General features: G+C 31.0%; 1 protein-coding gene across 1 annotated transcript; it reads left to right on the plus strand.

The window, feature by feature from the left end:
• The first annotated feature begins 16,018 nt into the window (after window positions 1-16,018).
• Gsc (goosecoid homeobox) lies at window positions 16,019-47,734 on the plus strand. The gene is made up of 3 exons (XM_075295107.1): window positions 16,019-17,028; window positions 21,969-22,327; window positions 47,397-47,734. Exons 1-3 carry the CDS (start codon window positions 16,218-16,220, stop codon window positions 47,622-47,624), a joined length of 1,398 nt encoding a protein of 465 aa, XP_075151222.1. The 5' UTR covers window positions 16,019-16,217; the 3' UTR covers window positions 47,625-47,734.
• Window positions 47,735-72,089: the final 24,355 nt, after the last annotated feature.

Genomic DNA, 72,089 nt, shown 5'->3' on the forward strand with positions numbered 1-72,089 from the left:
TGACCAAAAACAACAACGTGTTGATGATTCTGAGCGGTGTTTGCAGCTGTTAACTCGTAATACACCCGAGTTTTTCCGTCGATATGTGACAATGGATGAACCATGGCTCCATCACTACACTCCTGAGTCCAATCGACAGTCGGCTGAGTTGACAGCGACCGGTGAACCGTCTCCGAAGCATGGAAAGACTAAAAAGTCCGCTGGCAAAGTAATGACCTCTGTTTTTTGGGATGCGCATGGAATAATTTTTATCGATTATCTTGAGAAGGGAAAACCCATCAACAGTGACTATTATATGGCGTTATTGGAGCGTTTGAAGGTCGAAATCGCGGCAAAACGGCCCCATGTGAAGAAGAAAAGAGTGTTGTTCCACCAAGACAACGCACCGTGCCACAAGTCATTGAGAACGATGGCAAAAATTCATGAATTGCGCTTCGAATTGCTTCCCCATCCACCATATTCTCCAGATCTGGCCCCCAGCGACTTTTTCTTGTTCTCAGACCTCAAATGGATGCTCGCAAGGAAAAAATTTGGCTGCAATGAAGAGGTGATCGCCGAAACTGAGGCCTATTTTGAGGCAAAACCGAAGGAGTACTATCAAAATGGTATCAAAAAATTGGAAGGTCGTTATAATCGTTGTATCGCTCTTGATGGGAACTATGTTGAATAATAAAAACGAACTTTGAGGAAAAAAAATGTGTTTTTCTTTGTTAGACCGGGGACTTATCAGCGAACCTGTTATAGTAATAAAATTTTGATAAAATTTTTTGTAGAAATAAAATTTTGACAAGATTTTCTATAGAAATAAAATTTTGACAAAATTTTCTATAGAAATAAAATATTTACAAATTTTTCTATAGAAATAAAATTTTGACAAATTTTTCTGTAAAAATAAAATTTAGAAATTTTCTATAGAAATAAAATATTGACAAAATTGTCTATAGAAATAATTTTTTGAAGAAAATTTATGCCAATGTTCGACATATGTATATGGTCTTAAAATTAAAAAAAAAATCGATTGTTCGAAATATTTCAAACAAATTGATGTGGTTGTAGGCATTAAAATGGATCGATTCAGCCCATCTGCTAGTCTAACATTCTAGGAAACATAAAATGATCTCCATAATTGGAAGTTGAGTTTCATTTACAGTCGTACCGAACATTGATCGAATGAATAATACAAGGGAAACTAATTTGAGTAAAAACTTTTTTAGTTACAAAATTGTGAACTGTTTTAAAAAATTTAGTTTAGCCGGAGTCGGAGTCGAGCAAAATTTTTACGTCACCGACTCCAGCAAAATCTTCAGACTCCGACTCCTCAGCCCTGGTTACAATAATACTTACGTTTATGAGGAAAAAATATTTCCATTTTGCTAATTTTAAATTTTTTTTAAGAAATTTGCCCCCAGCGTAATGAAGTTTTCTTTATATCTCAAAAATTTTATTAACTAAACATAGAGATTTTATTAACTAAACATAGAGGTTTTATTCCTTTAGACTTTAACTGTATGTTAACAGAAACACCCAGAAAAAAGTGACCCCTTCTTTAAGTTAAAATGAACTCATTGTGAAGAAAGTTGAACTTCGTATAGCGCCAAAGACATTTTTATTTGTTTGAACGATGTGATTTTCGTAGAAATTAGGAATAATGCATTCCATATATTAGTTAACATTTTCCTATATTTATATACCACTATACTACAGAATGAAAAAATTTAACTAATTTGAATTCATATATGGAATGATTTTATTGAAATTTTTTCATTCATTTCGACAAATCTTACACATTTGTGGTAAAACTTTTACTTCATAATTAGAACTGCTTACCTTCGTTTTTAAATACAATTTTATTTATTTCTATAAGCAATTTTATCTTCAATAAAAGACATGTTTTATTAATATATTGAATATATTTATTAAGAATCAACAGCATCGAATCTCTTTGAAATATTAGTTTATTATTCCACTATTTACAATTTCCGTGTGATATTATCAACTGTAAAACGCACTTTTTCTTCTTCCTGTACTTTTCACTTTTAATAAGTTGCTGCCTAACGATTTTGTCCTCCTTTTACAATTTCAATACCTACAAATATAAAAAATCATAAAACATTTTTGTTGCAAAAGGTTAGCGTCACTGAATATTACCTGATAATTGAAGATTCCAAAATGAAGACAAATGAAAGGGTTGTTATTCTGCTGGTGTTTTCTTTCTTTATACACTATCACGAACATTGATAGATTTATTTAAAAAAAAAAACGAAAACTTTTCTCACTAATTTAAAATAACAAATATTTTATATATTTTATTTGTTATTTATTATATTATTTTACCATATTATTTTTTAACAATCTCTCCGAAACAACGCGATTCCAACTAAAAAAACAACCGACGCGCAAATATATCGATTACACCCACGCGCAAACACATCGATTACGATGACAGGTATCGATTCCAGGTAGACAATAGAAATTTAGGAAAATTTCCTATATTCTAACAAGTGTGTTTCCTTAAGTTTTCAAAGGATTGCATACTTCTTAGTACGAATGAACTAAAATATTTTTCTATGCCAAGTGTTGTTCGTATGTATGAAAAACTTTCTATTATAAAGGAAGTCGCAATTATCATTTTATAAGAAATTTTACTAATTTTGAGGAAACTTGGTTTTAGTTCGGTTTTTGTTTATTTTTACGAATGCTTTGTTATCGGCGAATAAAATTTTCTTTTTCAGTAGTAAATTCTTATACCCAGCGAAGAAAATAGTATGAGTAAAATTCCATGCCTTATTCTAGTTAATGAACTATTCCTAACTGCTTACAGTTTAGGATTTATTTACTGAAACGAGTAAATTTTATTATTTTTCACAAAAATTTACCTTAATGGAAATAAAATGGATAAACTATATTGATGAAAATTTTTTCCTTTAGTTTCGAAGGCACTTTTTTCTGGGTGAAGTAAATTGCTAATATCTTCTCTCCGTGAACTGAAAATTTTTCAGAAGTTAATTATCATCACTCTTGTCTACAATGACATCTCTATTAATGGCTTTACTCGTGCTTGTAATGAGTGTGATATTATAAAGGCAGAGCAGAAAATCCTTTGCAAATTATGAAATTTCATATTTCCAGAGTAAATACAGAATACAAGGAAATCAGAGAGCATAAGGTTAATGGATAGAATAGAAGAACAGAAGGACAGACATACACGTACAACGTTATCCACATCAGATGAAGGTAAATAATATGGGCATCATAGGCGTGGATATATCTTCATGTTATAAATAATGGTGTGTTGGTTGGTTGAGTTGGTTAGCCTATGGATGGGTCGATGGGCAAATGGTTGGATGGAGGATGGCTAGATGGATTTGATTTGTAATGTGATTGTGTATTTGCTGTTTACTTAAACTCAAACAAATCAAAATTTCATGGTAAATAAATAAATCAAACAAGGTTTAATTTGGTGGAAAGTATATTTGTACATTTGTGTCCGTCTCTGCAGATAATAATGATAATGATGACGACTGATGATGTTTCCATTAAATAAATAGGCTTTTGAGGCAAATTGGTATGCCACATTTCCAACAAAGTGCTTGTAGACGACTATAACCCCATTGTGTTGTGCAGATGTCAATGTGATGATGATGAGAGAGATTTTAATTGACATTTCAATTTAATTCCATACAAATTAAACTGATTCAGTTATAATGAATCACTATAAATACTATAAATATATTCAATATAACAGAAGTATTTTAGTAATCGAATACCATGACAATATAGGAATATTTTTATTATTTTTTTTTTTTCATTTCAATGAAAGACTTGCTCTACTTTTTTCAGAAATCTGAATTCAAATGTAATTGTTATTGAAGTGTTATTTTGGCAATTCCAAGGTAGCTCATGAGTTCAATTCCAAGGTAGCTCATGAGTTCTCCTATTTTAATCAATCGACAAATATCAACTAACTTTAAAAAATTAATTGTCAAAGAATATGATAAAACAAATCATACATTAAAAAAAGTTTACTAATGCCCAAAGACTTTTACCTTCCCTAAATGATTTTGGTATTGCTTTCGAGCCAAAGATGAGGTTTTTTTAATAAAGTAATATTTTTGGGATACAGATCTCTCTTTGCAATATATTAATAAAGCTACTCACATACAAACAATTGTCAGTTAAATAAAAAAAAAGAAATACATTTAATAAATAAAATTAAAACGAATACATCCAAGCTCAAAATGTTTTCTTAATTTATGATTTTTTTTGTGAACATTAAATGTAATTTAATTTTTGTATTTTATGATACACTGATAAAAATATTTACGTGATATTAAAGATTATACAACTTCAATTTTTAGGATGCGCAATTTACACATTATTAAGAACAAATTTCTTTAAAATAATGAAATTTTAATTAAAATAAAGTTTATAATCTTTGGTTCAAACATTTTTTTTCATTAAATTTAGGACACACATTTTGAAAACTTTAAGTTACATGTCTTTAAACTAAGGCACATTTTCCTTATAGTAAAGAAACACATTTTTTATGTAAAGAAATCGTCCTTAAATTAACTGAAATATTGAAACTTTAGATTTAATTAACTGAAGTATTGAATCTTAAGATTTAAGATCAAAATGCTTCAAATATAGGCTAAGACTTATTTTGAGAATTTAGCATCTTTGGTTTAAAGTTTTTTTCTTTTTTTTTAATAAAGAAAATATTTTATACTTCGAAGTATCCGTTATAATTTGGATTTTTAAACAGGCATTTGTTAGCTGATGGCCTCTGTAGCCAATGCTACTATTGTAATATTATTCTTATATTATACTATAAGTCTAATTTTGTAAATAAAATAAAATAAAATAAAATAAAAAAACAAGCATTTGTTTGTACGTGAATAGCTTTATTAATATACCTGAAAAATAGAATGAAAATTTTATAGATCCTAGATTTAAAGCCAGATAGGTCGCAAAAAAGTTTCCTTATTTGAAAGAACCCGCAGCTTTGGCTCGGAATCAATACCAAAATCCTTAAAGGAAGGTCAAAATCTTTGGATCCAAGTAAACTTTTTTTGAGTGTAGATACAATATCCCTGGAGATGGTTTGTGACACTAACCAAAATATTGGAAATAAATTTAAAACAAATCGATTGTTTCTATGACCTCAAGCTGAACCAAATTAATAATTCCCAAAAAATAAAGATACAAAATCCTCAAAATGAGTCTTGGCTTAACTTTGAAAATTTTATCTTATATCTAAAGAATCAATCAATCAGCTAATTTAAAGATGATTTCTTTAAATTAAAAATGTTTGTCTTTACATCAAGGAAAATTGCTTTCTTCAAGGATCTACACCTTTTTCCAAGAAACGCACATTTCTAAAATTGTTGTCCTATATTTAATGAAAAAAAATTTCGAAGCAAAGATTAATTAAAATTAATTTTAATTAAAATTAATTTAAATTACGTGTCCTAAAATGTATGTTGCATATTCTTCCATATTAGGCCATAATTTTTTTAAGACATAGATGTAAATATTTATTTCGTTTCAAACTCATAAGTATTTTATTACAAAATTTGTGCTGATAATATTTCTGGACTTGACGGCCGTAAGTTCGGCCAGGCCGAAGCTTATGTACCCTCCACCATGAATTGCGTAGAAACTTCTACTGAAGACTGTCATCCACAATCGAATTACTTGGGTTGCGGTAACTTTTGCCGATGACAAGGTATCTTAAAACTTCCTAATACCGTAATATATACCACGTAGTCCATACGTATATATTAAACTTAAAATGGCCCATTAAATACGTATATAATTAAGTTTGAATTTTCTATAGCAATAAAATTTTGACAACATTTTCTATAGAAGTAAAATTTGGACAAAATTTTCTATAGAAATATGATTTTAACAAAATTTTCTATAGAAATAATATTTTGACAAAATTTTCTATAGAAATAAAATTTTTACAAAATTTTCAAAAGATTTAAAATTTTGACAACATTCTCTATAGAATTAAAATTTTGACAACATTTTCTATAGAAATAAAATGTTGCCAAAATTTTCTATAGAAATAAAATTTGACAAATTTTTCTATAGGAATAAAATTTCAACAAAATTTTCTATAGAAATAAAATTTTGACAAAATTTTCTATAGAAATAAAATTTTGCTAGATTATTTTTGCTCGAGTGGCAAGCATGATTATTAACCGATATGTACCAATTTTTGTGTGATTGGGGATCGGCTATATATAACTATAGACCGATATGGACCATTAGCGGCCATATATTAACACCACGTTGCAAATTTCAACCGGATCGGATGAATTTTGCTCGTCCAAGTGGCTCCGGAGTTCAAATCTGGGCATCGGTTTATATAGGGGCTATATATAATAATGGATTGAATGGTTCTTAGAGACTATATACTAATACCATGTACCAAATTTCAGACGGATCGGATGAAATTTGTTTCTCTTAGAGGATCCGCAAACCAAATCTGGGAATCGGTTTACATGGGTGCTATATATAATTATGGACCGATATGGACCAATTTTTGCATGGTTGTTAGAGACCGTATACTAACACCACGTACCAAATTTCAACCGGATCGGATGAATTTTGCTCCTCTAAGAGGCTCCGGAGTTCAAATCTGGAGATCGGTTTTAATGGGGGCTATATATAATTATGGACCGATATGGACCAATTTTTGCATGGTTGGTAGAGACCATATACTAACACCATGTGCCAAATTTCAGCTGGATCGGATGAAATTTGCTTCTGTTAGAGCAATCGCAACCCAAATTTGGGGGTCCGTTTATATGGGGGCTATACGTAAAAGTGGACCGATATGGACCAATTTTTGCATGATTGTTAGAGACTATATACTGACACCATGTACCAAATTTCAGCCGGATCCGATGAAATTTGCTTCTCTTAGAGCAATCGCAAGCCAAATTGGGGGGTCCGTTTATATGGGGGCGATACGTAAAAGTGGACCGATATGGCCCATTTGCAATACCATCCGACCTACATTAATAACAACTACTTGTGCCAAGTTTCAAGTCGATAGCTTGTTTCGTTCGGAAGTGATTTCAAAAGACGGACGGACGGACATGCTCAGATCGACTCAGAATTTCACCACGACCCAGAATATATATACTTTATGGGGTCTTAGAGCAATATTTCGATGTGTTACAAACGCAAGGACAAAGTTAATATACCCCCATCCTATGGTGGAGGGTATAAAAAGCTAGAACATTCATATGAATTGTCATAAAGTGTAAAGCAAATCAGTTCATATTTGAGTTTAATAAAAAATATTTTAAAAATAGTATATTTGAACCGAACTTAGCATAATAAATAGCCACCATATTTAGCCACCATAAAGGCATGAGAAAGTGATTTTGCAGGTTCACGATTTCATGAACGGCTTTCGTTTTTCTTTGGCCATGGCAGGCAATCCAGGTTCGAGTCACAGTAGCGGATTTTTAATTTTTTATTTATTTATTTTTTTTTTTAATAAATTCTTACCCTCTACGTTTTTAGATCATGAAAGCTGTGGCTCAATTCCAAAATCCTTGAGCGAGGGCCAAAATCTTTGGATACAAGTAAACATTTTTTGAGTGTACATATCAAATTGACCTGAATTATATCCCGGAGAACTACCGCCGGTCAAAGCTGGGATTGACGAAAATCCGACACCATAGGTTAGGTTAGGTGGCAGCCCGATGTATCAGGCTCACTTAGACTATTCAGTCCATTGTGATACCACAGTGGTGAACTTCTCTCTTATCACTGAGTGCTGCCCGATTTCATGTTAAGCTCAATGACAAGGGACCTCCTTTTTATAGCCGAGTCCGAACGGCGTTCCACATTCCAGTGAAACCACTTAGAAAAGCTTTGAAACCCTCAGAAATGTCACCAGCATTACTGAGGTGGGATAATCCACCGCTGAAAAACTTTTTGGTGTTCGGTCGTAGCAGGAATCGAACCCACGACCTTATGTATGCAAGGCGGGCATGCTAACCATTGCACCACGGTGGCTCCCGTGGTCTGAGACCATGAATTTGTTATGTTTACCGGAAACTGATTTACTACAGTTCTGTTTAGGTAAAGAGTAACCGGTGCTTTACATAGGTTAGGTTAGGTTATGTGGCAGCCCGATGTATCAGGCTCACTTAGACTATTCAGTCCATTGTGATACCACAGTGGTGAACTTCTCTCTTATCACTGAGTGCTGCCCGATTTCATGTTAAGCTCAATGACAAGGGACCTCCTTTTTATAGCCGAGTCCGAACAGCGTTCCACATTCCAGTGAAACCACTTAGAAAAGCTTTGAACCCCTCAGAAATGTCACCAGCATTACTGAGGTGGGATAATCCACCGCTGAAAAACGTTTTGGTGTTCGGTCGTAGCAGGAATCGAACCCACGACCTTATGTATGCAAGGTGGGCATGCTAACCATTGCACCACGGTGGCTTGACATAGGTACACTTCCAGCCTAACATCGCTGCGCAAGTACAGTCTCTCTGACTACGTGGCAGGATAAAATTCAGTCCATTATGATGTCACAGATGATAAACATCTCTCTCTGTGTGAAACCACTTACAGAAATTTTTGAACAGATAAACAAACCGCTGATTTGTTTTTTTCTAGCCGTAACTGCGTTTAAGTCCATGACCCGAAATTGCGGATATTACCAACAACTTCTAACGCTTTAAGGCCCTGGACCCCGACAATGGGAATCTCAATGCCGATGATTAAGTAGCAGAGCATAACGAGATATGAGTATCTGACCAGATTCCAAATTTTTCTTAGGAATCCCTGTGTATCTTCTCAGTATCTCTTCTCTGTGTATAAATCTTCAGTAGATGCAAGTTCAATATAATGGCCGTCGGTGTTTCCTACATGTGTTTCGATATAAATGTATGCGCTAACATACATATGGTCGATATCCAGAAATTTATAATTATTTTTATTATAACCATTATGGTTTACATTCCATTTAATTAGCTTATTACTTTGTTTAAGTAAGTCACAGGATTTATTGTGTTATAATAAGAAAAATTTTCTAATATGAATGACCACAGACATAACAAAACCAACAACAACAACTCCAAACGGCATACTATAACGAATAAGCTTTAAATATACAAATATAGAGATAACTATACACCACCCACTCTTCCATAGAATTCTATATCCCTCTCATAATGGTAATAATGTTAATGTACCACAAAAGTACTCTCCCATGGTAGATATATATTAAGCTCACCACAATGTGTTTGTGCGTGTAGTGTATACCAGGGATGGAAAATACAATTTTTAAGAAAGTACAAAAAAGGTATTTTTTGAACGGAAAGATACTTTTTACTAAATTTCAACAAAAATTTCACTGGAAGACTATTGTCAAGAGACTGAATTTTAAATAAAATAAAATTTTGACAAAATTTTCTATATAAATAAAATTTTGCAAACATTTTCTATAGAAATAAAATTTTGCAAAAAAAATCTACAGAAAAAAAAATTTGCAAAATTTTTTCTATAGAAATAAAATTTTGCAAAAATTTCCTATAGAAATAAAATTTTTACAAAATTTTCAATTGAAATAAAATTTTGACAAAATTTTCTATAAAAATAAAATTTTGGAAAAATTCTATATAGAAATAAAATTTTGACAACATTTTCTACCGAAATAAAAAATCGATAATATAGAATCGCATTCTTTTTTCGACTAAAACATTCTTGAAGTTCAATAAAATCCTCTTTTTGACTATGTCTTTTACAAAATCGAGATTTTCTTCCCACATGAACATGTCTGTTTTGCCATATTTGTAAAAGACTATTAGCAAATAAGGTTGATAAAGACTTTCTCAAAATATTAAAATATTTTGTCAAAGCTATTGTACCATAAATCTGATATCGACTCAAAAATGTCTACACAAAAGGTACTAAATCCTTCGCGGGGGTACTACGGTACTGACCGGGGTGAAAAAGTGTTGAAAAAAGTACTATAGTACTGCATTTTCCATCCCTGGTGTATACAAGCAGAATGCATAGTAATGACAGTAATAATATATCCTACTTTTTTCAAATCTTGGAAAGTTTTTTTTTTTTTGTTGGTGTGGTGTAAAGATTATAGAGAACGGTGGGGAATTACAAGATATTAACGTTGGCAGAAGTTGTATTCTGCAGACGTCTGGGTAAGATATAAAAGCATTAATTTAGTCATTATCTACTTATATGAGAAACGTTTAACAAAATGAATACATAGATATATACATACATACATACATACATACAGATACATGTACATTTACATTGATCCATGTGCCTTTGGTTTTAAGCCATTTTATGTGCCTTGGTTGCCGTTAATGAAATTGAGTTCAGTTGAATTTTTTTCTTTTCTCCATTACTCTCAACTGTGAATTATAGGCATATGTATGAAGCTGCGACGAAGTCTGAAAGAGATACAAAATGATAATGTTGACTTTGTCTACATAAGATAACACTATGCAACAATGTTACCAATGTAATGTAATATAATGTATTTTTCAAAATTTATTAGATGGTTTTATTTAATACTTTTCATCATAAATTTCATTTCTTCAAAATTTTACAAAAATCAGACTTATTGCTAACAATTGTAACAAGTTTCAAAAATATTTATTATTTTGTGTACGGGTAATGCAATATTTGCGAAAGAGAATCTTATGGAGGCTATATCTCAATTGAAAGTGGTATGACTTATGGGGGGTTTTTATTTTTTTAATTTATATAATCGGCTAATAAAACTGGATAATATTTATATGAGATCTATGCTTATTTTTGGAATCCTCATGTACATTTTATGGGGTAGATGCACTCAAAACAAATTGCTTGAATCCAAAGATTTTGACCTCCCCTTAAGGATTTTGGTATTGATTTCGTGCCAATGATGCGGCTTCTTTAAAATAAGGAAGTTTTTTTTTAGAGACTTTTGTAGTTTTAAATCTAGGATCTTTAAATTACAATTAGGATACAGATCTCTTTTATGAAATTTTCATTCCCTATTTACGATATATTAATAAAGCAATTCACATAGAAACAAATGGAAGTTTAAATCCAAATTATAACAGATACTTCCAATTAAAATATATTTTCTTAATTCCAAAATAACTTTAAAACAAAGATACAAAATACTCAAAATAAGTCTTAGCCTATATATGAAGCGTTTTCATCTTAAATCTAATGATTCAATATTTTAGTTACAATTTGAGGACTATTTCTTTAACTCAAAAATGTTTTTCTTTACTTTGAAGCAAATGTGCCTTAGTTCAAAGATATACGATTTTAACGGATAGACGCAAATTTCCAAAATTTGTGACCTAAATGTAATACAAAAATTTTTGAAGCAAAGATTATAAACTTTCTTTCAGTTAAAATTGCATTATAACAGGTTGGCTGATAAGTCCCCGGTCTAACAAAGAAAACACACATTTTTTTGTCAAAATTCGTTTTTATTATTCAACATAGTTCCCTTCAAGAGCGATACAACGATTATAACGACCTTCCAATTTTTTGATACCATTTTGGTAGTACTCCTTCGGTATTGCCTCAAAATAGGCCTCAGTTTCGGCGATCACCTCTTCATTGCAGCCAAATTTTTTCCCTGCGAGCATCCTTTTGAGGTCTGAGAACAAGAAAAAGTCACTGGGGCCAGATCTGGAGAATACGGTGCGTGGGGAAGCAATTCGAAGCCCAATCCATGAATTTTTGCCATCGTTCTCAATGACTTGTGGCACGTTGGGTTGTCTTGGTGGAACAACACTTTTTTCTTCTTCATATGGGGCCGTTTTGCCGCGATTTCGACCTTCAAACGCTCCAATAACGGCATATAATAGTCACTGTTGATGGGTTTTCCCTTCTCAAGATAATCGATAAAAATTATTCCATGCGCATCCCAAAAAACAGAGGTCATTACTTTGCCAGCGGACTTTTGAGTCTTTCCACGCTTCGGAGACGGTTCACCGGTCGCTGTCCACTCAGCCGACTGTCGATTGGACTCAGGAGTGTAGTGATGGAGCCAGCAAAAAAAAATTGGAAGTTGTTCCACAAACATTTCTTTTAAAGCCCATCCCAGAATTCCACATCGATTTTATTCAACTTCCGATGCAGTCCTTTTGGGAAAGTCCACAAACATTTCTTCTAAAGCGCATCGTGGGATCCCCCAATGATTTTTTTCCACTCCCGATGCAGTCTTTTTGAACAAGTCCACAATTATTTCTTCTAAAGCGCATCTTGGGATCCCCCAATGATTTTTTTCTACTTCCTATGCAGTCCTTGTGGACAAGTATTAGAAAGTACGCAATCAGGCTATTTTAAGTGCAAATTTTGGACAATTAAATTTCACAAAAAAAATTGAAAATTAACAAAAGAAATAGAAAATTAGTAAAAAAACAATATAAAAAAAATAAATTGCATCCCCGCTGGGATTTGAACCTGTGCCGTTTGACTTTTTCGCTTCCATGGAAGTTCTTTTGAGAAGGGTTTGCAAATTGCAAGGATTTTTAATTTTTTTGTTGATTTTTAATAGAAAAAATATATTTATACGAAAATATATGCCGAAAATGAAAAATAAATACGATGCAAAACATAACAAAAAATATTTTTATTTTTTAATTATTTGATAAAAAAAATTGCCTCTGGTGAGATTTGAACCTGCGTTTCTTATTTTTTCGTTCATCGTATTACGATCATATCACAAACATTTGAATTGACCTTTCGACGCTTTATGTTCAAAGACGTTTGTGGCTGAGTGTGCTAAGGCGTTCTGTTATGGTGCCATCAATCTCAGGTTCAACTCCTGGTCGGAGCGAAAAAGTTTTTCAAATTGTAAAAAATTAGATAATAGGATCACAGATTGGGGATCCAAACTATTTTTTGGAAGCTCTTTTTTTACTGGGATAAGAAGCACATTTTCACGATTCGTGTCCTAAATTTTATATAAAAAAAAAATTGGAGGAAACATTAAAAACTTTATTTTAATTAAAATTATATTCTGTTAAAGAAATTTGTCCTCAATTTTGTGAAAATTGCGTGTCATAAATTTTATGTTGCATAAAGAAATTTGTCCTCAATTTTGTGAAAATTGCGTGTCATAAATTTTATGTTGCATAATCTTTCATAGTAGATCAACATTCTTTCAGCGTAGCAAGCAGTATGCATACAATTAATAATTTCTTCCCAAGTTTAAATTTAAATTTTTTGCAAATATTATAAATTGTTATATAACAGGTTGGCTGATAAGTCCCCGGTCTGACACATAGATGGCGTCGCTAGTATTAAATGCATATATTTTTATATAGTACCAACCTTCAAATGATTCGTGTCAAAATTTGACGTCTGTAAGTCAATTAGTTTGTGAGATAGAGCGTCTTTTGTGAAGCAACTTTTGTTATTGTGAAAAAAATTAAAAAAAAGGAATTTCGTGTTTTGATAAAATACTGTTTTCTGAAGGGAAAAATACGGTGGAAGCAAAATCTTGGCTTGATAATGAGTTTACGGACTCTGCCCCAGGGAAATCAACAATAATTGATTGGTATGCAAAATTCAAGCGTGGTGAAATGAGCACGGAGGACGGTGAACGCAGTGGACGCCCGAAAGAGGTGGTTACCGACGAAAACATCAAAAAAATCCACAAAATGATTTTGAATGACCGTAAACTAAAGTTGATCGAGATAGCAGAGGACTTAAAGATATCAAAGGAACGTGTTGGTCATATCATGCATGAATATTTGGATATGTGGAAGCTCTGTGCAAAATAGGTGCCGCAACAACAACGTGTTGATGATTCTGAGCGGTGTTTGCAGCTGTTAACTCGTAATACACCCGAGTTTTCGGTCGATATGTGAAAATGGATGAAACATGGCTCCATCACAACACTTTTGAGTCCAATCAACAGTCGTCTGAGTGGACAGCGACCGGAGACCCGTCTCCGAAGCGTGGAAAGTCTCAAAAGTCCGCTGGCAAAGTTATGGCCTCTGTTTTTTTGGGATGCGCATGGAATAATTTCTATCGATTATCTTGAGAAGGGAAAAACCATCAACAGTGACTATTATATGCCGTTATTGGAGCGTTTGAAGGTCAAAATCGCGGAAAGACGGCCCCATATGAAGAAGAAAAAAGTGTTGTTCCACCAAGACAACGCACCGTGCCACAAGTCAATGAGAACGATGGCAAAAATTCTTGAATTGGGCTTCGAATTGCTTCTCCACATCTGGCCCCCATCGACTTTTTCTTGTTCTCAGACCTCAAATGAAGAGGTGATCGCCGAAACTGAGACCTATTTTGAGGCAAAACGGAAGGAGTACTACCAAAATGGTATCAAAAAATTGGAAGGTCGTTATAATCGTTGTATCGCTCTTGAAAGGAACTATGTTGAATAATAAAAACGAATTTTGACAAAAAAAATGTGTTTTTCTTTATTAGACCGGGAACTTATCAGCCAACCTGTTATATTGCCACTTAATTATATAAATAATAAATTATAAACACCTTGTTTGCATAAGATTTCCTGTTTCATAGTATTATGACATCCTCGACTTTGCTTCATATCGAACACAAAATGTATATAAAGTATAACAGTATTGGTATATTATGGCTGACTACCATGATCTCTATTTTAGCGAAAGGTATTTTAGAAGCAGCATAGGCTAACTTCCACCTCCATTAGCATGTCACCCTCTCGTATTGGCGGTCAATAAAATACTCAAGGCTAAAACAACAAAAATGTGTAAAATCATCGAGTAGTGATGGGTGGGAAGAGATAGATATCATTAAGTCAAAACTATTAAAATATAACGCCTACTGAAAATACAAACGCAATGAAAATCCTTACACATAACCAAAGCAGACGGACTGACAAAGAGCAGCAAAAGTAGTATCGTAGCATTAAAGATAGAGAGCGCGCGGGGAAGTCGATACAAAGATATTATGGCGATTATAACGGTCACACAATCAAGCAAACAGGAAGATGAGATGCGCATCATCACACAAACACCCACCCACATACATTTGTAAATTCCTTAATGAGCCCATCAAACCATCTAGAAAAATAAGTTGTGACATTTTTAGCCACCCACCCAACATCTGCTAGCACACGCACACACTATACTTATCAATGAATTGTGCCAAGCATTAACACTATATAGGGGATATGAAAGGCGGGCATCAACCAATAGCAAGCACCCTTGCTTAAACAATGTAACAGGCAATCGCTCGCTCTCGCTATATATGCACTCTCCATTGTATGGAGAATTCACCATTAATGGTGAATTAACATCACCATAAGGGGAATAGAGACAAAATATGTTTGGTATTACTGGGGGAGTGCTAGAAGGAGAGAGCGAGCACTACTAAGGAGAGAGTTTATATTGTATGTTTGTATGCATGTCGATTATAAACACATGAAGGAATTTCAATATGGAAGCAAGGCACCATCCATCTACCACGCAACAACAATACAAAACAAAATGAAGGCGTGGTCTCTATGCAAGCAGCTCACACACAGAGGGAGATTAATGTGAGAGGTCGTTTTGGGTAAAACAGAAAATCGGGTTTTGCAAGTTGTTAAGTTGTTTGTTAGAGTGTCAACTGTCAGCACATCCATATCATTTTCGGATTTCTAACAAGCAGCAGCAGTATACGGTCGAATTAAAAGAGATTTTTATCTTGACGTGTAATGAAAAATCTATTAATGAGAGTAAATGTTTAATCGGTAAAAAATAAGTGAAAAAAAACTAAAAGAAGATTACAAAGTAAATAAACAAGCAAAGAAATTAAGAAAAAAAAAAAACAAACGCAAGTGATTAAAAAACCCTTTATCTGAAGAATTTTAAGAAAAATAAAAATAACAAAACATAATTCCAAATAAGTTTTCTATTTAAATCTTCACGTGTGCGTGTGTGTAAATCCATTTAAAGCAAATTTAATAAAATTTCTTGGATTTTATTTCATAAAAAAATATCAAAATTCTGTCCTCACTGTGGCCCGCTCCAGACCAACTTGTTGGTAAATTGGAGCCTAAACTCAATAGCCATTCTCCGTCTAAATTTAAAATTACACTGGTGCGTAACGACGATAGTTGTTCACCACCGGCAACACCGCCGCCAACTTCACCTTCTCACAAAACGATTTCCGGTAACAATTTACAAAGTCCAGCATTTCAAAACCTCAACATGGTAGAGACCACAACACCACCCTCTGGTATAACCATAAAACGGTGTCCCTCCTCTAGCCCCCTCAGTGACCATCAAAATCTGACCACCCACCAACAAGCCATATCGCAACTGCATCATCATTCCACATCATCATCATCATTAGGGGGACAGCAACAATCTCATTTCCCTTTACATCATTTGCAGCAGCAACATTTGCATCAACATAATAACAACAATACGAACACGAATAACCACAATCGCCATAGTCAAACTGGTAATAATACTCCACGATCACCTCCCACTACACCTAATGCTGCTTATCTAACCACTGCCATGCTATTGAATTCCCAACAATGTGGTTACTTGGGTCAACGATTGCAATCGGTCTTCCAGCAACAACAACAGCAGCAGCAACAACATACACAATCACAAACACCGTCCTCCGATGATGGTTCTCAATCGGGAGCCACTGTGATCCTGGATGATGAACGATTACCCAGGGATGTCACAACGACGGTGGGGTCAGCTGCTGCGGCAGCTTCGATCTTTAGTATTGATAGTATTTTGGGTTCAAGGTCGGTTAATGCAAATCACACCAATAATAGCAACAACAACAGCAATAACAATTGTAACAGCAACAACAATAACAATTTACTCAGCAAACGTTCTGAATCACCCACCTCACCCAGTTCAAATTCCAGTTCCGCTGCCTCAAGCCCCTTGAGACCTCAACGGGTACCTGCCATGTTACAACATCCCGGTTTACATTTAGGCCATTTGGCAGCAGCGGCGGCCACTGGTTTTGCTGCCTCACCATCCGATTTTTTGGGTAAGTTGATGTGTTGCAAATGCATAGGAAATTGTCAAGGAAATTTGATATTTTTTCATACCGCCAAAGCTAGCCTTGAAAAGGGTTTTCCAACATTTGTTGGAACTTTTAAGAAGATTAAAAAGTTAATTGAAGGTCACTGTAGGAAAGTTATTTTAATTGATTGGGGTTACATGGATGATTGTTGTCAATACTTGTAACCTTCGACTCTTCTATGAGTTTTTCGATTTTATTTACTTCTTGACGAATCCTCACTCTACTGCTAAAATATACGATAAATTTAATTGAGCAATTTAGAAATAATTAAGAAATGATTCGTATCTCTCAGAAGGATTTTGTTTTTTGTTTGAATAGAAATGGTGGTCTTTGAGTCCAGTTTTAAGTTTGATCATACACGCAGAGAAGGAATATGATCACCTCAAACATGTTTCAAGAGCAAAATGTTATTTTTGTATGGTGACCATGTAACATGTTTGCCACTAAAATGTTATTTTCTCGTCAAATATAACCTGCTTGCCGAAATCAGATACATGATTTCCGAGAAAATAACATGGTTGCTAAAACCATGTTACATGGTCACCACCCAAAAATAACATTTTGCTCTTAAAACATGTTTGAGGTGATCATATTCCTTCTCTGGGTGTATCATAATAAGCAAAACTCACGGAACAACTGACAGATATCAAATATAAGAAAAATAATTCAAATTAAATTTTTAATGGAAACTGAAATTGTGTTAAAAAAATTCTATTAAAATTACCTTTTTAAAAAGCCACTTTAAGAAATGATTGCAAATGTTTGCGTTACTGATAGAAATATTAAATATTAACGTCCAAATATTAAATCCAATTAATGAAGGTATGAAAAACACCACTAAAAATTATAAAAAAAATATAATTAAATAAAAAAGAATCCAAATATCATCTTTATCTCTTTTTATTGCCTATGTCTTTTTCTAAAAAATAACAAAAAAAATTAATTTAATATTTAAAAAAGTATTGCCTTAATTAATTATTCAAACAAATCAATATATACACATATTTTTTATTTAATTTTAGTAATAAATACAATTAATAAATTAATATTGAATCAACTATGAGAGGAAGAGAGTTTGAATTTGATAAACTTAATATAAACACAGAAAGAAATCTAACCAAAAATTTTCCAATTAAAATTGTAATTGAATTTTGAAAACTTTTCAATTGAAAGTTTAATTGATTCAAATAATTTCTTAATTAAAACAAATATCAACCACATCACCATAAAATCACTTTTGTTTTATAATGAAACTATTCTTATTTCTATTCTATTATCAAAGTCTGCAATGTGATATGAATTTATTTATTATTAATGAAATGCATCATTATTATTTTAATTTTCTTTTCAGTGTATAATGTACGGTTAAAAAATTATGAAATGATTAATTAAAAAAATAGTTTTTGAAAATTAATTAAAATTGAAATTTAGTTTACACATCTATCTGGCAACACTGTTTAGTACACCTACAAAGATAACTTACTATTAAGACATAACCCTGTTCTCTTTTATTGAGAGAGCAAACGTCAAGACTGAGAGGGCTATAAGTATAAATAATTTGTCTACACTGGTAGATAAGGCCTCATTATATTAACGAAAAGTGTCATTAAAATTGGGCCAATGAAACAAATTCGTTGATATAACGAAATTTGTCGTTATTGTAATTAATATTCTGTTAATCAATGAAAAACCTCGTGCTATTAACAAATATTACATTAATGAAACTGTTTCGCTATATCTATGAACAGTTTTCGTTGGCTCAATTTTAATGATATTTTCTTTGCGTGTAAGATAGTTTTGTGCAAGAAAAACGTAAGGAAGAAATATGCTCACATAATACACAAGAAAACACTCTATTTTGGATTCAATCCACGGTTGCCACTCAAGCCAAAAATAATCTACCAAAATTTGGAAACAATTTTACCAAAAAACTACCAAGCAAAACAATCTTATTTTTTAAACTTTTATTACCATAGAAAATTTTGTCAAAATTTTTTTCTATTGAACATTTTGTCAAAAATTTATTTCTATAGAAAATCTTGTCAAAATTTCATTTCTATAGAAAATTGTATCAAAATTTTATTTCTATAGAAAATTTTGTGAAAATTGTATTTCTATAGAAAATCTTGTCAAAATTTCATTTCTTAGAAAATTTTGCCAAAATTTCATTTCTATAGAAAATTTTGTCAAAATTGTATTTCTATAAAAAATTTTGTCAAAATTTTATTTCTATAGAAAATTTTGTCAAAATTTTATTTCTATAGAAATTTTTGTCAAAATTTTATTTCTATAGAAAATTTTGTCAAAATTGTATTTCTATTAAAAATTTTGTCAAAATTTTATTTCTATAAAAAATTTTGTCAAAATTTTATTTCTATAGAAAATTTTGTCAAAATTTTATTTCTATTGGAAATTTTGTCAAAATTTTTGTCTATTGAACATTTTGTCAAAAATTTATTTCTATAGAAAATCTTGTCAAAATTTCATTTCTATAGAAAATTTTGTCAAAATTTTATTTCTATAGAAAATTTTGTCAAAAATTTATTTCTATAGAAAATTTTGTCAAAATTTTATTTCTATAGAAAATTTTGTCAAAATTTTATTTCTATAGAAAATTTTGTCAAAATTTTATTTCTATAGAAAATTTTGCCAAAATTTCATTTTTATAGAAAATTTTGTCAAAATTTTATTTCTATAGAAAATTTTGTCAAACTTTATTTCTATTGGAAATTTTGTCAAAATTTTTTTCTATTGAACATTTTGTCAAAATTTTATTTCTATAGAAAATCTTGTCAAAATTTCATTTCTATAGAAAATTGTGTCAAAATTTTATTTCTATAGAAAATTTTGTCAAAAATGTATTTCTATAGAAAATCTTGTCAAAATTTTATTTCTATAGAAAATTTTGTCAAAATTTCATTTCTATAGAAAATTGTGTCAAAATTTTATTTCTAAGAAAATTTTGTCAAAATTTTATTTCTATAGAAAATTTTGTTAACATTTTATTTCTATTGGAAATTTTGTCAAAATTTTATTTCTATAGAAAATTTTGTCAAAATTTCATTTCTATAGAAAATTTTGTGAAAATTTTATTTCTATTGAACATTTTGTCAAAATTTTATTTCTATAGAAAATTTTATTTCTATTATTTCTATTCGAATTGAAAAAATTACTAGATCAATTAATTTTTTAATTGAATATTTTTTTTCAATATTTGTGATTCTATTTTCGTACGTGATTTTTAATTCAGAAATTTGTCTGAATGGTATTGATATTTTCTAAAGCAATCGTGAAAACAATTAAGTGCCACCGTTGCCATCGTTGCAAACATTATGACATATCTGTGAATATAAAAATCTTAAAAAAATCTATAAAATAAAATAGATTATTCATTCCTCCTTTAAGACTCTTATGGGCCATATGTTAAAGCTTTTAAAATGCTTTAGTAAATACTCTTTCATTGAGTTGTAACATTTGTTTATAATAAGGCTCTGAATAATCTTAAAATCCTTTTGCCACGGCCACTAATACATTTTGTCTTCTTTGATGGAACTTAATGGGAAAAAAACCTTCACTTTTCTGATTCTCCAATGAATATTGTCTTGAGGTGATGGAAAAAATTCTTCTATCTTCTAGAGCTATTAGGTAAGCTCTGCATAATATTAAAGCAGTTCATTGAAGCGATTAACTATGGTGCGTCAGTAAAAAGCAATAAACCGGAAAAGATGATTTGATTTGATTCCCTATAACAGCAGTAAGTAACAGCAGCAGTCAACACCATAATCACTGTCATCTTTCATACCCAGCACCTGTTATCCTTTTGAGGGTGGGTGAAAGGCATGCATTTACCCATAGACAGAGAGAGCGAAAAAGCCGCCCAGGGCAAGAAGATTTCCATATTGAAGCTAAGCTATGTCAAATGAAAAGCATCTTATTTAGATGTTTAGAAATATTTTCCATATACCTTCTTTATAATTTTTTCACATCTTTTTCTCTGACAGCTTCCTTATACCGTTTTTTTTTCTTTTAATTTTTTTTTCTCTACATTTTCCCTTTGCTTAGCTTATGGGTCAAAATATTTGAGTGGGTGCCACAATTCAGTGGAACGTTATTCTATACTTCTTTTGTAAAAAACGCCAGGTGAAAAGTATTTAACATGAATAGCGGTTACCACATGGGGTGGCTACGGTGATGATGATGATGATTGTGGGATAAAATGTTTTTCATTGCAATTTATCAGTGGGGTTGATATTTTTAGCTACATAAAAAGCTTCGGTTTTACACATAATGCCTATTAATTCAACCATGAAAGATGGAAAATGTTTTTGCAAATTTATAAAACCATAATAATATCTAGTTGAGTATGCTAACTGCAGGCTATAGACGAATTTTGATTCTAATCTTCCGAGGATTTATGGATTTTGATTTCATGTCCTTGCTTATGCCTAGAAAATGTTTGTAGAGAACGAAACAATTAAGTTGTTAAAGAATTTATTTACATTATAAGCTTGGTTTCAAGGAGCACAAGAGGATGGTATTCCGATAAGGGAAAACGAAAAGAAAATTTCTTTAAAATTAAGTCAACAATGTACTTTCATTGATATAACGATAATACAACCAACAAAAATACACGTAAACAAAGGGTCACCTACCGATCACCGACAATCGCTATGGTTGTGTTTATACCCATACTCACAATTCATTTGTGTATGGTCAATAAATCACGTTCTGCGGCAGAACGGAGTTTATTCACCATACACTAGAATTTTTTTCATCTAAAAGATGTACTTTAACTCAATCTTTGACTCGGAAATAAAAATATTTTTAAACATGAACAAATTTTTTAATGAAAATTTATTTCTTTATATATTTTAATCAATTTTTTATGTATTTTCCTTTTTCAGTTGCCTACCCCAATTTCTATCCTAATTATATGCATGCGGCTGCTGTGGCTCATGTTGCAGCAGCACAAATGCAAGCTCATGTTACCGGTCATAGTACGGGTATTGGACATAGTCATCATGCAGCGGCTCATCATCTACATCATGGTCCACATGGTGGACCTCATGCTCATCATCATCATCATTTGGCTGGACATTTGGGTCATGGACCACCACCCAAAAGAAAGCGTCGTCATCGTACAATTTTCACCGAAGAACAATTGGAACAATTGGAGGCGACTTTCGAGAAAACCCATTATCCTGATGTAGTGCTGAGAGAACAATTAGCCTTAAAGGTGGATTTGAAAGAGGAACGAGTGGAGGTGAGTTGAGTTGAGAATGATCATATTATATTGGGTTGAATTAGATATAGGAAAAAAAGGGGAGAGTGGGGAATTGAAAAGCAACGAGTGTTGTTTTTGTAAACATTGCAAATGAGAAGCTTAGCTTCATACTCAATAATTGAGTAAGGTGATAACGTTTAGTAGGCAATGAGCAAGTAGAAAAAGAGAGAGTGTGTGAGGGAAATATAATAAGAGAGCTAATTCAATAAGGCAATACTGATGATCAATTATGTGCTTACAGTTAATTCAAACATCAGAGGACGTGATTAATTCAAACAATTTATTAAGTAGCTATACAAAACATATAATTGCATTAGGTTTTTTAGAAAATATATAATTATTATCGTTCATTATTTTCTATTACTTGTTTTAGTTTTAGTTCGTTTCATACAAATTATCTCACCATTTAAGAGCCGAATTTTATGCAAGGTAACTTTAATTATCTATTTTAAACAACTTTTTCCGCATTACTAATTTGTTTCATAAAATGCGAAACCAATTGAATGCTCTATTCAAATGGTTATGTGAGAACCACTCATTCTCTCTTTATTTTGAAATATAGATACTAAGGCTTCTTGGGAATTATTGTTTTTGGCGGTTGGCCACATAGAAGTTCATCTCTCACAATTGAGGTAATCATGTTTGGCATGTTAATTTGTTGTATTTTCGGATATAACAACAGATCACAATGCAATGTACAATTGCTTGCTTTCATACGAAGGTTTTGTAATGATGATGATGAATCCTGCCAAAGTATAGATATCTAGTGACCACCACCATTTCCACCATTCTGGAAAATAACAAATACCACAGAGATATCATTACATTTGATTACGAATGTAAACAAGCGACGACGTTCTAAGGATAGTTTCCCCTTCGTGTTTTTTATATTTACTTTATACGCCTCAGTTGCCTGGGAATCAGTTGTTGGCCTCCAGGGTAAGCTTAAACAATTTTCTACTACCAACCGCATACCAACCACCATTAAAATTTCTATTGCCACCACCATCAATAAAAGTGTTGCTTTTTCCATGCTGTGTTTTTTTTTTCTTTGTGTGTAAGTAAGCCTTAGGAATCCAAAAAAGCGTTACCCAAAAGTATTTAAATACACTTAGGATTCAATGATTAGGGATGTCATTATCGGAAAGGAATTAAAATCCAATTTGGTATTGTTAAACTCTATTAAACTTAATAATTTTAACAAAATATTATTTATTTAAAATTAAATTAAATTAAATTAAATTAAATTGTATTATTTTAGTTTACATTAATTTAATTTAGATAAATTAATTATTTAATCATTTTAATTTAATATAAACGTATTAGTATTTATTTTATTTTGAGTACAATTTATTTACTGTATTAATTTAATTTTAATTAATTAGTCTGATAAATAGATTTGGTTTAATTTTATTATTTTTTATCCTAATAAATTAAAAAAAATTGTATTATTTAAATTTACATTAATTTAGTTCAATTCATTATTAAAATCAATTTAATTAAATATAATCATTATTATTATTATTTTGATTAAATTTATATAAATTTAGTTTCATTTTGTTTCATTTAATTTTACTTTTATATTATTTTTTTTATTTTATTTTATTATATTTTATTTTATTTTACAAAAGTCATCCTTATCATTCATATCAATTAAAATCCTATCTGAATTGACAACCCTGGCAATGGTGTAATCCCTCAAAAATCCCAACACAAAAGCCCTTAAAAGCATCTTTCTCATATATACATGTCCACAAGGGGGTTAGTTGGAATACCAACAAGAAGAGATGAACTTGATTGTTTGCTAAGAGAAATCCATTAGATGTATTTACGGAAATACTCTTGGTTATGTCAACACTAAGCAAATAAACAAAAACAACAACATTTGTAAGATTGACAAATCAATTTGTTAACATTTATTGGTAATTAAATATCCACCCATGGCTTGCTTGGGCATTTGGCACTTAGAGTGTTGGAAATTCTAAGGATTTATTGTCAAACAGATGCAAAGAAAGGATGATAACAGCCAACAATTCAATTAGAGATCTTTAGCATATGCCATGTAAAGACTCAATTCTCTATGCTCAAACTCTCTTCAGTAGTGGGAAGGGTTGTCAGCTCGAATAGCTGTAAAACGTAGGATTATATTACACATACAAATGTCAAATGTCACCACACTTAATTTAATGAAATATTCAGGATTTGTTTAGCCACCTTCACTTCCGGTTATCCTTAGGGAACAAATATTCAAAGATTTTATGGAGATTGAGAGTATAGCTGGGTGTTTGATGGTGGTAATGATGATGATGCTGGTGATGGTGGTGTTGGTGTTGGTGTTTATTATTCTTATAGCCAACTTGGGTACTTAAGATATTTAATTTAGGCTTGAAGCTAAATTTCATAGCAAAATATATTCTAAGGACATTTACTTTAGTAATTAGGCTTATTAACGACAATGCTAGGCAATTTGTAAAGGATTTCGAAATACTCGAACCTAATGACCAGACCATATAATACCTACATTGTTGACAAAAGTTGTATTGAGGTAATGGTGTTTAAATCTCTCATACTACAAAGGCATGTGTTCTGAGTTTTACTTATATTATATTGGATGCCTTTTTAGCTTAAGGCCATTCGTTACATGTCCGTTATTAAAGTGTAAAGAATTTTCTTTTATCTCATGAAGAGGGTGTTTAAAATGGTATTGGAGCATTGAATAGTGGTGTCAATTTGCTCTTGGCCATATAGTATTAGCATTTATTTGATGGTCATGGAAATATTCTTTTGTAGAATACATAGCCATTAAATGGGAGAGAGACATTTTATTGCTTCAAAGACAGCTTCCCCTACATTTCTGATTCCATGATTTTATTGTAAAAATTACATAAGTTAAAAAGAAATATATAAACTTAAATATTATCAAGTTATAGTTTTATAGATTTTTTTTTTACTTTCATAAAATAAAAGTAAGCCGACAAATTCAAAAAATTTAGAAGACATATATAAGTTTTTTCACTTTTTTAAGAAAGCATCTCATTTTGAGGGGAAATAATTGCAAAAAAAATGTCTTTAGCATCAAACAATGTTCAACTTGGACATATTTTTTCGGGAAATTTACAAATTTTAACAAATTGTTTTTTTTTGTGGGATATACGAATACAAACATTTTATTTTGTTTCAGATTATTTTTAAAATTTTGTAAAAAAATTTCCTCAGCCCAACGATTTTTTCTTTATTCCAAGTATGTCGCAAAAATTTCTAAATGACAGTAAAATTTCAATGACGTACAAATTAGTTCAATTCTAACTAAAACACAAGAAGTTTTTCGTACACTTCAAAAAAATAGTCAGAATCAACTACAGCGTGGTTAAAATGGGAATGATGTGGCGCCTAAGATTTTTTCTTTATTTTTAGTTAATTTTTTCTTTTCGAGAAAGATGCATTTCGTAAATGGTAATTAAAAATCCAAAAATGTCAGACATTTTTCTTTAATTTAATGAATCTCAAAATTTGAAATACAATTTAGTTTAATTTTTGCACGAGATAGTTCATTTTTCCCATAATGTAGTTTACATTTTTTGTGGACTTACTTTGTGGATAAATTTTTCTTTCTTTTAGTTCATTTAAATAAAGCAAACAAAAATATTTTAATGTGAAGGAAATTTTCTCATAATGGGGAAACTTTAACTAAACCCTTGGTTAAAGTAAACTAGTCCCCCTTTTTTGAGTTTATAAAATTAAATTAAGTAATATATATTTAAAAAAAATTAAATTTTATTAAATATAAACATAAGTTTTAAATTAAATTTCAATTGATATTAAAATCAAATTTCAAAAATGTAACAATAACATAAAACCACTATCGCTAACATCATTTTCATATGTTACCTATACTTCATGTTAAGCTTCTCAATTTTATTTCTCATATGTTATTAACATAACATAAGATAAGATGATCTATTTTAAATGTTACTCTCATTGCTGTAAATACTCCTCGGTCATCTCACAAACTCAATAACGATTTCGTGTATCTCTAGCTACTCTCTCACTGAGAGATATTTCATTTTATTTGCATGCTATATTCTCACTGGAATAATAGTTCTTGTCATAAATTGCCCTTATTAGTTTTGCGAAAATTTTATTAACATAACATAAGTTAAGATGATCTATTTTAAATGTTACTCTCATTGTTCTCATTAGTCATCGGTCATCTCACAAAGACAATAACGATTTCGTGTATCCCACTGAGAGATAACTCATTTCAGTTGCATGCTATATTCTCACTGGAATAACATTTATTATCACAAATTTCTCTTATTAGCTTTGTGCACAGAGACATTTCTAAGTTCATTACCGTAATTGTTTCCGAATAACATATAAAATAGAGGAATTAAAAAATAATTGTTTCCGAGTAACAAATAAAATAACATAATTAAAAAATATTTTGTTAAAGTATAACAAGTCTAGATGTCTATTATGACTTACTTATACTGATGTTCTGTCTTAGTTACTCTCAGAAATTAAAAACTTCGATAAAATTATAAAATCTTTAGAAAATTTATCACCTTACCAAATTACAAAAAAATCAAATTGTCTTTATTGTAGAATTTTATTCATCTATTTCTATATACACAGTTTAGAATAAATTGTTAAAATTAATATTAATGGCAAATATTTATATTGACGTTCCATTTATTTACTAAAATTTTTTCTTCCATTTATCTTCCCCCTTTTTAATCAATGGAGAGAAGTATTTGACCATTGGTGGGATTAGTATTATTTAAACATGTATGCCTGACTGCCAATATTTAAATCGTTCAATTCGTTGCTTTACCCATGGACGATGACTATGACATTGCTTGGGATTTAGAAGCTACGTGCTACTGTGTGGCCACAAAAAAATTAAGAAAATATTTAAAATACATAATGGTGTATTTAGCTTCATCACTTGGGCAAATATTGAATAGTGATGGATGGATGGATGGCAAGATAGACGACTCTGGAACAATATAAGAATTCAGGGCCCAGGGAGAAACAAATGATTATAAAAGACAAATAAAAAATATGGTTAATATGCTGATGCTAAAGGGACATTGAAATACCTTAGGGCTTATGAACGGGAATGAACAACACCAGTGGCTAAGTGGTGCTTGTCGTTCGCTACGTCCGTCCGCCGTTGATGTTTGCATGGTCGTTTAGCCCGTTTTCATTTCAAAACCTGTAAAATCAATAGAGATTTACAGGATGACCAATCGACCATTTGTGTTTTCTTTGGGAGTTTTTGTCTTATCATAAAATCGAGTGTAATTTATGTTAATTGTCTGAGAGCTACTGAATTTAATTTGTGGTGCGGTGTGTTGCGAGTGTAGGAATTCATTCAATGAATCCCTAAATCATGGGACATCACCAGCCATAACCACTTGATGGCTAAATAAAAATAATATATTGCTGCAGGTTTTCCATACAATATTGTGGGAGATTTCGTTTGTTTTTTTGTGAGACACCCGAAAGAAATTTACATTTTTGTTTTTAAAGTCCACATACAAATGAAGATCGCTGCCTAACAGAGACCTTAAAGATTTTTTGTAATTATTGCCTCTTATGTTTTATCTCCGATATTCGTTAACAGGCATTATGGATTGAACTGAAGCTAACAGCTTTGAAAAAAAAAAGAATCCCACAAAACTGATCAGATTTAAGTGGCCATAATAATAAATATTTATGATAAATATCCATACACAGGCTGGAACAAAATGAAAACTTATCTATGAATAGAGTGAGCCTCTTTTTCCTTTGAGCCTTAAGGTCTTTTTTCCATACCGATTTTCAATGAGTTGCAAAAATGATGTAAATATCACATTGCCTTTTATGCTCTAACTTGGCAGGCCATACATATATATTTTTTTAGCTATGAGATTAAATACTCAAGTCAAGTTAGCATACGAATATTTTCTAATTTGCTCAAGCATAAATTATAATTGAAAGTATTTTTTATTTCTAAACTTAACTTACTTAAGTTAAAAGGAAAAATGAGGTTACATATTTTTTTTGTAAATTCCATAAATCACTTTGAGTTAATTAGCATTTGTTGAAGAGGTGAAATTATCGAAGAGAAATAAATGAAACATTTAATTTTTTTTCAATATTACAGTTATTTTAGATAATTCAATTGAACTTAATTTAAATTGAATTGAACTTAAAGTGATTTCGATTGGAAATACGTGTTGAAGCCTACCCAAAATGTACATATTCGATTGGTGGGGTGTAACCAATTGCTAAAGCAAAAATGTAACTTATTTTGAACTGTAGCATCATTAACTTATTTAAATTTAGTTTATTTTTTTTAATATTAATATAATTTTTTTTTAGTATAGTTTATTTCAATTTAATTTAATTTAATTTAGCCCCTATTAAACTCCGGATGCTCTCGGATGCTAAAGAGCTTTATATTGACCACTCTCACTCTCCAAAAGAATAAAGAAATTCCTCCTCATCATTGATATCATTATCTCACCCTTCTAAACTTCTCATACCTATTTGTACAGCACATAGAGCTAGCTATAACATTGTTTTGGACTATTAAGGTAACAATAACAATGACTCTGTAGTCTGAAGAACACACACATACTTGTGTAGAAGAGGCAACATTCCCTCACTACCAAACATGCTCAAAACCCCTAATACAAAACTCTTTGTTAAGTCATTACAAAAGGACAAATTGTTGTGAAGTGATTGTGTGGCCTAAGAAGCCTCCAAAATATCAAACAACAACGCCTCCAGGAAAAAAAGAGTGATTCAATTGGGGTAAAAAATGCACATTCATGTCTTCATATTATTATTATGACCTTTAACATAAAGATTTGGAAGGATTGTGTTAGGAAACTATTAGCACACGTTTAGGGCTTAGAATAGACCGACAAAGGCGAAATACTAAGCCCCATAACAAAAAGAACAATTAAGAGTTTCTGCGTTTGAAATAAAACTGTAAAGGATTTTCTATAGAAACCAAACACTTGAAAAAAAATAGGGCATCAAAAAAAGGCGAACGACATTATTTTATGGGTGGTCCTAAGACCAATTAGTAAACATATTTTTTGTTTTTCTAGACGTAACAAAAAAATTTATCGGTGCCGGATTATTGAAAGAATGAAATATTAGAATTGGATAAATTTTTGAATGAAGTTTATGGCATATCAATTGCAACATTGTTGTTTATTGTGTTACCCTACCTATATATTCAATTGGGAACAAGAAGAAAATTAGAACATTATATTTTAAAAGTTGGGATATAGTAGTAGGGTACAATAGGAATTTTGTCCGTCAATGTTCATCCCAACCATCAGTTTATTTATTTTCGTTCGAGTATTTCTTAATGTTGCTATGGAAAAAATATAGACTAAAAACTGCAGACGTCATTATAATCGTCGATTGTAGAATCTTAATCAAAGGACCTTTAAAAATTCAGACATAGTAGTAGAGGGCAGTAGGAATTTTGTCCAATAATTTTCTTATCCCAATTATCAGTTTCCATATTTATCTGCATTAGAATATTTCTTAATCTTCTTGTTCACAACAGGAATGCTTTTGGTTATATATTTATAATCGTAGGTCTTTTAAAACCCAGCAAAAAATTTGGAAGTTCTTCCATAGGCACAACTTTAAAAGCACTTCCAGAAGATGCACTCCCAATGATGTTCTTTATTTTAACTACCCAGGAAGTTCTTTTAATTTAATTTTTTATAACTTGGTATTTTCATACTTTTAATGGTTAATTTTAACTTTTTTTGTTTCAAATAGGTTAAAAACAGAGTAAGAATTCATAAAATGGTAGAAATCATTTAAATTTTGTCGAAAAAAATACTAATTCCAATCTGAAAAAACTGTGAATTTTTGAAAATATTTGCAGTCAAACGTTTCCATTAAAATTATAAAAAAATTATAAAAATTATTTATTTGGCAAAATATAACAGAATTTGTTTATTTGAATCCAAAACATTGAATTCGGATCACACCTAAAGAAGTGATGCAAATTCAGTGCAACGGCTGTTGAAAAGGAGGACTTCCGTCCTATGACAAGCCCATGTTAAATTCATCGCTTCTGCGACAATTTTGCACCACTTCCGGATCCAAAAAGAACATTTTCATTACTTTTTTGGCGACGCTTTTTTTGCTGGGAAGTTGAGAGTAGTAGTAGGGAATAGTAGGAATTTCGTCCGATAAAGTTTATACCAGCTATCAGCTTCCATATTTCTCCTGTTAAATATAAGTAATGTGAGTCATTATTTCCTATTTGTATTTAAAAGACATCCAAAATATAAAATCGTAGATTTTCTTTATGGTACAAATTATTGTGATAGTTATTGATTCTGAAGAGAAAGGAGCATTCATGTAGTCGTAAAAGTAATAACAAAACTACATTGTTTATTAGCTGAAAACCATACTAATTTATTGAAATTTCTAAGTAAATTTTCATATATAGTAGGAGGGGACAGTAGGAATCTAGTCCGAAGTAATTCACTTTAAATGAAATTTGGCTTTACGCAAAATGATATTAAAAACCTCCATAGAATTTTATTTTAAACGTGTAAAAAAATTCAAAATTCACGCTAATTTTTTAACAGCGAAAATCAATAATGTGCACTTACTTTAATATGTAATAGATGGTATCAGTAGGAATCTCGTATATCACCATTGTCGCTAAACAGTTTATCAAGGGAAATTTTAAAATTAATGCACATTTTTTAACAGTGGAAATCAGAAAAAAAAAATCAAAAATGCCTTTTTTAATTAATGTCTAATAGATAGGATCAGTAGGAATCTCGTTTCTTATCATATTTAAGCAAATGATTGTCACTTATCAACTGAAGAAAAAATATTTTCTTTTTTCTAATTTGACTTTTCACCAGCAATATGATGTTTTCCATTAATTTTATAGTAATTACAAAATGTTTGCCCAATTTTTCATCAATGAAAATTAAACATTATTACCCATTTCAATGTCTCAGCTTATGGTATCAGTAGGAATCTTTTCTAACAAGATTTAATCAAAATATAAATAGTTGTTTCTCGGTGTGTAAAACCTTTAAAATTTATTAATATGATTGAAATCCCTTATGCTATTGTCTTGGCATCTCTGACAATATCGTTTCGAGTTAATACTTCTGTTTATTTTGTGTAAATTAAATCAAAATTAAATGGCAATGATGTGGAATCAGCAGATTTTATATGTAATCAAAACATATGGGTTTGTGCGTGTGTGTGTGTGTGTGTGAGTTCATGATAAAAATCACCCAAAGAAAAATTTCCAGCCTAAGTATATTTTCATTTCGATGATTGTGTTAAGTGCTTGAGGGCGTTAAAAGCTTTCAACAAACAGCCAGCCAACAGTCAGCCATCCATTCAAGCAAACGTTCGCAACATCATCGAATCAACAGAAAAAAGGCCATCATAACAAGGTCCAATAAAGTCCTTTTTGATTTTTCCTCCCCACATTCCAAGGAACACTATATCACAAGAGCTACTACCAATTGATGAAAGTTAATAATCAACCCCCAATTGCAGCATTTTCACACACTCTCGCTAATATACTTGCTACAAAAACACTTGTGCCATTTGCCAGGACTTTTACAAGTGTTTCTGCTATGCTTACGGGCCAACAGGGTCTAAGGTAGCATGACGTATGACGTATCGTTAAGTAAACATTAAATTGAGCCTTTTAGTCTCTTTAAAATCATCTCATCGTCTTTGGATTGGATTGAAGTTGGTGGCCTTAAACTAACACAATTTTATAATTGAAAACATCCTGTGGGGTAGAACACAAAGTTTAGAACTGCTGTTAATGTTTTTATTAAATTTATAAGTAGACTAATAGATAAATATTATTGAAGAGAACAAGTGATGGTGAGAATAGAATTTGTAAAAAGGGGAATAGAAAATGGAATTGCGCAATTTCATGTGGGAAGATATAGCAAACCAACAAATGGTGAAGAATGTAGAAGATCTGTTGCTAGTTTTTTAAGTTGTCAGAAATGTTTTCAATCACTAAAAATATCATATCAATTATTAATTATGAATAATAATCAATTAGGCTATTTGCAAAGTAAAATTGCATCGAAATATGTTCTAAGCACATCCCCGAAGGGAGAAGATGTAATATCCCTCGCCTCAGAGTTGACAGTATAATTTTTTCATTTCTTGTTTTTATAAAAAAAAATCTTTTTTGTCTACCAAAATTTGAATTAACATAAAAAGCCCTAAAATTCGGCTTTTTAATTCATTTTTTAATCCGTTTCTAAATAAATAACCAAAAGCTAAGAGATGTGTATCCCTCTTGGCTGAAAAACCTCCTTTTGTTCTCTGTAGCTCAAAAGTTGAGCATACCAACAAAAACTTCTACCATTCCTCTAATACTGTAAAACTTTTCTCATACTACCTAATCTCCCAAATATCTACGCTGTTAAACTTGGTGGTCAAATATCTTATATACCAAGAGCTTCAGAATTAACCTAACAATTTCTCGTCAATCTCATTCTCACTACATTATTATTCTCTCACTCCAGTAGTTGCACTCTACAATACGTCTCACAGTTTGAAGAGCAAATCTTCGATGTACACAGCAGAGATTTTGCTAAAAATTACACTTAACCCTCAACAGCTAACCTAAGTCTGAGAGACATATGTCTTTTTAACTTTTCGCTCTCTCTCTCTCAAAAGAGAAGAGTTTTTGCAAAACGTTGGGTTTTTTGTTACACAATAAATAAAAGTTGATCGAAAAATGTTTTTAAATGCTACAACCAAAAAAAAAAATACTTTCTTCCCGAACGAAATTTTAAACAAACGAAATTCTCCTTTCTTATACAGTATTTTTTTTTAAGAGCAAATAACCGCGAATTTATGATAAGAGATTCAACGATTGTTTCTAAACTTTTTTATTTGTTTTTAAAGAAATTTTCTTAGTATCAAAAGAAAACTTTGCTTGTCTAAAATGTCGTTCCTCAGTAAAGAAAATTCTTCTTTCAGTGTAAGGATTTATAAAAAAAATTATGAAAATACAAACATTTTTAAATATGTTCCACAAATATGGTCGCTGTGAAAATAAACGATGACACGATCCACAGACGTATAGTTGTTATCTTCTCTGTACCTTCCAGTAGGGTTAGCTTTCTTGGGTTAAGGATTCTTCAATTGCAAAGTACTACTTACTTACAAAAAATGGCACGCGCCTCTCTCATTTCGTGTTGTGCTTTTCATAAGGACAATATTTCCCAATTTTTATTTGATAAAAATAATGATCGAAATTTTTCCATAATTAATTTAGAAAATTTTCCTCAAATGGAAACTTTTGTTTTTTTTATACAAATTATCTGGGACATTCACCCAGAAAAAAGGCGCTCTAATGCCAACTGAACTTTATTTTAGTTCATGAATAATTTATTGCTAACTTTAATGACGTGAACTAAAAAAAAAAAAAAGTTGTATACAAATATAGTGCACAATTTTACTAAAAAATAAAATAGTTCATATTTTCCTAAAATGACAGAAGTTTGCTTAAATTGTGTTCATAAGTCTCTCAAATGAGTAAATTTTACTAAAATTGCACCAGTGTCGAACTTCGTACAGCGCTAAAGACATTTTAACAATTTTTAAATCCAATTTTTTCTTTCAACATATGAAATTTTCTTAAATAACAGAAAAAAATTAATTATTTTTGAAAAAATTTCTTCAATTTGACAAAAAGTATTAATTTATTTGTAACATGTTGCAATTAGAAAACTATTTTAGTTAAAATTTTCTAAAATAAACCTACATTTTCTTCCACGGTGGGTTCACTTTTTTTTGGGTGTTAAAAGTGTTCAAATTGGAGATAAAATCGAAAATTTTTGGACACAGAAATCAAAGAGAATTTAGAATTCCCCCAATTCTCTTCGTTTATTTTCATTATCGGAACTTAGTTTGACAGAGACGTTCCCTACCGTCTTACAGTATCAAAAGTGTTAAATTACGTTTAACAGGGAGTGATAAACTATCTATGAACTATCTCTCACGAAGAGAAGTATATTAAACATGATTGTGAGAGCTTTCTCAGTCTTGAGAAACACAAAATTACAGTAGAGCAAATATATATGAGATCATAGAGAATATTTTTCTGAAACTTAAATGTCAATCAGTGTAGTCATTAATTTCTTTTGGTTCTATTTAAACATACTAACCAAATGTAATACATATAGATTCAACCATGTTTATAAAAACATATACAAAAAATAAATATGAATAATATGTGTGTGTGTATGAATACATATAACAGAACATCATATGTGTTAGCGTGTGTGTAACACATTTGCTAATATTACAACCAATATAACGCGGATTTTGGGTCTTAATTGTATAAATATTTTCGCGCGCATACTTAATTATTAAACAATAAAAACTCTCTGTACTTGATTATGGTAAAAGAACAATAAAAACTTTTCACTTTCAAAACACAAAAAAAAAACAAACATTGGAAAATTTTAATTTTAATATCATTTAACGCTTCAACTAATTTTGTAATTCATACAATGAGAGCGAGAGAGCGCGAAATAACCTATTGGAGAGGAAAACAAAAACGCGTGATAATCAACACCATTCCCTTTGATATATAGGTTTTGGTCAATATATATATTAAGCCATTAAAGCCATTTATGGTCATATAGGTTAACCACTTGGTGTATGGCTCATACACACACACACACATAAGTAGTTAGCCATATATGTATTTAGTAAGCTTATAAAAAATTTAATTTTAATCAACATTTGGTGAATAAACAAACGCTAAATGCCCCGAAACACTAGAATTAAACACTGGGAGGTCAGTGTTATTGGGAGAGAATGATTTTATTACAACCATTTCATTCTAATAATCCCATAATTTTCCACATCTTAATATATGTACGGTATAGTTAAACTAATACGGGATAAAGCGAAAAATTAAATTTTATTTGTGTTAATGTACACCATAACCGTTTGGTGGTGAAACCCCTTTTAGAAATCACAAAAAGAAATTCCATGGTTTTGGGAAGCCCGAGAAAATCATGAATTCTTTGTAGAAGATTCTTTTTTGGCTTTCATAAGTTTTTAAGTAAAAAATCTCAATAACTCAACAAACACTTTACATATACCTACGGATGGGAACAACCAATGAATATAAGTTGTATAAGAGAGCATACATGTTTTTTTCCTTCGCTCCATCCAGTGTTGCCAATTTGGTGCTTTTAGCACCAAATTTAGTGCTTTTTGATTTCTAAAAAGCACCAAATTGCCTTTTTGGTGCCTTTTCAAAAAAAGCACCAACTTGGTGCTTTCTGGCATTTTCATTTAGTGCTTTTGGTGCTTTTTTTATTTTGAACAGTATTAAGTTTAATTGATACAAAAATTTTGATTAGACTTTCAAGAGCCGAAGAAACTCAAATTTATTGCCAAATATAGAATTTGATTGTTATGAAGTTGGTATTGATTATTTTTTAATTAATATTGTTATTTAGGGTATTCTGTAGGAAAGTCGAGCGATGAGTGTCGAATTTTCGAATTTGGCAAAGATGTCATTAAAAACGTTTGTATTAAATTCACAAAAGCACGCACAACTGAAATAAGACTCCTTCCATATATTAATAGACTCCTTCCATATATTAATATTTTGAAAGTTGAAAAACATCACTGATCAAAATGAATTGGACGAAAGCATTAAAACTGATCAAAGTGTATACTTGAATAGCGGTTCATAATGGTGAGTACTATGTTCGAGTTTTTCCGCTAAAGTGAAAACTATATCAGTAAAAAAGGCATAAAATTATGCATATTTGCTGCAAATTTTATTATAACTTGATGGGGAATAGACAAAAGCAAATTTTCACAAAGTTTGTATTCCTTAAAATGAATTATTAAAGAAATTGTAATTGTCAAAAAATGACTATTTTAGCAGCTAAACTCGATCTTAATACCCACCTTAACGTCTTAAAATTCAATTCACAAAAGGTACATCTTCGGAAGTTTTTTTTTTTATTTTTTTTTTTTTAGTAGAGCATTTAATTTTCGATTTTGTGGTGGAAGGTGGTATGTTAGAATTTATAATATATTTTTGGTGCTTTTTGGCCTTGGGGAGTTGGCAACACTGGCTCCATCTCCACTAAAGCTCTTAGCCAAACCATGAATATAGCTGTTGTTGTTAAAAATTACTCGAGAATTTATAAAACCTCTCTCACATATGTGTGTCCATCCCTTTGACGGGTATTTTTTTGCGGTCTTTAGCTAGCGGTACCAAAATGGTGATGATGGCGTGGCAGCATGGCGTTGTGATAACCCATATCCAGATCCAGTTAAAGCTTATAAAACGCTGATGTATATTTGTTTTTTCCCATCCTGATATGAACAGAGGGTTGGGCAGAGATTTCATGATATCCATACCAATCCACAGCCACAAGTCGTCGTTATTCTTGAATGTTATCGTGTCTAATATCGGTGGCGGCATAAAATCCATAAAACAAACATCCCGGAAGCGGTTGATTTTTAATTAACAGCATGTTATGCTGAAGCCTATAACAAACCGAAGCCAACAACCAACAAGCGAGAATGGGGACAGTGCAAGTTCTGAAGCTAACTTGCAAATTCATATGGACGATTTTTTTTCTTTTTTGGTGGGAGTAAGAGACCACCAACAAACATCCTTTTATCCTTATATCAAGATAGCAAAAAAAAAAACCGAGAGAGATAGGATCTTACGTAAAGAGGATTTTGTTATGGAATAAACACAATGTGTACACACACACACAAACAATTATGCATGGATACTTAAATAAGGAAAATCTTATGGTTAGGGAATATGACAACAAATAAAAAATTTAGTGGATTGAAAATTTGATATTGATATTTTCTATTTCGGAAATAATTACTAAACTCATTTGCCAAAATTTCCATTCATTTTATAGGCTACGGAAATGTATTTCAGTTAGATCTTTACATTGAAAAACAGTGAACCCACTGGGAAAGAAAATTTTTTATAATTTTAGAAAAGTGTAACTAAACTGTATTAGAAACGCAGATATCACGCCGATTTCATAAAAATAAGTAAATAATTTTCCACAAATTCAAGAAAATTTATTAGACAAAATTCCCAGCAAAAAAAGCGTCGCCAAAAATGTAATGAAAATGTTCTTTTTGGATTCGGAAGTGGTGCAAAATTGACGCAGAAGCGATGAATTTAACATGGGCTTGTCATAGGAGGGAAGTCCTCCATTTCAACAGCCGTTCACTGAATTTGCACCATTTCTTTAGGTGTGATCCGAATTCAATGTTTTGGATGTAAATTAAAAAATTCTGTGATATTTTGGCAACTAAATAATTTTTATAATTTTTTATAATGTTTAATGGTTTTAACGCTTGTCTGAAACGTTTGACCTCAAAAATTTTCAAAAATTCACAATTTTTTCAGATTGGATTTAGAATTTTTTTCAACAAAATTTAAATGATTTGTACCATTTTATGAATTCTTACTCTGTTTTTAACCTATTTAAAACAAAAAAAATTAAAATTACCCATTAAAAATATGAAAAAAGCATGTTATAAAAAATTGAATGAAAAGAACTTCCTGGGTAGTTAATATAAAGAACATCATTGGGAGTGCATCCTCTGGGAGTGCTTTTAAAGTTGTGCCTTTCTTCCAAACTTTTCCAAATTTTTTTGCTGGGTTATTATTTTGTAGTTTGACGAAAAAATTTCAATTCAAAATTGCAAAAATGTCTTTAGTGTAATAGGAAGTTCGATATATGTGTACTATTGGTAAAATTTCCAAATTTTAAGAAATTCTGAACTATTTTGTGAGAGACATGAATTTAGTTAATTCTAATTCTTCATTTGTGTATGATTTTCCCTTGGTTTTAGTTAAATTAACTAACATACTCAAAGAATTATTAAAATTATAGAAACTTTCCTAAAACGTAATTATTGCATGTACATATTCTAGAATTTTTTAAGAATAATAAATTAATGTTTTTTCAAGCTCGAGGTTTTTTGAATATTTTATTTATTTTTCCCAGTATTTCAAAGAAAATTTTAATCATTTTTTAAGAACTCTAAGCATAAAACTTTTTAACAATTTGTACAAATTTCAAAAATCGCGTCTTAATTTTTATATACATTAAAAAAATACAAACTGTCCATGAAAATCTTGTACAGTTACATCTTAAAACCTACATTCCACAAAAACCAATTTAGTTGGCCAAAAACAAAATCTATTAGGAGGAACAAATTTGTTAGCGGGCATAAAATGTAGAGGTCTGCACAATTCCATTTGTAAATGCAGAGTACACGTGTACTTGCTAAATGAGTACATCTATTTTAGAGAGTTGCAAAACAATTGGTACACATTTTGATGAACACCAGAAGCCACGAGTAACTTCTTGTTGCTACTCTGATGTCTTCACTATCAACAAACACATATTCCTCTTTCTCTGTTATTGAAGTGTACTCAGAGTGATCACACCGAGTATGTTGCGAGAACAAAACTTCATAGAGTACTCCATGTACCACGTGCAGTTTCAGAAATACAAAAAAACAGTTACTCTCCATAATATATGTTTTGGGTGTGACATACATAAATATATGAAATATGTGACATACATACATATCTATGATAAATAATAATGTAAAATGTTGCTTCGCACATAACTGAGAAATACTTGTGGTACCACGTGAAGTGAAGAGAATATATGCTGTACTTTTTCTCAAGTACTTACATTTTTATTGTTCCTTTTTTCGGAACACATATTGTTTCGGATAAATACTTGGTGGTATTTGACAAGCAAGTGTTCTCTTCACTTCATTACTTGCGCTCTGAGAGAAAGTCAGTGTATGTACTATATTCGACAGCGAATTGCATACATGTAGTGAAAAGTTATTCGATGCAGACCTCTAATAAAATGAATTTAATCCAACCATATTTCCAGTCTCTAATTATTCCTAATGGATTTTATATATTTTGGTCATATCAAATAGGCTATAACTTCTTTGAGGATAAAAAAAAAAACAAAACATAATCACATCTCTATGCCATATTTTAAATTTAAATTCAAGCAATGGCATTCTCTTATGGTGGATGAAAGCAAAATTTCATTTCCTTTCATTTCTCAAGAGTCATAACCACATTTGAGGGACCACATTCTATGGACGTCGTCATCATTTAGCTCCACAAAAAGGCGGTAATTAGCATTGTTTGGTTTAATTTTGTTGATGGGGACTTTTGTAGTACAATGTTTTTGGAAAGTTTGCAGTTTGCATATCACCATAGCCAAAGCTAAAATACACGGCCAAAGTAATCAAATGACAGCAGCTGGGATTAACGAAGCGCAAAATTTTTCTGGGGGTGGGGGGATGGATAGCAACACCATACCCAAAGCACCCATACATTGTTATATATGCAAATAACCAATTTTACTTACTTACCTCTCTAATGTTGATCCCATACCATTCCCACATTTTCAATTCAATCCAAAGGATGATAGTGCAGCAGTCCACCCATATCATACTGTCCATATATGTATGACTTATGCACTTGGTTATATTGCAAGCAACCATTACATTTCGGGGAATTATATTTAACCCAGCTGCCTCCATCGCCTCCCTGTTCTCGAAAAAAATTTCGAACAATATTTGCTTGGAATTTTCATCTTTTCGAAATGGCTTGGCCTTTACTCGATGTATATGCATATATATGTACATAGGAATTTTCCCTAGGGCTTGAGTACCAGAGAATACCATCATAGACTAGCGAGCATTTAGAGTTCAGTTTTGTATGTTTTTAGCCATCCATATGTAAGCATTTAGTTTTTAATCCATCCATCCATCCAATCCATTGTACCATCGTTGTCCAGTTGAATTGATGGTAATACACAACCCGGGCAGAGTTTAGAGGCGCTATGAAATGGGGGAAAAATTGAATTTATAATTTTTGATGATGCTTAAATTTTACTTGCTAGCCTGTAGCAGACCATTGTAGAGAGTATGAGCAAAATTATCGATGACCATCAGATGACCAAGAACATTTTTAGGAATAAATTTAGGTTATATTTAAACTTTTAAAGATTTTTGTATTTGTTTTTTATAGGCCTTACAATTTTTAGATGGGAAATGCTTATATTTTGAATGACATGAATTGTTATTAAAAAACATAAATTAATTAGAATAAGAATTTAAAAAAATCATTAAAAAGTTAATTGAAGTTGAAACATTAACTGATACAAATAATGTTTAGATCAAATTAAAATAAAATTATTGAACATTGTTAAGTTTTTAATTAATAAATTAACCATCCAAATAATAATAATGTTTTAGTTAAATAATAATAGTTTAATTAGATAAAATAATATTTCCAAGTAATACCATAATTGAAAAATTTATGAATGATTCGTTACATTTTTGTTCAAATCCAAAGAAATTTGACTGAAATTACAAGAAAATTATTTTATTTAAAGGCGAAATAATTTAAAAAATTGTATTTTATTCATTTATTTAAAAAAATAACATCAGCACTGGTTGCCACGACCTTCACCTATAATATTTAATAATTTGGAATAAGGAAAATTTTAAAACGTTATATATTTCTAAGAATACTAGCTGGTATTTATTAATAAATAAATACAAATCCAACAAATAATTGATTGCATCAATTAAAAAATTAACTGAGGTTTTCAATTAATTCAATTCAATTAAAAATGTGATTTAAGTTTGGTCGCAATTAAATCACATTTTTAATTGAATCAACAAATAATTGATTGCATAAATTAAAAAAATTAGCTGAGGTTTGCGACCAAACTTAAATTACATTTTTAATTGAATCAATAAAAAATTCATGGAAAATGTCAAGGAAATCAAATTAATTTTTTAATAATATAGTTTTTATTTCTAATTATGTCTGTTATTAATACTAATCATTTTCATAATTGAAGCACTTTCAATTAAAAAATTAATTGGATCAATTAATATCGTAATTAAATCAGAAAACATCAGTGATACAATTCTGGCCATGTCTAACTTGCAGGCAATATTGGACAAAGTAGAAAAATATTTCTCATTTGATGGTAATTCCCTGTAATACAGCGGACGGCATTTTTTAGTATTTACGCCTTGCAAAATACTCCATTATACAAAAGCCAAAGACCGGCTAATCGGCAATTTGTTGCCAATTTTCGACAAAGAAAACTTTTATTTCAGTGTACAACCGACTTTTGCAAAAATGATCTTAATTCCCTAGACAACTTGTGTTTCACTAAACCCTTCTAATTTATTATCATTAAGTAAAATGGAAGATTTTATTCTCTTCTTTAGTTAAAAAAAAAAAAATTCACATGAAAATAACATTTATTCCCCCTCTTAGTGAAGGGGCCTAACATGGTTTTATAGCAGAGCATTATTATCATTTGCTACCTTAGCTTTATAGATTCCCTCAGCATTCATTTCGGATTATATTGTACGTTTCAAAACCCCTTTTGCCTTCTGCTTACTTTACTGCTGCTGAATAATAACATAGAGTATATTACTCAGACATTGACTCAAACATCCATCCATTTAAATAATTAACAAAAGCTAATGCTTTTTGGGATAATTAATGCACAAAGCCTCTATACTATGTAGTAGTAGTATCAGTATGAGAGTGTAGAGAGATAGAGGGCAACAAGAGGTGAAATAAGCTCTCATCTCTTCCTCTCATAAGTAATGCAGATGATGCTTTTGTGATATAAAGTAAGTACTGTGTACACACTCACATACACACATAGTAAGTGTGTGTACATGGCCTAAGGACCTATCAACGTTCGCTTAGACACCTGCTTAAAAGATACACACAGTAGAAGAAGAAGAGGTATTCTTCAACAAAATATTTTGGAGAAGGAGCATTAAAATCCCCATGCTCATTGGGAAAATATTGTAGCTTTCTGGAGAGTGAGGTAACTACCAACTACCAATGGATTTAATATATAAATACCATGAACAAAACACTGCTAACATACATATTTACAGCTTTGAGTTGGCTATGTATACTATGGTATATGTATTTTTACTACTCTCTATACTATTCTATAATTCTCACAATCCCCTTGAAATCACATTGGTTCGTTGTCTCTCTCTCTCTTTTATTGAGATTTCAAATATCCTTATAGCAAATACAAACTGACAATAGAGTATATATGTGTGTGTGTGTGAATGGGCAAGACATGGTCTGGGAGAATTGGAATGACTAAATGGATGGATGACTGGTTGGCTGATTGCTTGAATGCATGCATGAATGCATGAATTGTCTCAATTATTACTGTTAAAATGTCACGATAGAAATGTTGATTAAAAAATGCCAAAAACTGTAACTCACTTTGCTATCCTGCTCTGACGGATGATAACAATGTTCGGGCTAAAAAGGTTAAAGCATCATATTGGGAATAAGTGTCATCGATGTTGGCAACTTTGACCTAGCATATCATCAAAGGTTACCTAGCAACAATAAAGTTATATAAAATTTTTTTTATTACCACTTTCACCATTTCACATTTTCTATTTTATAAGGAGAATGATGACAATTCGTTAAAATAAAAAAAGAATTTCTAGAGGATTTTAATAAAATGTTTTATTGTCATGTTTCAAAATCCTAATTAAATTATTTCTTAAATTATTATAAAGTTTCAGAGGACAGTCTATGATAAGCTCTTTGTTTTTTTATATGTTTCATAAAAAATCTGAAATGTAGAAAAAATTAGAAGGAGAACATCATCTGAGAGTATTCTACAATTCTCTTAGGAGCATGGTTCGGATGTAAAGAGTGTTTTTTTATCTATCGCGTATTGTTAAGATTATGAAACATTCTTTGAAATCATTCTCCTTTGAACTTGTTCCCCTTGCTGAACTTAGAAAGGTTCTGAGGTACTCTAGTGGTTCCCCTACCTTGGGGCTTGTTCGCGTAGTTCTGGGGACTCTACAGCAATCTCTCATTGGTCTGTTTTGCTTAGTCGGATTATAGGAGAACATCATCAAAGAGCACTTATCTTTCTACAATTCTCTTAGGAGCTTATTCGCATTGGTCGAATGTAAAGAGAGCTTTCTACTTGAAATTTGTCGCTATAAATTACGAGAGTTTATTTGTCGCTATAAATTACGAGAGCATTGGTCGAATGTAAAGAGAGCTTTCTACTTGAAATTTGTCGCTTTAAATTACTAGAGTTTAGTTTTAGTGACTGTCCGTTTTATTCCAAATTAACTAAAACTACACAGAAAAAAATTTCCGTAGTTAAACTAACGCTAAATTTAACTTATTTTTATTGGAAACAATTTATTTGCTTGTAGTTAAATTTTATTATTTTTATCGAAATTTTCCACAGCTTAATGAAACCATACTTTTTTTAAATATGTCTCAAAAATTTTATGAACTAAACGTGAGTATAAAGTTCAATAAATAAATATCTAGGAAATATTTATACCCATGGAAACATATCACTCTATGATTATTCTAAATTGTAATGTTTATAAAACAGCGTAATTCCTACTGTTTCCATCTACTATACATGATAGATAGGAACAGTAGGAAACCAAACATTAAAGAATTCATTTGATTTGATAAGTATTCTAAATAAATATCTAGGAGCATAAGATTATATAGAAATCTAAAAAATCTTTTTATAAATAATTTAAATGTAGATTAGCAATATATCATCAATTCAAGATTTTCTAAGACATTTTTTTTTATTTGTTTAATGTTTTTCTTCAACACTGTTTCTATTCTATTATATGTCTTTAAATAAACTGCTAACAATTGTATACTAATTGTCCATTTACCATTAGTTAGATATACCTTTGTCTTCGAATATATCTATGTGATTGCCTTATAAATAATAAACATTTGTTGGCAAATTGCTATGAAGCATACTCTTGTGTTTAGACAATAATTTTCGATTGTTGTTATTATTGGTTGAGCAATTATTTTTATTTTTGCTATTCTCCCATTATGTTATTGTTATTATTTTCCAATTATTATTTCAACAAGTTTGCATTTGCTACAACCCTCCCATAGTTAAATTTGTTTTGTATACTTTGTGTTTTTTCCAAAAATTCATCGAGGTGAACTGAACAGAATAAAAATGAAAAACTCTTCAAAACGAAAAAAAATAATAACAATTAAAATAGCAATGCAAAATATAGTATTTAGTTTTATATTTGAGATTTCTATACATACATACAACTATTATTGACCTTTTCCAAATACTCATCTACAAAAAAAATTCTTCCACCAATAAAATGTTCCAAACAAACAAATCTACAAACCAATCAAAGCTACAAAGGGAAACTTCATTTGCAGCAGTTGGTAGAAATTCCCACACAAACCAAAAATTTTAAATCATCATCCATTACAAAAATAACAAAAAGAAATAAGCAAAGTATTCTTGCTGAAGACGACTGTAAAGGGAAAATTGTGTTGGAAAATTATATTCCATATCCAAATGCAAATGGTTGACTCTGGAAAGAGGGTTGAGGTATAGGGTTTTGTTCACCCTCACCCCTCTTGAAAATTTTGTAAAAATATTTATTTAGCAAATCGACTAAATTTGTTAAAATAATACGTTGGATTTCCCTTGCCCTCCTTTGGTCTTGAAAAGATAATAATTTTCGATATTATTATTCACTTTTATATCAATTCGTTACTAGGATTTATGTTTTCAACAATATTACGAGTTTACTTTAACCGAAATTGAGATGAAACAATCTCTGGGTGTGTTTTGATTGGAATATGGAAATTCCCTTAAACGTATTATTTTATTTTCTACGTCCGTCTTTTATTGCTTGCTTTGGCCAACTTTGATTCTTCATTCATTCATTCATTCATTTTTTTGTATATCTTTCTGATGTATAAGCATTAGGACTAAGAAGCATTTGATCTTCTTTTTGCATTGTAGACAATCTTAAGACAATATGGCAAATGTTAAAAGAAGAATATCTTTCTAAAATACAGATTTTACTTGTGTCTAGAACAGGGTATGGCTAAATTAAAAACAACAAATATTTAGAAATTTTTGAGGAAATTGAGGGGATGAATGTTAGAAAAATTAGTCGTAGAAAAATCCATTTCCTTCAAATTTCAAAATTCAAGACATCACGGTAAAATTTTGGAATTCCTACTGTTCCTGTCTACTATAATATGGAGAGTAGAAACCAAACCTCATTTTTTTACCGTATGAAAATAAAATTTCCAAATATTTTATAAAAATTATTTAAAAAATGGATGGAAAATTAAAACAAACATCAGTAATGCAAAAAAAGAAGAATGAGTACTTTAAAAAATAAAGTTGGTTTTAAAGAAAACAAAAAAATTGAATAATTGAAATTTTACATTTTTTAAATCTTAAATGAATACGGTACCGATTTATTTTAAAGGGTTTGTAAAACATTTCATCAGTTTTTAGGTAACATTCCAAAATAAAAACCATTATCAAAATATTCTTAACCATCAAACTTAACTACACCCAAAAAAAGTGAACCCACCATGGAAGAAAATGTAGGTCTATTTTAGAAAAATTTAACTAAAATAGTTTCCTAATTGCAACATGTTATAAATAAGTTAATACTTTTTTTTTGAAACTGAAGAAATTTTTTTAAAAATAATTAATTTTTTTTCTGTAAAAAATTTTGTTAAAAGTTTATTTCTATAGAAAATTTTGTCAAAATTTTATTTCTATAGAAAATTTTGTCAAAATTTTATTTCTATAGAAAATTTTGTCAAAATTTTATTTCTATAGAAAATTTTGTCAAAATTTTATTTCTATAGAAAATTTTGTCAAAATTTTATTTCTATATAAAATTTTGTCAAAATTTTATTTCTATAAAAAATTTTGTTAAATTTTTATTTCTATAGAAAATTTTGTCAAAATTTTACTTCTATAGAAAATTTTGTCAAAATTTTATTTCTATAGAAAATTTTGTCAAAATTTTATTTCTATAGAAAATTTTGTCAAAATTTTATTTCTATAGAAAATTTTGTCAAAAATTTATTTCTATAGAAAATTTTGCCAAAATTGTATTTTTATAGAAAATTTTGTCAACATTTTATATATATATAAAATTTGTCAAAATTTTATTTCTATAGAAAATTTTGTCAAAATTTTATTTCTATAGAAAATTTTGTCAAAATTTTATTTCTATAGAAAATTTTGTCAAAATTTTATTTCTATAGAAAATTTTGCCAAAATTTTATTTCTATAGAAAATTTTGTCAAAATTGTATTTCTATAGAAAATTTTGTCAAAATTTTATTTCAATAGAAAATGTTTTCAAAATTTTATTTCTATAGAAAATTTTGTCAAAATTTTATTTTTGTAGAAATTTTGTGAAGTACCTCTTAGTTGGAGAGGTATAATTTGCAACCTACCAAACAGTAAAAAAATCTACAATTTTAGGTTGAATTCTACCAACTGTGGCAACCGCCGTTTTTTGACGATTTTGTTTTTCGCTTGGTCAAATAGTAGTAGCGATTAATAGTCCTTCCTTTTCCCAAGTAGGCAATGAAAACTTTTCTATCCACATCCCAAACTACAGAAGCCATAAACTTACCAGCCAATTGTGTCAAGCTAGTGGCCAGTTGCAATTGATTTCTTAACATTCCAAGAATTTATTTACACATTTTCTTAAATCTGGACTCTAATAGATAGGGACAGTAGGAATCCATACTCTAATAGAAGGGGACAGTAGGAATTGTACTAACCGTCATTCAAATGCACTCATACAAAATTTACCACATTTAAGAAAAATTAAAAAAAAAACAACTATATTAAAAATGTCTCTAATTAAAACAGAATTAAATATTGTTGTAATTTTAATATTATTTTTAGAATATGGGGGCATATAAGGCTTCACTAATTAATTTTTCTTTATTTATTTTAATAAAGACAATAATTAAAATAATTTTTAAAATAATAATATTTATTTATGGATAATTGTTCTCTTATTCAGATAATTAATCATTAATTATATTTGTTTTCGTTTCATTTTAGGTTTGGTTTAAAAATCGCCGGGCAAAATGGCGTAAACAAAAGCGTGAGGAACAAGAACGTCTACGAAAACTGCAAGAAGAGCAATGTGGTGGACCCACATCAATGGCCAGTAATGGTAATGGCGTTGTTAATCTCAAATGTAGCCCAGAAGATTTTGTAACGCAACTGCATATTAAACCAGATCCCAATTATAGTGATGGTGATGAATCAGATTTAGAAGTAGCTTAAGTATCCAATTACAAAATACATCTGCAAACCCCTTCTTATTAATTTATTTGTATTTAAATTTCTTGTATATATAATGAAGAAACAGTTTTAGAATAGAAAAAAAACTTGTACATTTCTTAGCGGATTCTTTATACATTTTTTGAAAAAAGAAGAATATACGTAATTTACAAATCGCTCTACTTTCTTTCTTAGATACTCATAATTGTAATTATACTTAAATATAAATATACATATACATGCCCATGTAAGTTATTTCAATGTGTATTATTTTTTTGTAAATATCATTTTTTTGTTAAATTTCTGCACTGTACAATTATTATTATTATTTTTTTTTTTTGTTAATGTATTTAATAATTATTCATAATATAAGTTTGACATGTGTTCTTGTTAATCTCAACAAATGTAAAATTTTATTTCCAAATCCTGCTTAGTTAATTAAAATAAATTAACTTTTCAATAGTTTACTAAATACATTTTTATAAAATTTTACATTTCTTGAGATTGGTAGAATATTTGTGTGTGAATTTTTTTTAATGTAAGTTTAACCGAAACGATGAGATGGAAAACAAAAAAATAAAAATGAAAAGTGAATTTAAAATTAAAAATTAAAAAAAAAAACTTGTATTATTTCAAACACCAAAGGTTCGTTTTAAATTCCAGGTGACTAGGGTAATATATGCGGGGGACCGGAGTAATGTAATATTTAGCCTATAGGATAATTTGTTTATGATTTTTTTTTGAGTGATGCAATGAAATGAATCTCGCCCTTGGAAGAGAAAAATTGTTGTAGAAGCCCAACCTTGGTTTCTGGACACTGTCCAAAAAATCAACCAACAAGATTTTATTTTTTCCTTTTTTAATTTTTACCTATACTATAAGACAAAATCTCATATTTTCGTCGGTGCAAGGGATCTTCAACGATAGAGGTGACATTCATTAGAGGAACATTGTGTCATGCAGAATATCTCTCACCAGATATTATGAGCGGTGTGCAAAAGAAAATACATAAAATTCAAATCTCAACTTAATTTATTTAAGAGTGGATTTGTACTCAACGTTCTAGAGATTTTATATGTAAGTGTGCTAGTTTAACTGCATTAACACAATAAAGGGTGATACGGTCAAAATTTGGTCAATATAAACTTGACGTATTTTTTTCAATTTTGCATTTAAAAAACCTGAACACCCCTCATTTTGAAGGTGTGTGTGTGTAGAATGTTGCTCCTATTTTGATTTTGGAATTCACTCTTCAGTTGTCAAAATGCCGTCCAAGCAAGAAGAGCAGCGTATCAAAATTTTGCTCGCGCATCGCGAAAATCCGAGCTACTCGCACGCAAAGCTGGCAAAATCGCTAAGAGTTGCCAAATCAACCGTTGCAAATGTAATTAAAGTGTTTGGAATTAAAGAACGTTTGTCGACAGCCAGGAAGTCTGGATCGGGGGGAAATCGAAAACCGGAAGCCGCTGAGACGACAAAGAGAGTTGTCGGTAGTTTCAAGCGAAACCCTAACCTCTCTCTCCGAGATGCCGCAAATAAGCTGGGTGTATCGTCTACAACCGTGCATCGAGCCAAAAAACGAGCCGGACTATCGACTTACAAGAAGGTAGTGACTCCAAATCACGACGATAAACAAAATACGACGGCCAAAGCGCGATCCCGGAGGCTGAACACGACGATGCTGACGAAGTTTGACTGCGTGGTAATGGACGACGAAACCTACGTCAAAGCCGACTACAAGCAGCTTCCGGGACAGGAGTTTTATACGGCAAAAGGAAGGGGAAAGGTAGCAGATATTTTCAAGGACATAAAACTGTCAAAGTTCGCAAAGAAATATCTGGTTTGGCAAGCCATCTGTACCTGTGGCTTGAAAAGCAGCATTTTCATAGCTTCCGGGACTGTCAACCAAGAAATTTACGTGAAAGAGTGTTTGAATAAACGTCTGCTTCCTTTCCTGAAGAAACACGGTTGTTCCGTACTGTTTTGGCCGGATTTGGCATCTTGCCATTACGGTAAAAAGGCCATGGAGTGGTACGCCGCCAACAACGTGCAGGTGGTTCCCAAGCACAAGAACCCTCCCAACACGCCAGAGCTCCGCCCAATTGAGAAATACTGGGCTATTGTCAAGCGGAACCTAAAGAAGACCAAAAAAACTTCTAAGGACGAGCAGCAGTTCAAGGCAAACTGGCTTTCTGCGACGAAGAAGGTGGACAAGGTGGCTGTACAAAATCTGATGGCAGATGTCAAGCGTGAGGCCCGGCAATTCGGATTTGGAAAAGCGAAAGCCTAACTGAATATTTTTCCTGAATTTTATACTAATTGAACTTGAAAAAGGAATTTAATTTGATTTTTTAAATAAACGATTTACACGCGTTTTCCCTTGACCAAATTTTGACCGTATCACCCTTTAGATTTTTAGAACTAGGAGTAATTCGACCGCTTGGCATTAGAGCGTTCTCTTTAAATCCGAACAATACGAATAAACTCCAAAGAGAACGCTAGAAAGTGATATGCTCTTAGAAAAAGTTCTCTTACAATCCGAACTATACGAATATTCCCAAGGATAGATAGCAGGAGAATACGGTAGCTGATCTGCAATGCAATAAAATACATTTTGGAAATACTATAAAAATTTTGGTCAAATTTTGCAAACAGTTTAGATTTATTCGAATTGGCTATCCATCACACTCTGCACGACAGTGGCCCTGCGGTATTTTGACCGATTACCGGCGAAACGCCGCCTTGAGATGTATTGAGATCCATAGATTCTCAAGCCATTACTGGTTGATGCGGGCTGAATGCGATGGTGCTGGGTCCTGTTGAAATGCCCATGGTCTGTGGCTGACCATGGACTTTTTTGTGATATTACGAGTATTCGGCATTTATTTTGACGAAGAATACAGCGACCATTATCGGTCATAACGGCAGCCCACACCATTACCACACGTGGCTATTGAGTTCTCGTTACCAATTAAAGGTGTAAATTTTCAGCTGACCTCTTTGAAAATGTACGAGGATTGCCAGGGATTGGGCATCGTTAGGATTAAAATTTTGCCCTATCGTAAAGCTTGACATTTTTGAGGTTATACGTACTCAAAATGTTTTGATATACGAGCGCTATTTGTTTTGTTTACAGCAACATCATCTCAAAAATGGAATTAAATTGTGAACATTTTCACAAGATTATTGTTTACAACTTTCAACTTAACAACAGTGCATCGATTAACTTTATTCAATTTTTGGCGATGGAGCTCCGTCATGGACCAGCGGTATGGTGAAATCAACCGAGGTCGAAGTTCACTCCAAGAAGAATTTCGTGAATGTCTTTCTTTGTTGTTCCGCAAACCATTGATGCTGTGCGCGAACTAATATTGCAAGATCGTCATGTGACCTATCGTGAAATTGAGACAACCTTAGGCATTAGTGGGACCAACAATATTGCATGAAAAAAATGCTTCAAAAATACAATCGAGGTGCTTCGAAATACGTCTATGACATCGTGTCAGGTGATGAATAGTGGATTTACGCTTGTGATCCCGAAAGTAATAATAATAATGCTATAATAAAAAAATAAGGAAAATAATCGGCTTCGGCCGATAATTGCTATCTTTGCCGAACTTTGGCCAAAATAAACCCCGATTCGCTCTACCACGCACTTCCAAGAAAATGATCGTCTGTTTTTTTTCGGAAAAACTGGATTTGTCGCAATCGTACCACTACCAACACAGAAAATTAAATTCTGAGTGATACAGGAAAACCAACCGCCGAAGACTGGTCACTCTTCACCACAACAATACGAGCTCCCGCCCCAAACAACTGCATTTTGAGCACTCAAAACATCGATTTGATGGGTCATCCGCAGTATATTTCCGACTTGGCACCGAATGACTTATTAAAACTGAATTAGAGGTTAACGTTTTTCGACTCTGAAGAAGTGCTTTGATAATTAGCTCAAAGGAATGCAAAACGTATAAAGGGTGTTACGGTCAAAATTTGGTCAAGGGAAAACGCGTGTAAATCGGTGAAATCGTTTATTTAAAAAATCAAATTAAATTTCTTTTTCAAGTTCAATTAGTATAAAATTCAGGAAAAATATTCAGTTAGGCATTCGCTTTTCCAAATCCGAATTGCCGGGCCTCACGCTTGACACCTGCCATCAGATTTTGTACAGCCACCTTGTCCACCTTCTTCGCCGCAGAAAGCCAGTTTGCCTTGAACTGCTGCTCGTCCTTAGCAATTTTTTGGTCTTCTTTAGGTACCGCTTGACAATAGCTATTTTGTCAATTGGGCGGAGCTCTGGCGTGTTGGGAGGGTTTTTGTCCTTGGGAACCACCTGCACGTTGTTGGCGGCGTACCACTCCATGGCCTTTTTACCGTAATGGCAAGATGCCAAATCCGGCCAAAACAGTACGGAACAACCGTGTTTCTTCAGGAAAGGCAGCAGACGTTTATTCAAACACTCTTTCACGTAAATTTCTTGGTTGACAGTCCCGGAAGCTATGAAAATGCTGCTTTTCAAGCCACAGGTACAGATGGCTTGCCAAACCAGATATTTCTTTGCGAACTTTGACAGTTTTATGTGCTTGAAAATATCTGCTACATTTCCCCTTCCTTTTGCCGTATAAAACTCCTGTCCCGGAAGCTGCTTGTAGTCGGCTTTGACGTAGGTTTCGTCGTCCATTACCACGCAGTCAAACTTCGTCAGCATCGTCGTGTACAGCCTCCGGGATCGCGCTTTGGCCGTCGTATTTTGTTTATCATCGCGATTTGGAGTCACTACCTTCTTGTAAGTCGATAGTCCTGCTCGTTTTTTGGCTCGATGCACGGTTGTAGACGATACACCCAGCTTATTTGCAGCATCTCGGAGAGAGAGGTTAGGGTTTCGCTTGAAACTACCGGCAACTCTCTTTGTCGTCTCAGCGGCTTCCGGTTTTCGATTTCCCCCCGATCCAGACTTCCCGGCTGTCGACAAACGTTCTTCAAACACTTTAATTACATTTGTAACGGTTGATTTGGCAACTTTTAGCGAGTTTGCCAGCTTTGCGTGCGAGTAGCTCGGATTTTCGCGATGCGCGAGAAAAATTTGATACGCTGCTCTTCTTGGTTGGACGGCATTTTGACAACTGAAGAGTGAATTCCAAAATCAAAATAGGAGCAACATTCTACACACACACACCTTCAAAATGAGGAGTGTTAAGGTTTTTTAAATGCAAAATTGAAAGAAATACGTCAAGTTTATATTGACCAAATTTTGACCGTATCACCCTTTAGATCGTAATGGGGAATATTTTTTATAACGCGATTTTCAATGATTAATATTTGTAATCCCGAAATATAAAATGCAACCCTCGTATTGATTTTTTCTTTCTTGGGATTAGATTTCCGTGCGTGCATAGCGAAATATGCTGTCGACAATTCCTAATGTGATAGATATTTAAAGATGCACTTTGGTGTGAAAAAGGGTCACAGTTCAGTAGGATCAAAAATGAGCACATTAGATGCTCAAGAAGACGAATCGATATACGAGGGCGGTTCGGAAACTTCTTAGTCTATCAATGAAAGAGAATAGTTAGTTTTTCAAAAATATTTTTATTTTTTAATATAATCTCCTGAAACTTCAATACACTTTGTCCAACGCTTTTCTAGCAATTCTATCCCTTGATTAAAATAGTTTTCCTCAAGGTCTTCCCGATAAACCTTTTTTTACGTAAATATTTAATGACAGCACGCATTTCTAATTTTTCCATTGAAAAAAAGTGCGGATGCGTCTTTTTTGAACACCTGTTTCCATATAAGGAGTTTCCAAAACACTTAACTTTTTTCTGTTTATACCGTGCTTTTTGTGCTAGGCTAAGAAATTTCCGAACTGCCCTCGTATATCGATTCGTCTTCTTGAGCATCTAATGTGCTCATTTTTGATCCTACTGAACTGTGGCCCTGTTTCACACCAAAGTGCATCGCCAAATATAATGCTGCATTATCGACATGTAAATAAATTTTTCTCCCCCATTACACAGAAAAAATTGAACTTTTTTATAGGAAAAATGAACTAAATCGTACTCTACATTTTGAGATTTCCACAAAACGTTGTTGAAACCAGGAAATATGAATGCCCTGGTGTACTTTTCAAATGCAATTCTAGAATTTACACACTCCCATCGAAGACAAAATGAACGAAAAGTAAAGAAAAAATCATTGATGCCAAATCATGACCATTTTTACCACACAGTAGTTCATTCTTACTATTATCGGGAACCGTACGAAAAGTTTCTTTTGCGTTAGTTCATATTGAATTTATGTGTACGGTCATTCAACTTTATACCCACGTTTTGTTCATAAAATGTTTGAGACAAATTTAAACAAGTATATACGGCCGTAAGTTCGGCCAGGCCGAAACTTATGTACCCTCCACCATGAATTGCGTAGAAACTTCTACTGAAGACTGTCATCCACAATCGAATTACTTGAATTGCGGTTACACTTGTCGATGGCAAGGTATCTTAAAACTTCCTAACACCGTCTTCTGAATTGCAAGGTTGTCCGTGGTATATATTAAACTAAAAAAGTCCGATTAAATACGTATATAATTAAGTTTGACAAAATTTTCTACAGAAATAAAATTTTGTCAAAATAAAATTTTGACAAAATTTTCTATAGAAATAAAATTTTGACAAAATTACTATAGAAATAAAATTTTGACAAATTTTTCTATAGAAATAAAATTTTGACAAAATTTTCTATAGAAATAAAATTTTGACAAAATTTTCTATAGAAATAAAATTTAGACAAAAATTTCTATAGAAATAAAATTTTGACAAAATTTTCTATAGAAATAAAATTTTGACAATATCTGCTTTAGAAATAAAATTTTGCCAAAATTGTCTATAGAAATAAAATTTTTGATAGATTATTTTGTTATGAAACGATATGGACCAATTTTTGTGTGATTGGGGATCGGCTATAAATAACTATAGACCGATATGGACAAATTTTGGCATGGTATTAGCGGCCATATACTAACATCACGTTCCAAATTTCAACCGGATGGGATGAATTTTGCTCCTCCAAGAGGCTGCTGAGATCAAATCTGGGGAACGGTTTATTCGGGTGCTATATATAATTATGGACCGATATGGACCAATTCTTGCATGGTTATTAGATACCATATACTAATACCACGTACACAGGTAGAAAAAGTTTCGTTATATCAACGAAATTTGTCATTAAAATTGAGCCAACGAAACAAATTCGTTAATATAACGAACTTTTTCATTATTATGATGAATTTTCTGTTAAACAATGAAACGTTTCGTATTATTAACGAAAGTTTTCATTGTCCTAATGAAAATTTTCCATTGTATCAATGAAAAAATTTCGTTGGCTCAATTTCAATGAAATTTTCTTTGTGTGTACCAATTTTCAACCGAATCGGATGAATTTTGCTCCTCCAAGAGGTTCCGGAGGTCAAATCTGGGGATCGATTTATATGGGGGCTATATATAATTATGGACCGATATGGACCAATTCTTGCATGGTTGTTGGAGACCATATACTAACACCACGTACCAAATTTCAACCGGATCGGATGAATTTTGCTCCTCTAAGAGGGTCCGGAGGTCAAATCTGGAGATCGGTTTATATGGGGGCCATATATAATTATGAACCGATATGGACCAATTTTTGCATGGTTGCTAGAAACCATATACTAACACCATGTACCAAATTTCAGCCAGATCGGATGAAATATGCTACTCTTAGAGACTCCGCAAGTCAAATCTGGAGGTCCGTTTATATGTGGGCTATACGTAAGAGTGGGCCGATATGGCCCATTGGCAACACCATCCGACCTACACCAATAACAACTATTTGTGCCAAGTTTGAAGTCGATAGCTTGTTTCGTTCGGAAGTGGTGGAGGGTATAAAAACGACAAAAATTTGAAAAAAAATGAAGTGTAACTACAAACAAATAATTTTTTGACAATAAAAATAAGTTAAATGCAGTGTTAGTTTAACTACGGACTTTGTTTCAGTGTACATAATAACCTCACAAAATAAACATTTCAAATTTTTCATAAAAAAAATTTAGAATTTCGTATAAATGTGGTAGACATTTAAAATATTTTTTGAAGTTACTCTTAGAAGCATTTTACACTTCACCATTTCGGTGTTAAACAAAGCTCCACCCCTTTTTGCTTCGAACATCCACCCTCATATAATGACATTTATGGTACATAATCACTGTAAAATACAAACCTTGTTTAAATAATCATTGAAACGTACAACGAATGCCAAATAAAGGGTAGCTAAAGCGATGAGGTATGAGCGTTAGCAGTACACTATAATGAGAAGGGTGGAGCCATTGGCAACAGTAAATTAAAATTACACGATTTAACAAAATAGGCAATGTCACAACAACAATAACAATGAGTAAAAGTTTAAAACAAACTTATTTCATATTCAAATCTACTTCCCATCTACTTTTCCTCTACATCTCACCAATCTTCGCTATTGGTTGTTACTGGTAACTTGGTTCTTGAAATATACAACAAAAAAAAACAAAAGCAATGAATAGAAAAAGTTTTCCAAAGTTCTAGGCCCTTTATTTTCCGTGATTTGAAAAGGAAAACAATCAACATCATAAGAAGACGCAATACTTGTAATTATATACAATTATAATTAAAAGCCTAATTAGCTCTCAATTGGTAACAAAGTGGCAATATTTCCATCATGCAAATCTTTAAAATGCCATATTGGACAGTGGGACGAAAGTAAAAAAATGAGTAAGGTAGCGTGAACCACGAAAATCTCTTCTATGTTACGAGTGTGTATGAGTAATATTTATGGATAATCACGCTCTCGAAAATAAAGGGTGATGCGGTCAAAATTTGGTCAATATAAACCTGACGCATTTCTTTCAATTTTGCATTTAAAAAACCTGAACACCCCTCATTTTGAAGGTGTGTGTGTGTAGAATGTTGCTCCTATTTTGATTTTGGAATTCACTCTTCAGTTGTCAAAATGCCGTCCAAGCAAGAAGAGCAGCGTATCAACATTTTGCTCGCGCATCGCGAAAATCCGAGCTACTCGCACGCAAAGCTGGCAAACTCGCTAAAAGTTGCCAAATCAACCGTTACAAATTTAATTAAAGTGTTTGGGGAACGTTTGTCGACAGCCAGGAAGTCCGGATCGGTGGGAAATCGAAAACCGGAAGCCGCTGAGACGACAAAGAGAGTTGCCAGTAGTTTTAAGTGAAACCCTAACCTCTCTCTCCGAGATGCCGCAAATAAGCTGGGTGTATCGTCTACAACCGTACATCGAGCCAAAAAACGAGCCGGACTATCGACTTACAAGAAGGTAGTGACTCCAAATCGCGATGATAAACAAAATACGACGGCCAAAGCGCGATCCCGGAGGCTGTACACGACGATGCTGACGAAGTTTGACTGCGTGGTAATGGACGACGAAACCTACGTCAAAGCCGACTACAAGCAGCTTCCGGGACAGGAGTTTTATACGGCAAAAGGAAGGGGAAAGGTAGCAGATATTTTCAAGCACATAAAACTGCCAAATTTCGCAAAGAAATATCTGGTTTGGCAAGCCATCTGTACCCGTGGCTTGAAAAGCAGCATTTTCATAGCTTCCGGGACTGTCAACCAAGAAATTTACGTGAAAGAGTGTTTGAATAAACGTCTGTTGCCTTTCCTGAAGAAACACGGTTGTTCCGTACTGTTTTGGCCGGATTTGGCATCTTGCCATTACGGTAAAAAGGCCATGGAGTGGTACGCCGCCAACAACGTGCAGGTGGTTCCCAAGGACAAGAACCCTCCCAACATGCCAGAGCTCCGCCCAATTGAGAAATACTGGGCTATTGTCAAGCGGAACCTAAAGAAGACCAAAAAAACTGCTAAGGACGAGCAGCAGTTGAAGGCAAAGTGGCTTTCTGCGGCGAAGAAGGTGGACAAGGTGGCTGTACAAAATCTGATGGCAGGTGTCAAGCGTGAGGCCCGGCAATTCGGATTTGGAAAAGCGAAAGCCTAACTGAATATTTTTCCTGAATTTTATACTAATTGAACTTGAAATAGAAATTTAATTTGATTTTTTAAATAAACGATTTCACCGATTTACACGCGTTTTCCCTTGACCAAATTTTGACCGTATCACCCTTTACTCTCACTCCCGATATTAATCAGGCTCCTGATTTTTATCAATCTCACTATTTCATTAGCCTAACGCATGATCCACTATTCTCTTTTTTTAAAAAAATGTGTCAGTTCCAAAAATTAATTTTCTGACATTTCGTTTTGAAGTTTTCGTAAAGAGTCAGTCCCAAACATTAATTTTCGTGCATTTGCTTTTGTGTTGTTCGGAATTGCTCTTTACGCTGCTCAAAATTAAATTTCGTATTTTCGCGGTTTTGATCACAATTTTTTGATCAAATATGAACTTTTAATATATTAATTTATTTATAAATCCTCTGGTGCATCGTACACGTTCTCATTTTGTGTAATATTGGCAAACTACAAAAAGGAAAACGAACGAGAATGTAAGCGTGCTCTTATTTTCCTCGTTTGTTCTGAATCTTCGGAACTGTCAAACATAGTTTGACACCCATGGCTCATCTATATGTATTATATTTTCTATGGCATAACGAGCTAAATTACAAATTTAATTCTACAGAGTGGCTGATATGTATGATAACAAATTTCAGATTGCTATATTTCTGTCCCGCTTGTCTGACAGGTTAATAGATTTACAAAAGCATTTTGATATATTCTAATCAGAAATAAGAATATTCGTAATGGAAATGAAGCGTGGTTGCCTTACATTTGGCTGGAAAATCTCAATGGCCCAGCATTTAAATTGTAATAAATCTTTTGTTTCTATTTTTTGACAGTGTTACATCACGTTCAACAAGGGGACACACAAACGGTATACACAAAAAAATGTATTATTCAATCACGAAATTAAATGACCCATTTAATTTTTTAATTGAAATGTATTCATCCACGAAAATGGTAGTGTCAATCACAGATTTAATTAATAATAAAAAATGTTTGATTAAAAAAATTAATTGATTTTATCTTAAAACTTCAATTAATTTTTAAATTAATTCAATTAAAAATTTAATTGATTTTGATTTCAAAAAATAATTAATTTTTTAATTGATTCAATTGCTTAAAAAGAATGTTCCTCGCTTCATTTCTAGCGAACAATGGACACCAAAACCTACGGATCGGAATGTGTTGGGCTTTTGCACCCAGAGCATTTTGAAGTAAGATGCCCTACCCACGGTATTCTCCATATTTCTCCTGAGATGAGTTCCCCAACAAAAAAACTTCACCAGCTGGACACAAACATGGGGATAGTAAATTGCTCTTACAGGTCAGGTGGTAGTAGGTTCTTATGGATACAATTTTTGTTGAAATTTCACAGTCTCTTGAATTCACTCCACCGTATATACCGCACTGTATACTTCCTAGTACCACCACCTTAAAAACAAAACTCCCCACAATTAATTCTTCGTGTTTTTTTTGATTGAATGTACTTTATGGGTGGAGAAATAAGTTACTCGCATTTAAATCAAATTCTAAGCAGCAAATCTGTAAAGATGACGACGATGTTTCAAAGCGAAAATCTCACATCTCCAGGCAACCATTTACATGGAAAAATGAAAGCGCAACAGAGAATGAGTGTGGGTATCGTATAAAACGACAAAAAACTTGCTATTCCTAATTTGAAGATAAAATACAAAATACAGCCATATAAATGTGAAATGTATTGTAAAGAAAAAAAAAAAAACGCGGAAAAATAAATCTGAGATGTTGGCCTCGAAGGATCACTACACACTGTGCAAATAAATTTAGATCTATATACATATAGATCAAAATTTATTTGACTCTCAAATTGGGATCACTACAAGCAAAAAAAATAATTCTTTCCTCCCAAACGAAATTTTAGACAAACAAGGTTCGTTTCTCATTTGCTTTTCGCTGTAAGGAAGTGTATTTGGACGAAAAGTATATACTTTTTGTGATAAACGTTTATTCTTTTCCAGGATGTAAAAACAATTTCATAAAGACTAACTCAAAAAAAAACATTGTTTTCTTGCTAATTGCATTTTGCCTCACATATTTCTCACATCCACGAGGTTTTTTAGTTCTTAACACCTTTTCCTGTAATACCAACAATGTAGAAGAAATTATACGATTTCATACATTTTTAAATTTTTTTTACCTTTCGCCTGGACGGAGAATCGAACCGCGGACCATGCACTTTGTAAGCCAACACACTAACCACTGAGCTATGTACCTGTTATGATCATCAATAGATAATTATCCATATAAGTTATATTTATATAGCATAGATTGCGGCGCCCACGAACCGAATAAACAAAGTTTATTTAACAGAAACAAACATTTAGTTTGGCACCGTAGAGCAGTGGTTGCTACGTCCGACTTGCATGCCAAGGGTCGTGGGTTCGATCCCTGCTTCGACCAAAGTTTTTTTTTTGTTTTTTTTTGTTTTTACATATATTGCAGATATGTTCGGAAGATTCCGAGTGTTCAACATTACATTGTACTATATTAAATTTTGAACTGTAAAATGTGTCTTATTAAAGACCTAAAGTCGGAAAAGAACAATGTTTGATATAAACGAAATGGACTGTGTTGTTGTTTCAAAAATAACTTTTTTTATTGAAAAAATAAAAAAAATTGTAAGAAAAGAATTTTTTGGGCGACAAAAGTTTTAAAAATTTCGAAGCAATTCAAAAAACTCTAACAAAAGAAAAACGTTTTCGGTACACGTTTTCCAAACGTTTTTTTTTCTTTGCGTGTACTACGGTTTTTATAATTAACATTTTATGTCTATAGTAAATTTGGTCAAAATTTTATTTCTATGGAAAATTTTTCCAAATTTTATTTCTATGGATTTCTATAAAAAATGTTGTCAAAATTTCATTTCTATAGAAAATTTTGTCAACATTTTATATCTATAGAAAGTTCTGTCAAATTTTTATTTCCCCCGAAAATTTTACCAAACATTTATATCAATAAAAATGTTTTCTAAAATATTTTCAAAATGTTATAGCTATAGAAAATTTTGTCAAAATTTATAGAAATAAAATTTGGCAAAATTTTATGTCTATAGAAAATTTTGTCAAAAATGTATGTCTATAGAAATATTTGTCAAAAATGTATTTCTATAGAAAATTTTGTCAACATTTTATTTCTATAGAAAATTTTGTCAAAAATTTTATTTCTATAGAAAATTTTGTCAAAATTTTATTTCTATAGAAAATTTTGTCGACATTTTAATTCTATAGACAATTTTGTCAAAATTTTATTTCTATAGAAAATTTTGTCAAAATTTTATTTCTATTTCTATAAAATTTTGTCAAAATTTTATTTCTATAGAAAATTTTGTTAAATTTTTATTTCTATAGAAAATTTTGTTAAATTTTTATTTCTTTAGAAAATTTTGTTAAATTTTTATTTCTATAGAAAATTTTGTCAAAACTTTATTTCTATAGAAGATTTTGTCAAAATTTTATTTCTATAGAAAATTTCGTCAAAATTTTATTTCTGTAGAAAATTTTGTTAAAATTTTATTTCAGTAGAAAATTTTGTCAAAATTTTGTTTCTATAGAAAATTTGGCAAAATTTTATTTCTGTAGCAAATTTTGTCAAAAATGTATTTCTATAGAAAATTTTATCAAAATTTTATTTCTGTAGAAAATATTGTCAAAATTTCATTTCTATAGAAAATTTTGTCAAAATTTTATTTCTATAGAAAATTTTGTCAACATTTTATTTCTATAGAAACTTTTGTCAAAATTTTATTTCTATAGAAAATTTTGTCAAAATTTTATTTCTATAGAAAATTTTGTCAAAATTTTATTTCTATAAAATTTTGTCAAAATTTTATTTCTATAAAATTTTGTCAAAATTTTATTTCTATAGAAAATTTTGTTAAATTTTTATTTCTATAGAAAATTTTGTTAAATTTTTATTTCTATAGAAAATTTTGTCAAAACTTTATTTCTATAGAAAATTTTGTCAAAATTTTGTTTTTATGGAAAATTTGGCAAAATTTTATTTCTGTAGAAAATTTTGTCAAAAATGTATTTCTATAGAATATTTTATCAAAATTTTATTTCTGTAGAAAATATTGTCAACATTTTAATTCTATAGAAAATTTTGTCAAAATTTTATTTCTATAGAAAATTTTGTCAAAATTTTATTTCTATAGGAATTTTTGTCAAAATTTTATTTCTATAGGAAATTTTGTCAAAATTTTATTTTTATAGAAAATTTTATCAAAATTTTTTTCTAAAGAAATTTTTGTCAAAATTTTATTTCTATAAAAATGTTGTCAAAATTTTATGCATATAGAAAATTTTGTCAAAAATGTATGTCTATAGAAAATTTTGTCAAAATTTTATATCTATAGAAAATTTTGTCAAAATTTTATATCTACAGAAAATTTTGTCAAAATTTTATGTCTATAGAAAATTTTGTCGAAATTTTATGTTATAGAAAATTTTGCCAAAAATGTATTTCTATTTTATTTCTATAGAAATTTTTGTCAAAATTTTACTTTAATAAAAAAATGTATCAATATTTTATTTCTATAGAAAAATCTGTCAACATTTTTTTTCATAGAAAATTTAGTCCAAATTTTATTTCTGTAGAAAATTTAGTTAAAATTTTATTTCTATAGAAAATTTAGTCAAATTTTTATTTCTATAGGAAAGTTTGTCAAACTTTTATTGCTATATGAAATTATGCCAAACTTTTAGTTCTATAGATAATTTTGTCAAAATTTTATTTCTATAGAAAATTTTGTTAAAATTTTATTTCTATAGACAATTTTGTCAACATTTTCTTTCTATAGAAAATATTGTCAAAATTTTATTTCGATAGAAAATTTTGTCAAAATTGCATTTCTATAGAAAATTTTGTCAAAATTTTATTTCTATAGAAAATGTTATCAAAATTGTATTTCTATAGGAAATTTTGCCAAAATTGTATTTCATAACCGATTGTTTGCATGTACTCCCATAAGAAAAACATGATAAAACTGATTTATTGCCATTCAACAGAATTTTTTACTAGAACCGCAATTTACTATGCCAGACTGGCGACTTTTCAATTGTCCATGTGAGACAAAAAAGTATGACTATTATGTAGGGTACTTAATACACAATCCATAGAACTTACATTACAAGCATAATATGAATAATAATCACAGTCATTTCCATGTGAAACATATACCACAAAGCAGAAATAAGAATGCGGAAGAAAGTCGTGTTTTTCTTCCTTCTGTCACGCGGATATAAAATAAATAAAAGGAAGTGGCATAAAACCACGAATCGTCAACTCATATTCATATAACTTCACAGAATTTACGTTAATAATAAAAAAAATTATATGGATGAGGTTATACAAGTTTCTTTACATTGAGTCATTCATCGCTCCATCCCGTGATTCTTGCGGAAAATTTTTTAATTTGAAAAACCGATGAAAGTGTTTTTGAAGCCATACCTATAGCAAAAGGCGACTACAATACACTCACACACACACCCATACGTACTCACCATTAATGTCATAGTAGCATTAGAAATGTCTCCCCCAATTGGCGAAATAAAAGAGAAAGGAAAGGGAAAAAGAAGAGCTATTTCGGGGAACTGTGATCTCAATAAAGAGCAAAGCTCAGTTATAATAATATTCACTATGACATTCTCGGCTCTATGAAATAAATATCCATGAAATTGTACTGTATTACAATAAATTACAATTTGTTAAAATTTTCTTAGAATAATTCGTTATATCAATTATCCGCTAATGAAGCTTTCTCCTTCCTTTTTATTAAAGTTTGACTTCTTAATGCGGCTGTGTTAAGTGATTCAACTTAAAATTGGGTATTTTTACATGAAAGAATATTTTATTTTACTAAAATCAACACGGCTTTAATAATACTAAAAACAATCAAAATTAAAAAAATCCTCTTCAAACTTGTTGACCTTTTTAAAAAACGTTCATAATAGGGGAGGATTTCCATTCCTTTATTTTAAAGACGCTTTTAATCGAAACATAGCATAATTTATACTTGAAGTCGAGTCTGAATATGGATCATTAGTGCAAAAACAAAACAGGCAAGCTTTAGTTTTTGATTATTTTTTAATTTTATTGTTCAGAAGCAAAACTATCAGAAATGACATCAAATTTTAGAATCCTGTGGTATACACTTAGTGCTATGAAACCACTGTCTTTCATTTTTGTCATTTACATTAGCATTTCATAATTTAAATAAACAAATGCAAATATTTTCCAAGATAAAAAAATAAACGGCATAACAACACAGGCAATATCTTAAATCATTTTATGATATTATGAACTTTAAAGCCCCTACGGACAAATAATGATACACGAATATCATCTGTAAAGCTGGATGGGAGAGAGTGTAAACACAGACCAAAAAATATATGTATGTATATGTATACGTCTCAGGCAAAGTGAACTGTGAAGTTATTAGTCTACAGAGCGCATATATTACACTAAATTGCGTATAAAATTCCCTCAAATTACCTTTGAAAAACGAGAGTTGGTGTATCTAAAATTGAATGAGAGCGGAGGAGACAATGCAAACATAGATCAAAAAATAAAATATATTCCTATTTACACGTCTCAACTAAGATTAGCAGTACTGTTATAACTTAAAAGTCTACAGAGAGCATATATTACTCTCAATAGCGCTTATGATTTATTCAAATTCTCTTTGGAGAAGGAGAGCAAACAAACAACATCATTGTTAATTGAAGTCAATATATTTCTTGATCTATGATATAAACAATTTCTAAAATCACAACCTTTACCATGAAAAGGGAAGAGAACATGCTACCCATCCACAAATAAAATGCTCTTGAAACATTTTTGAAGTGTTGATATCTCTGCGTGCAAGTTGTAGTAAACATTCAGACCCAACATGATTTTACAGATACCAAAAGCTATGTTATTCTATTTTCATTATAAATATAAAATTTTCTCTTTGATCCCACATATTAAAAAATAACCTATTCAAAAATCAGGTTCTTTAAATAGTTTAAAGATTAAATCAAAAAATTAAATATCATTTCATCCAAGTTTTGAAAATTTGCCTGACATCATTGTACATTTACTCAACAAACCCCGATGAATCCATTCATTCCTAATTGGAGTTGTGCTGACATTTTTAAAAATCTCCTTGGCAATTACATAGACAACCCATAGATCCATTCATTTGAACAAAGCACTACTTTGGATGCCATTGTTGTTATCAAGTGATGTGGTTAGTTCCATCTCGCTCTTTGCAACAACAACAACAAAAACGAGACGAGAAAATGCAACAAAGGACATAATAACAGGATTGGCAAAACATTCACATCGTTATCTTTCGTCCATACCATCCACCAAATGCCCCCGTATGCGTTGTTATTTAGAAGCTATTATGGTATTGTTTGATACTTGCATTATAACCAGAGTGGTGAGATGGTAAAGTTTTGAATGGGCTTTATGGAAGGCCTTTGCGAAACCTACAGTATATAGTAGGAATGAAATTTATCCAAAATTTATTAAAATTATATTTGATATAAAGATTGTTTTAGTAAAAAATAGTTTTTTGAATAATCTGAGAAATTAAACTCATTAGTCTGTAGCCACTTTAATAGGTGACTATTCTACTTCAATGGCTACAAAAGTCGATAATCGACTAAATAGAAATGAGTGATTTTTTTGGTTTCAATTACGAAAGTAATTCATTCAATTAATTTATAATTGAATATTCTTCAATCTGGTTAAAAAAATATTATTGTTGCAATTTGAACTTGTTAACATTTTCTTAGAATAATTCGTTATATCAATTATTCGCTAATGAAACTTTGTCTTTACTTTTCAATGAAGTTAGACTTCTAAATGAGTCAATAATCAATTCAATTAATTTTTGTGACTGGCTTTTATTTTGTATTAAAAATTAATTTCTAAATTGAATACTTTTTCATTTTTATGATATTTTTTCTGTGAAAGTGATTTTTTTTTTGAGATATAGATTCGCCCAAGCGACTTTTAACGACGGAATCGAAAAATCGATTTTGAATTGAAAGAGGAAATAATTTATAGATCTTCTTATACTAAGAACTCAAATAGTCGAAGTTGCAATAACTGCAAGTGTCGATACTCGATATTTCCAAAAAAAAACACTTTTGAAATATAGAAACCTCAAATTTTCCATTTTTAGAAAATGTTGGAAACGTTCACGAAAAATCAAAACAGAATGTTCACGGTTTCGTCCACGGGCGTTCACGGCTTTCTTAAAATATTCGTTAGACTTTCTTATGGAAACTCCGTCAGTGGTCCAATGTACTAAGGTGAATGTTAACGCGTATGGAGCAGACAGTCCAGGTCGAAGTAACGGCAGCAAAACTTTTTTGATTGTGTTTTTTTTTTTTTAATTCGTAACCATTACGTTTTAGATCATGAACGCTAGTTGTTGTTTTGTCAACACTTGGTATAATTGTATCGGTGTCAGATTGACACCTTCTGTTCTCCGTTTGACATGTGTGTTGATTCACTTTCATGAACAGATCGTTTTGAAATGTGCACGCCGTTCATCATTTTTTTCTATGGGTGTTGTTACTTCCGAAATACTACAATTTTTTCCAAAAAAAAAAATTAATTTAAATTTATTTATTTATAAATCGATATGCCTCTATCAAAGTTTTTCACTCTCCGGGATTACATTCCTTTAGCTAATTTCATTGAATAGGCCCCAAGAAAGTTCGCCCCTTAGATCTATATTAAAAAAGAATTTTTCTAGCCTCTTCTGTGTATGGACACATGCACTTTGTTTACTTTAAAGGATATTTGGCCCAATACGAATGCATTGAATTACACACCTATATAAAACAAGGTTTAAGTATTTTCTGTATACTTTTTTTCGACTTGCTTTCTCCATTGGTTGTTTATGCAAATTTGTCGAGTTTTACATGTGCAAATGTATGTATGTATACGCCTGTGTGTGTGTGTGCATTTCATATTTTTGATTTTTCTATTTGATTAGAGATACCATCAGAATGCTTCTGGAATTGAATGTCCTTTGTGTCCATCTAGAACACAAGTTATTTTTATATAACGACCATTACCATATATACACTCACGAACAAGGAATACTTTAATACGAAACGACATTGTATGGCCACAAAGTTACAATTTATTTCTGAAGCTTTTCCTTTGAGTACAAATAAAAACTAATTTATTTGAGGGGTTATCTTTAAATGTGACCTTCGTTGGTTTTAAAATTTATATTGTATAATAGAAATATTTTTTTTGTCTATGTATGTAATGTGAATGTACTTGAGAATTTATACTTAGTAACTGAATATATTAAACACATTATTTGATTTGAATAAAACCCTCTAAGATCCATCAGAATATCCTGGAAACTGGAAAATACTGGCAGTTAACATACGACCGTCACTTGTTTTTTGGGCCTACTCACAATGGACTGAATAGTCTAAGTGAGCCTGAAACTTAGCCGGGCTGCCTTGGGCCTACTCGGGGCAATGAGGTAGAGTCATATAAAAGTAAATGTATTCTGAAATGTAACCCTTAAATGACTACTAGGATACCACCAAAAAAAATCTTACGTCTTAAAATTTTGACCAAATTCTATGAAATCAAATTTGATTTCAAATTTGATTTCCAATTTCAGGCAAACTGGATTTTAGAAGCACAAGAAGTAAAATCGGGAGATCGGTCTATATGAGGGCTATACTAAAACATGGACCGATACTCACCATTTTCGACACACCTCTTTATGATCCTAAAATACCTCCAGATTTCCAATTTCAGGCAAATTGGATAAAAACTACGGTTTCTATAAGACCAAGAACCCAAATCGGGAGTTTGGTTTATATGGGGACCATACCAAATCATGGACCGATGCTCACCATTTTTGGCACACCTCTTTATGGTTCTAAAATACCTCTAGATTTCCAATTTCAAGTAAATTGGATAAAAACTAAGGATTCTAGAAGCCCAAGAAGTTAAATTGGGAGATCGGTCTATATGGGGGCTATACCAAAACATAGACCGATACTCACATTTTTGGCACACCTCTTTATGGTCCGAAAATACCTCTAGATTTCCAATTTCAGGCAAATTGGATAAAAACTACGAGTTCTATAAGCCCAAGACCCCAATTAGGGAGGTCGGTTTATATGGGGACTATATCAAAACCTGGACCAATACAGCCCATCTTGGAACTTGACCTGCCTGCAGACAAAAGACGAGTTTGTGCGAAATTTCAGCGCGATTGCTTCATTATTTAAGACTGTAGCGTGAATACAACAGACAGCCAGACAAACGGACATGGTTATATCGTCTTAGAATTTCTCCCTGATCAAGAATATATATACTTTATATAGTCGGAAATCGACATTTCGATGTGTTACAAATGGAATGACAAACTTATTATACCCCCATCACCATTCTATGGTGGTGGGTATAAAAATAATCAATTAAAAATTTAATTGATTCAACAAATTTAATTTAATTGGAACAAAAAACAATCACAAAAATAAATTGTAGCAATTAGTTTTTTAATTGGAACAATTAATTTTTTAAATTGACTTTGGTGATTAACGCTGTGATTGAAGACATTTCAATTAAAAATTAACTGGATAAATGAATTTCGTGATTGAAGACAAAGAATATTTTTTCAGTGTACCAAATTTCGATCGGATCGGATGAAATTTACTGGAGAGAGGTCTATATAGGTGATATAAAAATTTATTGGCCGATATGGACCAATCGTTGCATGCTTAGTAAAGAGCACATACAAACATCACGTACCAAATTTCAACCAAATCGCATGAAATTTGCTCTTCCAAGAGGTTCCTTAAGTCAAAGTCAATCGGTTTATATGGGGGCTATATATACTATGAAGCGAAATAGGCCATATTTTGCACGGTTGTTGAAAAGCATATACTATCATAACTTTATTGAAACCAAGCAAAATTGTTGGCTATGAGGTATCCCATAATTTGATTATGCACATTTTGGTGTGTATTTTCCAAAGCCAATAACTTGTCAGTTTTTGGCATTATCTTAAGATCATGAGAAACATTTGTTTTAAATAAGCATCATACATTTAATTTTAATACTAAGTTATTTCCAAAAAGTCTCTAAATCGCATAAATGATAATTTCATATCCTTACTTCTATATTCTTAAATGAAATCAAAGCAGATCCATTATTATTTTTTCATTCCAGATTAAACAAACCGCAAGAAACCACATCCACACACATAAACAAATTAAAATGTATTCTTTATCATGTCCTGTTGACATGACCACGCATGTTTGGCATCCTTTTAATGTTTACCAAATAATTAATAAAACACACCCCATTGATGGCATTTTGACATGGTTGACAAATCACAAAGTACCAAAGAAGTATTAAATTTCAATACACACATAGAGCAAATAGAGTCAAATCAAATTGGTTTCTCTTATTTGACTGGTATGTATGTATACACGTATATGGATGTGGGTATGTACTCCTGTACATACACAAATACACAGAAAAACATTGGAGGATTGGAAGTTTACATATCTTTTTGTGGTGGTATCTTTTGCTTCTAAATGAAAGTCTAACAGGACACATTTTGACTAAAATACAAATATTTGTTAAATTTTACACAAAATGTCAACATATTCTCAGAAAATGCCATAACCCAAAAAAATCGATTGTTTGTTTATAGGCCCAATGAAAAAAAAGATTGGTATCTTTTTTTTGCATTACTGAGTGTCTAGCCTTTGTTTATTTGCATGGCAATAAGTGGTAATAATTTTATAAACAAAAAGCATGTTACACTGAAAAAAAAACAATCTACTAAATATATGAACTATAATCGATACACTGAAAATAAATAAAATTCAGACTAACTTGAAGATACAAGTATAATAATAAATTTTGCACCTTATATACGTCCTGGTGTTAGGAATCCAAATATTCATGTAATCTAAATTTCTTTTCTATCTGCCAAAAAAAACCTGTTCGGGCTCGTATTTCATAATCTATTCTATAGTATATCCAATTCTATATAATACAAAACAAAAGTAGCAATTAAGCCTTCTAACCAATGCAAAAAAACGGAACATTCTAAGTCAAATTCAAGGCTTAGAATGTACACTTTTTTGTGGGTAGACCAACATGTTTGCTCACTCATTTAACATTTACTATATCTCTCTGGTGATGTTATAGCGATTTCAATTTTAAACTCCTTATTTAAACTAATTTTCTTATTTTATATAAAAAACCATAATCCCACTATACAATTTTATAGGGTATTTTAGATTGCTATTGTTTAATGTGTTGCAGAGAGAAATGATCACGGTATTAAAGACAAAACTCTCCACATAATAATGTTGATGTACTTGTGAAATTAAACGAAGAATCCTTTGGCATTTCATACAAAGGGCCTTATCTACTATTACCATTATTCTCATATTCTCTTATAACACACTATGGATAGTCCATTGTTTCACTTAATGTTATATGTTCTCTTTGTTGCTCTTTTTTATCTTTTTTTGGTTGAATTTAAAAAGTAACACCTGTTGTTATATCTCTTTCCATTGTAATTTTGCTCTAAATATTGTTTATCTTTGTACTCTACTCCAACTGAAGAGAACATATATGTATAGAAAATTTTGTCTAAATTTTATTTCTATAGAAATTTTTATCAAAATTTCAGCTCTATAGAAAATTTTGTCAGAATTTTATTTCTATGGAAAATTTTGTCAGAATTTTATTTCTATGGAAAATTTTGTCAAAATTTTATTTCTATAGAATATTTTGTCAAAATTTTATTTCTATAGAAAATGTTGTCAAAATTTTATTTCTATAGAAAATTTTGTCAAATGTTTATTTCTATAGAAAATTTTGTCAAAATTTTATTTCTATAGAAAATTTTATTTCTATAGAAAATGTTGTCAAAATTTTATTTCTATAGAAAATTTTGTCAAAATTTTATTTCTATAGAAAATTTTGTCAAAATTTTATTTCTACAGAAGATTTTGTCAAAAATTTTATTTCTATAGCAAATATTGTCAAAATTTTATTTCTATAGAAAATTTTGTCAAAATTTTATTTCTATAGAAAATTTTGTCAAAATTTCATTTCTATAGAAAATTTTGTCAAAATTCTATTTCTATAGAAAATTTTGTTAAAATTTTATTTCTATAGAAAATTTTGTCAAAAGTTTATTTCTATATAAAATTTTGTCAAAATTTTATTTCCATATAAAATTTTGTTAAAATTTTATTTCTATATAAAATTTTGTCAAAATTTTCTTCCTATAGAAAATTTTGTCAAAATTTTCTTTCTATAGAAAATTTTGTCAAAATTTTATTTCGTGTTTGTTGTTAATATTGTTGACCTTTTTATTTTAATTTTTATGATTTTTTATCTCATAATCTCGGCTATAGGTCTATAAATTAAACTTGAAATTGTTGGTTTCTTGTTTTTTTATTTTCCTATATTTCGATTGACTTCGTCAGAACCGTTTTCAAGGCTACAAATTACTGCAAGATGGTTGGATGGACGCACTGCCTGAATTTATTCTGATAATTGGTTGATAGTTTTGCTGCGAGTAGAGGATGCTGATGAGGAATGTGGTAATTCCGAAACGTGCGTCAATCCAACCATCTTGCAGTCTATAGGGCTTTGCCGAAATAAATTTGACAAACATTCTTTTCCTCTGTTGGTTAAGCTACACTTGTAGTTTAGTCAATGTATGGTTTTAAGCTGTAATAAAAAAACAACAATGCAAACTTTATTTCTATAGAAAGTTTTATCAAAATTTTATTTCTGTTGACAATTTTGTCAAAAATTTAATTTCTATAAACAATTTTGTCAAAATTTTATTTCTATAGAATTTTTTGTCTAAATTTTATTTCTATAGAAAATTTTGTCATAATTTTATTTCTATAGAAAATTTTGTCAAAATTTTATTTCTATACAAAATTTTGTCAAAATTTTATTTTTAAGCTGAAATAAAAAAACAACAACAATGCTTAAAGAACAAAACCAACAATAACAAAACAAAACGAATGGATAAAATTTTATTTCTATAGAAAATTTTGTCAAAATTTTATTTCCAAAGAAAATTTTGTCAGAATTTTATTTCTATGGAAAATTTTGTCAAAATTTTAGTTCTGTAGAAATTTTTGTCAAAATTTTAGTTCTATAGAAAATTTTGTCAATATTTTATTTCTAAGAAAATTTTGTTAAAATTTCAGTTCTATAGAAATTTTTTTTTTCAAAATTTTATTTCTATCGGAAATTTTGTCAAAATATTATTTCTATAGAATATTTTGTCAAAATTTTATTTCTACAGAAAATTTTGTCAAAATTTTATTTCTATAGAAAA

This window comes from Haematobia irritans, chromosome 2 (assembly GCF_050003625.1).
Source record: "Haematobia irritans isolate KBUSLIRL chromosome 2, ASM5000362v1, whole genome shotgun sequence".
In the NCBI taxonomy this organism is placed as follows: Eukaryota; Metazoa; Arthropoda; class Insecta; order Diptera; family Muscidae; genus Haematobia; species Haematobia irritans.

Bases quoted from the DNA above. Each gene is read 5' to 3' on its own strand.
- Gsc (XM_075295107.1), top strand. From the start codon at position 16,218: ATGGTAGAGACCACAACACCACCCTCTGGTATAACCATAAAACGGTGT. The intron at 17,029-21,968 runs GTAAGTTGATGT...TTCCTTTTTCAG, and splicing joins CTCACCATCCGATTTTTTGG to TTGCCTACCCCAATTTCTAT. The intron at 22,328-47,396 runs GTGAGTTGAGTT...GTTTCATTTTAG, and splicing joins TGAAAGAGGAACGAGTGGAG to GTTTGGTTTAAAAATCGCCG.